At 35.9% G+C, this 72,089-nt stretch overlaps 1 protein-coding gene across 1 annotated transcript; it reads left to right on the top strand.

Annotated features, from left to right (window-relative positions):
* Positions 1 to 23,515: 23,515 nt before the first annotated feature.
* LOC131803761 (putative phosphatidate phosphatase) lies at positions 23,516 to 64,373 on the top strand. The gene is made up of 7 exons (XM_059125432.1): positions 23,516 to 24,349; positions 32,337 to 33,498; positions 47,627 to 47,778; positions 57,901 to 58,119; positions 58,231 to 58,410; positions 60,507 to 60,683; positions 63,628 to 64,373. Exons 2-7 carry the CDS (start codon positions 32,898 to 32,900, stop codon positions 63,643 to 63,645), a joined length of 1,347 nt encoding a protein of 448 aa, XP_058981415.1. The 5' UTR covers positions 23,516 to 24,349; positions 32,337 to 32,897; the 3' UTR covers positions 63,646 to 64,373.
* The last annotated feature ends 7,716 nt before the right edge of the window (positions 64,374 to 72,089 follow it).

Here is a 72,089-nt window from a genome sequence, read left to right as displayed (position 1 = left end):
GTGATAGATTTTCGGCAATTGGTTCGAGTAAAGCCATAATTGGGGAAGCTCTAAGTAAATGCTCAGGACTTAAAGCTGTAATATCCTAAGGTTCTTCAGTAAGCGCAAAAATCGGGTGAGAGTTTAGAACGCCCTCGATACGAACTAAGACAATAGTAAATTGCTTAAAAGAGAATCGGTGTGTTCCTGCTATTCGTTTAAAATTGAGCTTAAAGACTTTTACAGCTCAATCCCACAAGCCTCTCATATGGGGTGCATGTGGTGGGATAAATTGTCATTCGAAACCATGAGTGGGATATTTACCAGTAATATCAGTGGGAATAAAAATTATCTTTTTAGTTCGCAATTTTTTTGAGAGACGTCTAGAAGTATGCTACAAAAATGTCAAAAAAAATTGGAAAAAGTCACTTTTTATCTGACTAGCTTTTAAGCGTGGGAACATCTCATATCTACATCTAAATGTTGGATTCCTAATTTTTGATGTTTTCTCTGTTTTTGTTTAAAATTTTGTAGATTTTTTAATTCAAAACGAATTATAGAAAAAAAAAAAAAAAAAAATGCCACTTGTCTGCACACGAACAACATCGGCAATGAATCTTTTTTTAGTTGTTATTATCTTTAGAGTGCCATAATTGTTGTTCTTACGGGGGCCATCATCGCTGTGGCAAATAGCCTTTTTTCTCATACATTGTGGCAAATGCCGCCAAAAAAGATTTGCATAAATAAAATCTGCAACCAACTCACGTTGCACCTTAGGAGATTATATCACATGGATGCATGCATACGTTAACAAACACCAAGACTAATGTAGCACAACAACCCAGCGAACCAAGTGGGAAGGATTCGTCAATCGAACGCAAAACCGGATTAACTTGGGGCTAAATTGTCACATGGATATATTGTTCTTAGGCTGTTTCTTGAAAGCGGTGTTATATTGTTGTTTGAGGGGAAATGTCGTTACGAATTATGACAAAATTTCACGAGAACTTCGGAAGGATAACCAAGGACAAATAATAATCCAATGGAAATAGAGACTTGAAATCTAAGATTTTTTTTCTTCTTAAAAAAATTAAGAAGGAAACTATTGGGAATCTACTTGCGTTTTATGAGATTTGTAAATATTTGCACTGTTGTTGTTGGGAAAGGTACTCAACTAAGTGGATCATAATTGGGAATCTCCGAACTCAATCTAAGTTAGATATATACACAGCCATGAGTAAAGCTTAAACTGAATATTTTTTCCAACAATTTGAGACTGTACGTATAACTGTAGAAAATCAACAAACAACAAATTGGTTTGCTGGGCAATTAGCCTGCACCGCGGCAGCCAACTTTGGCAGGGTTAGATGTGCAGCTATGTAAATACCAAAGTAATCGAATAAATATCTGTCCATTCACCAGTAGTTATGTAGGCAGGTAGGTCGCTCCGATGTTTCTCGGTTGGGTGTTTTTTTTTTGCATCTACACCGGTAGCTAAATGATCATAAATCTCGTCAACGGTTTTTGTTGTACAATTAAAGTTACGGTTTGAATAACTTCATAGATACTGACGATGATTTTTTGACATAACACCAACTGGTCTTCCTTGAGAGAACATCAACTGGTCTTTTATGAGACGACAATCTACTCTAAGATCAAGGCTTTCTGATGATGAGAAAACTAACTTCTCTTTTTTGAGAAGAGCAACAGGTCTTCTATGACGCGTCCAACAGGGTTTTTTTGTTTTTGGGAGAAGACGAGCTTCTCTTTTGGTGTTTTATAGCAGACCAAGTGGGCTTCTATGAGAAGACCAACTGGTCTTCTTTGAAAACGTTGCCTAGATTCTACTTGTCTTTATCCCGTCCAATTTTCACACTCAATTATGGCACTAAATCCTAATTTAACAAAAATATACGATTCGCCACGGACAAGAAGCGATTTTCATTGCGAAACAACCGGCATGTATGGTTCCAGTCAAATATCCAAACATTTGTCACATTTATTTGCCAATGATTGGCGTTGATACAATTTTAATGAGTTTTCCAACGTCTGACAATTTGTTGGTCAACTGTGTCACTAATCTTGGCATTTTAATCAGTAATTGTGAATTATTGTCGCCAAAGTTGTAAATTAACCAACAAAAAATGCACAACAACAACAAGTAACAGAATTTGCCGCTTTTCACTTTTCATATTTCATGATTTAGGTGTTTTTCCCAAAAAAAAACTAAGCCACCACAAATCTCATTTTTTTTCTTGAATCAAATCTAGCTGAGAAATAAAGGTGTTAGCGGTTTGGCTATGTCGAAGGTGGTATTTTGCTAAATACTCATTGGCTTGGTTAGCTGTCTCGCTGGCTGAATGGCTGGTTGTTATTAGCAATTGGTCTTAATAGCGACAGGAAAATTGCACAATTGTTTTGGGACTTAAGCCGGCCAGTAAGGCAGTCGGCTGGTAGATACTTGTGTTATTGTTATTTTTGTTAGCTCCGCCTTATTTGATTCAGAATTACGAAAGACAGTGCATTTTATACACATGAATTAGTAAGACATGTTCGCATATAAAGCAAGGAAAATGTGTGGAGTGTTAACGATTAGGTATATGCTTATCCTTCATAAATGTTTGTAAAAAAATCACGATTATTTCTCTATTGATCATATACAAATATTCTGTAAAAATTTTAGATAATGACCCTGTTGGTCCCTTAAAAACATTTTTAAGAATCCGCAGGTCTGGCAATCGTTATAAAATGTTCTTGAAAATATTAACTACTAGCTAGTGCCCGCTATTTCTTCAGCGAAAGGCCACCATAAAAAGTTAGATTCGTTCTAACAGTTCATACCAGGCATTTCCAGTACTCAAAATGTACAATTTGTTTAGTTTGACAAGTATTTTAAATCAAAACTTCATACATGGCACTACATTTTCAGACTTTCAAAGTTTTATATATTGTTTAAGTTTTTCCTTTTTTGGAAATTATAGGAACCCATTTACCTTCTTACACCAAAAAGTTTTCAAAATCTTTCATTTCGAAGTTTACCGAAGAGGAAATTAGTAAGACAGACCATTGCACAACAGACCCACAGTAATTTTTTCCGGGCAAAAATATTTCAACGTCTCCATATGTATAGCCTAGAAACCAACAGTGTCCTCAATATCTATCTATCCGTTCACCCAATACCAGATCTCAATCTTATGCACCAACAGAGACCTCAATTTCAATTTTCGGGATTACAGATCTATACATTCACACAATACTCAGTATTTAGTAATTTTCGAACAATTACAGGGCGAGATGAAAAAACTGCAACCAACTTCAGACTGCTAGCATTTCTAAGCCACTGAATGGACAGCTGTTAAAATTATTCCCGTGACAGCTCATAATATTGTTTACAAGCGTACAACAGCATTTTGGTGAGAATTTTACAGAAAAAAAGTTATTCGTGATGGAATTAAAGCGTCATAGTGTGATTTATTTATATTTGGCTGGAAAACCACAAGTAGCTATTTTTGGAGCACTCCAGCATTTAAATGTGAATAAATCTTTTGTGTCTCGTACCATCGCTAGTTACCGTGATACTGGTCAAGGTGGACGTCAAGGAAGTGGACGGAAGAAAACATCAACATCAGAAATGGTTCGGAAAGTAAAGAAGCGACTTGATCGAAACCCGCGTCGCAGTGGCCGAAAAATGGCTCGCCAGCTGAACATATCGCAATATTCCATTCTGCAAATATTGAAAAATGAAAATGAAAAACACTGCAACAGGAAGAAAATAGACTTAACAGAGCTTAAGAGTTGCTTCGCTTGGCCGAAAGTGGTGAACTGCCGAACTTGGTTTTCTCCGTTGAGAAAACGTTCGATGTCCAGCAGTTTGTAAACAAACAAAATGATCGTGTTTACTTGCCAAAGAGGTCAGCTGAAAATGGTCACCTTTGGTTGGCCATCAGAGTTCAAACGCCGGCCATGGTGATGGTGTGGGCCGCAATAACAGCCGATGGTCGCACTCCGCTCGTATTAATCGAACGTGGCATCAGAATAAATTCCGAATATTATCTGGAAGGTGTATTAAAACCTTGGGCACGCAAACATTCTGGCCGCAGACCTTGGACATCCAACAGGACTCAGCACGCGCCACCCAAGAATGGTTACAAAATGAGGTTCCCCGTTTCATTTCCAGCGCACAATGGCCACCAAAATCTCCGGATAACAATCCGTTGGATTATTGTGTCTGGAGTATTTTAGAAAGCAAGGTTGGCACTAAAAAATACCAAAGTGTCGACCGTTTCAAGCAAGCGCTTCGCCGGGAATGGATCCAAATACCGCACAGCAACATTCGGGCAGTGTGTTACTGCTTCATTGGCCGTTTGAAGGCCATAATTCGTGCCAAATATTCCAATTCGAACAAATCTAAACGTATTCTAAAATTTGATGCTAATTCCGACAATTTTGCATTCATTGCAGTTTGACTCTGTTGCAGTTTTTTTTATCTCAACCTGTAAGTACTTTTTAGTACGTATTTTCAAAGCAACCTCCAAATCTCAAATCTCCTAATGCCAAATTTCAGATTTCAAGCATATCCTTCCTCACAATACCAAATTTAGTACCACCTAAATCCAAATTGTACCAATTAGTATACATAAGTACGAATTTACAAAGCTTGCTACATACCCCAATCCTACACTCCCACACTAATCCCGATTCAAAATTTCAGAATTCCACCCTTATCGTTTCGCCCAAATACAAATTGTAACAAATTCAGTACCATGTAGTACAAATAAGCTCTATTGCTTCATCTAAATCCAAATTGTACCAAATTTGGTACCAGTTTTTACACATAAGTACAAATTTCCTTACAATCCAATAGAAATCTTATTTCAAATTTCAGTATTCCCCCAATATATAAATTTTACCAAATTTAGTACACATAAGTACACATTTCCAAAACTTCCTACACACGCCAATCCTACAATGCAATAGCAATATAATTTCAAAGTTTCAGGACTCCAACTCAATTGGTTCTTCCAAAACTTAAATTTAGTACATTTAGTACACATAAGTACCAATTTCCAAACCTACGTACATACCACAGTCCTGAAATGCAATAGTAATCTTATTTCCTAATTTCAGCTCTAACGGTTCAGCCAAATCGAAATTGTACCAAATTTAGTACCATTTAGTACTTTTCGTTCAAAAATCTACAAATTTCGAAACTTTTTCCATACTCCAATACTACACTCCGAGAGTAATGTTAATTTCAAATTTCAGGATTTCAGCTCCATCCGTTCCACCAAATAGAAATTGTACCAAATTTAGTAGCGTTTAGTACTTTTCGTATACATGAGTACGCACTTTCAAAATTAAAATCCTTACATCAAGCCTACTTTTCAACCTTGATTCCCATTCTAAATTTCAAGTTTTTATCTCTTACCGTTCACGTGATACGACATGGTTTTAAATATAGTACGTTTTAATACTTTTCGTACACTTATAGTGCGAATTTCCCAAGTGACCCTTATTTCAAATTTAAGAGTTCTAACTCCACTTGGTCGTCAAACACAAAAGGTACCATATTTAGTACATTTTAGTACTTTTCGTGCCGTTTTAGTTCGAAATTTTAAAAACTCAGCCTTATCTGATACCTTCGGACCAAGAGTGACCCTCACCCAAAATTTCAATTTCAATAGATTGATAACCCACTGTTTTGTCTAAGCTCCAAAAACAAACGAACTAACAAACGATGTGTTAAAATTATAAGCCGTTCCTTAAAAGACTTACAGTCTGAAATAACAATACAGTGTATAGGGTTTCGAATATTAAAACCATTGTTGCAATTCTTGGCAGCACTGTTGCTGACCATGTCCATATTCCCGCCGTTTGGACATTTTGGCATAGGCTATGCTGCTATGCTGTTGGTAATTTATGCCAACTTCAAAAGCTGACAACATTAAATTGCCAAGCTTATGATGGCGAGACACAAGACATTTGGATGGATGGATGGATGGATTGATGGCTTGAGGTATGAATGTGAACACATACATACACACATACATGATCACTGAAGTAAGTTGTTAACTGACATATTTGAGAAAATTTTGAATGATCTGAGCTTTATCTATGGCTAAAGTCAAGCTATCGAACGGCGTGTGATCGATGGCATGGCTTACAAAATGTAACATAATACGAGGTGACGAGAAGTTGGGAGGGGCCAAAATAGACAGATCTGGTATTGGCAGCAAATGGCAACACTGAAGTAGTTGAGTTGATTGGTTCAACGAAAAGTCTGTCGCTCTGTTAGAGGGGAGCATTAAATCATATTTTCCCCACAGCTCATTAACCAGGCAGGGTGTCAAATGTTGACTAATAAACATCAATGAAGTATTTGACCAATGAGACCTGAGTGTCTATCAATTGTTTTTCGTTAAACAGCTAATAGGATTATTGAAATGAAAAAAAAAAAAAAAAACAAATAGGGGAAGGTATCCCAAGCTTAGTGAAGCGTAAAAAAATAAAATACAAAAACTCCATGGGTGGTTTAACTCAATAAAATATTTTGTGTCATAAAAAAGTAAAAATCTGTTGAAAAGAAATCAGGATAAACCCAGGTTGGATTATACGACAATAAGAAACACAAAAGGTAACAACAAAGAGGTGGTGGGTTTTTGTAGATCACAACAACACAGAGAACAATACGTGGTGCAATAAAAATCATTCCATTTTGTTTTTATTGTCGATTGTTTGAAATAATGTCAAGTTCACACCAGGATTTCCTGTCCAACACTTACTTAACTAAATGACATTGGGTAACAACAACATCATAGTCATAATTGTTGTTGTTGTTTTTGCTTTCGCCATCATCCAACCATTAATAATGACAATGATCGAGCCATTTCTAATAGGGGAGGGAAGACATAAATTAAATTAGTTTGTCCTGTCACAATGGTCCAGTGCTGGGAATTGTCGTTTGGGGAGTTGTGTCGTTATTTTTTTTATCGTTTTCATTGAAGGCGTGTTCTTTCGAAACAATTATGTGCGAAGTAATATGAAATGGAAGATTTTTAATAAAAATTAAGGAATAAGGTTTGGGAATGTTTGAATCATTCTTAGAGGATTTTTAGAAATTCGTGCTAAAAGGGTGCGAGAAGTACTAAAATGTACTAAAAAACAAGTAAAAAAGTATCGGTCGGTTTTGCCGACAGATGTATACCCTCAGCCAGTGTTCGATTATTTAAAAATATTTTACCTTCTGTTATGGTTATTCAAATGGTTAACCCCTTATGCAGTTGGTTCCGAAGGAATTGGCCAATATTGGCCATTTCGTATCGGACTTAATATATATTTTTTGGATATAAACATTGCGATGTGCTAGGTGTGGACTGTGTTGTGTTAGTGGAAATTTTGGGATGTACCAAGTCTTAAATAGAATCGGATGCCAATTTCGCTTTTTATGAGCGTCTGGAATAGTCAAAATTTTGAGCCTTTGTGGGGGAGTTACCAGAAGGAATGGACCGATGTATCCCATATTCACAACGGATCTTTTGTTAGTAGGAATAATGGAATGTGTGAAATATAAAGAGAACCTGATGCTTATTTCGGATTTTATAAACGTTTTGGTTATTCAAAAATTTGACCCTTTGTGGGGAAGGTAGCAGGAGGAATGATCCGATCTCTACCGTTTTTTTTACAGATCCTATGTTGATAGAAATATTCAGATGTGCCAATTCTAAATGGAATCCGAAGTTAATTTCGCGTTTTATGAGCTTAATGAATATTTGTGGGGGAGGTACCAGAAGGAGTGGACGGATATATTCCATCTTACCACCAGATCTTGGGTTTATGAGAATATTTGGATGTGTGAAATTTTAAGACAATCGGATTCTTACATTACATTTTATAAGACTTAAAATTATTCAAAATTTTTACCCTTTGTGGGGGAGGTACTTGATAGAGTGGACCTATATTTTCTTTTTTTTTGCACCTGACATAGAAGTGACGCAAATATTAGGATTTGCAAATTTGGAGCAAACCCGGATTATCGTTTCTCTTTCTCTGCAGAAAAAATATTTATTTATTTATTTTTTTTTTTTGAAAATTTCGACCTTGTGTGGGGGAGTTACCAGAAGGAGTGGACCGATATTGTCCATTTTCTCACCTTACCCAGCACTGACGTAAATATTAGGACTTGCAAAATTGGAGCAAAATCGGACAATCATTTCGCTTTCTGTGCAAAAAATATATTTTTTGAAAATTTCGACCTTAGTGGGGGAGGTACCAGGAGGAGTGGACCGATATATTCCATCGACGGACATCGCTAAATCGACTCCAAATGTTCTGAAATGGATTTGGTCCAAAGAGACCTAGGGTCTAAAACCGTTATTTCGACTGGGCACGTTTTGGCCGTATCAAATGATATATACCCTCTGTAGCCATATGGCTGAGGGTATAATTAAATGCTTTGTATTGGACAAACGGAATGAGCTAGAATTCCGAAATTTGGAATGAGAGTCAATGATGGAATGAAAGTTTATGTACCAAAGAGTCATTGGAAACTCGAAATAGTATTATGTGAACGGATAGAGCTAAAAACATGAAATTTGATACGAAAATCAATCATGTTTGACATATGAAGGTGGTTTTGGAAATATGTACTAAGTGTGCGAACTATACTTAATTTTGCTAAATGTGGAATAGTTTGGAAATTTTGTACTGCTGAAATTCTGTGCTTTAAATCTGAAATTTGGTATAAGGGTCGATGTTGATGTGTAGTCTGGACATATGGAGGTGGTGACGGCAATGAGTACTATAACTGTACGAAATGTACTAAACAATACTATATTTTGTATTCGGTGAGGGAGTAGAGATACAATTCTGAAATTTACGTGTTTTTCGAAATTAGTTTTCGGAAATGAGTACTGTAATTGTACGAAAAGTACTAAATAATACTTTGTTTAGTATTGGATGAAGGGATAGACATAAAATTCTGAAATTTAATATTTGATTACTGATGGTATCTGTATTTGAGATTTGGGCGTTGTTTGGAAATGTGTGCTATAATTGTACAAAAAGTAATAAATAGTACTAATTGTGGTATTAGGTGAGGGGGTAGGTATTTGGAATTGGAATGTGTACTAAATGGTGTCTAGGATGGAAAGATGTAGATTCTTTTGGATATGCATACTAAATTTGGTATTGAGTGAAGGGATAAAGCTGAAATTCTGAAATTTGATATTGAGGTCACTGTTGGTTTCCGGACTTTACATTGGGAGACGTTGAAATATTTCTGGATGCGGGTCCATTGCGCAATGGTTTTACGAATATTTTGAAGGTTTTTATGGAGTAAAAGGCCAATATTATTATACCCTCAGCCATATGGCTAGAGAGGATATATCTTTTGATACCGTCAAATCGTGAATAGTCGAAATAACGGTCTCTTTGGACCAAATCCGTTTCAGGACATTTGGAGTCGATCTAGCGATGTCCGTCCGTCCGTCTGACTGATTGGTTGGCTGGTGCGCACGATAACTCTCGAAGGGAGTATCTGATTTGGCCCAAACGTGGTACATCGGAATGTTATTATCAAACTTAGATTGAGTTTGGAGATAGGCAATATCGGTCCACTTCTTCTGGTATCTCCCCCACAAAAAGTCGAAATTTTCAAAGAAAATATTTTAGTGCACAGAAAGAGAAAGGATCATTTGACTTTGTTTCAACTTTGCAAATCTCAATATTTGCACCAGTGCTAGGTCGGGTGAGAAAATGGGCAATATCGGTCCACTCCATCAAGTACCTCCCCCACAAAGGATCAAAATTTAAATAACCAAAACGATCATAAAATCCGAAATAAGCATCCGCTTCTCTCCATATTTCACACATCCCATTATTTCTACCAACACAAGATATGGTGTGAAGATGGTATATAACAGTCCACTCCTTCTTGTACCTCCCCCACAATGGGTCAAATTTTTTAATATCCATGAAGCTCATAAAATGTGAAATTAACATGCGATTCCATTCAGACTTGGTACATCTCAATATTTAGGGTCCGCATAGGGTTCAAGATTTTGACAAACAAAACGCTCAAAGAAAGCATCCAACTCTGAACAAATTTCACACATACACACATTTTTGCGAAGAGAAGATCTGTTGTGAAGATGATATATATGTGCCAACCACTTATGGTACCTCACCCACAAAGGCTCACAATTTTCAATTCTTTTATCTGTCATAACTTGCGAAACCAGTAAGCGATTCTTTACAACTTGCTATATCTAAATATTTTTCTCAACTAGAAACCTGAGATGAATATGGGATTTATGATTTCGCAGAAAACTGGATAAAAATGTTCGATTTTGTTTTAATTTTGGCCATACTAATAATTTTATTTGTATTACATGAGGTATGAAAATGGTATACTTCGGTCGACTATATGTGGTAAACCCAGTCCGTCACAATTTTTATATCATATTTATTTAGGTCCGATAAGAGGTGGAAAATATTGGCCCAATCCTTCTGAACCTACTCCATAGAGGGTCAACAATTTGAATAATCGTCAACAGACGTCAAAATATATTCAAATAATCGAACATTGGCTGAGGGTATACATCTGTCGGCAACACCGATCGATACTTTTTAAATATTTTTTTTACACCCTCCACCATAGTATGGAGGGTCTATTAAGTTTGTCATTCCGTTTGTAACTCTTGGAAATACTCATCTCAGACCCCACAAAGTATATATATATTCTTGATCAGCATAAAATTCTATGGCGATTTAGCGATGTCCGTCCGTCTGTGGAAATCACTCAGCTTCCGAACAAATTGAAGTAGATTGATAAAATTTTGCTCAAAAGTATATTATGGCTGCAGGACTTTTGGTTTTGAAAATGGGCCATGTAAGTCCAAGTTTTTGTATAAACTCAATATAACGGTACCTTCCGATATTCTGTATTTTGATGATTTTAGCGAATTTATTCTCCAGAATTGTTTCAAATTTGGTATTTGAAGTTCAAAAATCGATGTTACAGCCTACGACAGGAAATTGTCTGTGCAGGTCCACGTCTTCGTATAGCCCCTTATAACGGTCCGATACCGTTATCGACATTATAACCGATTTTTTTTAAGTGTCGCATTTGAATATTGTAATGTCTTATGACAAATGTTACCTACGCAGGTTCATGCCGTCGTATAGACCCTAAAATAATAGCTACATTCGTTATTTTAAAAATTTAACAGAATTTTTAACGGATTTATTTTTTTTGAGAATTGCCAAATTCGTTCCAAATTGTGGAGGGTATTCAAAGTTCGGCCCGGCCGAACTTACAGCTTTTTTACTTGTTTTTTTTACAGAATTCATTAAATCTATTTTAAGTTATAATCACTTAAAATATGCCCTCAACAAAATTAAACAATTTTCCGATAATTATTATAGTTCCAGTAGCCCATTAGAGAGGCATGACACAAAACAAAGTTTACAACTTTAATTTTTTTTTTTAAAAACGTAATGACACTTCACATCCTACACTCGATGTAGCATCTTGAACACCCCAAAATCTAATTACAATAAAGAAATTCCCATCACCATTCAGATAATGGCACCCAAAATAATTGACAACAGCCGCCTGATAGAATTCTTTGTGGCTTCACAGACAGCTTGTCTAACTGGTAGAAAATATCAAAGATAAGAACTTGCAGTGCCAAGTGGGAAAAGGCCTTCAAACGTGGATAGAAACTATGCGAAATTTTACAGATAACTGATAACCATCGAAAAAAAGACGTTCAAACCATGAAGGCAGCGACACTAGACATAAAACAACGAAATGTCCGAAAAACATGCAATGCAGTTTTGCAACGTGGACTTAATTTGCTAAAAGAGAAAAAAGAGGTGGTTATCGGCCATCGGCTAAACACTGATACACACACACACACATCTCACACTTGGCAAATTCATGGCTAATGCATTTGTTTCAGTCGTGTATGAAAATGAACTTAAGGCTGGGTTGTAACATCTGTCCATCTCCTCTGCCTTGGTGTTACAATAAAATGTGTGCTAAATCAGTGCTAAGTCAAGCACAGTGTGTTCTAGAGGGTTTTATTTACAAAATTTTAAAGACCCATCAACCTTATCGCGACATGTACAAGGGGAGATAAAAAAACTGCAACAAAGTCAAAAGCCATAAACTGTACATTTTATTTTAAAATTTTATTAATTGAAAACAAAAAAATGACGGAAATAGCATCAAATTTTAGAATAAGTTTAGATTTGTTCGAATTGGTCACCTTTGGCAGGAATTATGACCTCCAAACGGCCAATGAAACCGTCACACTCTGCCGAATGTTGCTCTGCGGTAGTTTGACCCGCTTGCTTCAGGTGATCCCCAGTTTGGTATTACTTAGTGCCAACCTTGCTTTCCAAAATACTCCAGACACAATAGTCCAACAGATTGGTATCCGGAGATTTTGGTGCCCTTTGGAAATGAAGCGAGGAACCTCATAACCATTCTTGGGTGGCGCGTGCTGAGTGCGATTGTGCTGAGTCCTGTTGGAATATCTGCGGTCAAAATGTATGCGTTCCCAAGGCTTTAATCCACCCTCCACAATATTTTCGCGATAATATTCGGCATTGTTTCTGATGCCACGGTCGATTAATACGAGCGGAGAGCGACCATCGGTTGTTATGGCGGTCCACACCATCACCATGGCCGGCGCTTGAGTTCTGGTGGGCAAAAGAAGGTGCACATTTTCAGCTGACCTCTTTGGCAAGTAAACACGATCATTTTGTTCGTTTACAAACAGCTGGACAACGAATGTTTTCTCATCGGAGAAAACCAAATTCGACAGTTCACAACTTTCGGCCAAGCGAAGCAACTCTTTAGCTCTTTTGAGTCTATGTTCTTTCTCTTGCGGTGGAAGTTCTTGCACTTTTTGGAATTTTAATGGCTTTACCCCGAGCTCATTTTTCAATATTTGTCGAATGGCATATTGCGATATGTTCAGCTCACGATCCATTTTTCAGCCACTGCGACGGGGGTTTCGATCAAGTCGCTTCTTTACTTTTCGAACCATTTCTGCTGATGTTGATGTTTTCTTGTGTCCACTTCCTTGACGTCGGGCTACGCTACCAGTATCACGGTAACGAGCGATGGTACGAGGCACAAAAGATTCATTCACATTCAAATGCTGGAGTGCTCTAACGATAGCCACTTGTGGTTTTCAAGCCTAATATTAAGAAATCACACTGTCACGCTTGAATTCCATCACGAATAACTTTTTTCTGGAAAATTCTCACCAAAATAATGTAAACAATATAATGAGCTGTAACTGGAATAATTTTAACAGCTGTCGAACGAGTGGCTTAGAAACGACAGCAGTCTGGATTTGGTTGCAGTTTTTCATCTCACCTTTGGTCGACGAGTTATTCCCGCAAGTGATCAAGAAAGTCGACAGATCGTGATTTTTCAGCGTTGCAAATGTAATTTTTTTGTACCCTTGGGCGCCATTTTTGAACACACCCAGTAAGGACCTACATCCCCTGCCAGATAAGGATCATAATCAAGGGGTTTTCATAGAATTTCACTGCGAGACAAAATTCAATTTTCCCAATAATTACAGGAAAAATTTAGCAGATTTTTCCAGTAGGGCTAAAAATAGAAGAAACGTGTATTGGCGTTTTGGAATTCTACACCGCAATGCCACCCAAGAATCAACTCCCAAACGAAACGGCTGAAGCTAGAATATTGAAATTTTGAGCGAGGGTCGGCCTTAGTGCGTAGGGGGATTTTTGACAATTCGTACTAAAATGGTACGAAAAGTACTAAAAACTTACTACTTTGTATTGGACAAACGGATTGAGTTAGAATTCTGCAATTTGGAATGAGAGTCACGGATGGATAGATATACCAAAGGGTTTTTGGAAATTTGAACTTTAAGTTAACAAAAAGTTCTAAACGCGTACTTAACTTCTAAATGGTACCATTTGGTATTATGTGAACGAATGTAGCTATAAACTTGAAATTTAGTGTGAGAATCAAGGTTGGAGAGTAAGTTTGGCATATGGTTTCAGTAATGTGTACTAAGTGTGCTTAGTGTACTAAATAGTACTAAATTTGGAACAGTTTGATTTAGGGTGAACAGATGAGGCTGGAAGTTTGAAATTTTAGATGGAATGTTTATGAAAATGTGTCGTACTAGTGCAAGAAAAGTACTAAATAGTACTGTATTTCGTACAATTTGGTATTGGGAGAACATATAATGCTTGAAATCTGAAATTAGGTATTGAGGTCGTTGTCCATGTGTAGCCTGGACAAATGGAGATGGTTCCGGAAATGTTTACTATAATTGTACGAAAAGTAGAAAATGGTTCTATATTTGGTATTGATATTGATATTCTGAAATTTTATATAGTTGTGGCTCTTGGTGTCTGTGGTTATGATATGGAGGTGGGTTTAGAAATGTGTACTATAATTATGCGAAAAGTACTAAATGGTATAATATTTGGAATTTGATGAAAGGATAGAAATGTAACTCTGAAATTTGATATTTGGATTACTGATGGTATCTGTGTTTCAGATTTGGCAGTGGTTTGGACATGCGTCCTATATTTTTACGCAAAGTACTAAGTGGTACTAAATTTGTTATGGGATGAAGCAATAGTACTGGAATCATCAAATTTTGTATGGATTTCACTGTTGGCACCTGTGGTTGAATCAGAAGTTGAGATAGGGAGATTATTTGCAAAAATTCGTACAAATTAGTATTTGTTCAAAAAGAACCGTTGGTATCTAGGATGGCGAAATGTAGATTATTGTGAATGTGCCTACTAAGTGTTACTAATTTTGGTATTGGGTGAAGCGATAGGACTGAAAGTTGATATTTAGATTATTGAAGGTATCTGTGCTTGAAAGTTAGCGGTGGTTTGGAAATGTGCCCATATTTGTACGAAGTGTACTAAATGGTACGAACTTTGGAACGTGAAATGTTATATTGGGGTAACTGTTGGTTTCTACGATTGAGATATAGAACAGTCTTGCAAATGAGCACTAAAATTATACGAAAAGTACTAAATGTAAAAAAAAGTTGGTATTGGAGTTGGTATCCTGAAATGTGATATTGAGGTCTCTGTTGGTATCTGGTACATAATTTTTAGAAAAGTACTAAATGGTACTAAATTTGGTATTGGGTGAAGGGATGGAGCTGAAACCGTGAAATGTTATATTGCGGTAACTGTTGGTTTCTACGATTGGCATATAGAACAGTCTTGCAAATGAGTACTAAAATTATAAGGAAAGTACTAAATGTTACGAAAGTTGGTATTGAGTGAATGTATAGAGCTGGAATCTTGAAATGTGATATTGAGATCCCTGTTGGTATCTGGTGATGGTTTTGCAAATGTGTACTATAATTGTTCGAAAAGTACTAAATGGTACTAATTTTAAATCACTGTTGGTGTGTAGGATAGAGAGATGTAGATTGTTTTGAAGGAAAAACTTGAATAATAAATAAAATTTTGAAAATCTGAAAATTTAGTACGATGTATGAAGTTTTGATAAAAATAAATAAAATAGTCGATTTTGCAGCCAGCTTGCCTTGAGTTATGATTATTCAAGCTGTTGGCCCTTTCTGGGGGAGGTTCCAATATTAACCAATTCGGCCAGTATTTACCAATTCGTATCTGACCTAAGATTGATAAAAATATTACAACGTGTCAGATTTGGACTACATCGACTTGTTCCTATACTTTATGTCCGATATGTGCAAGTGTTTGAAAAATGTGGAAATATGCGTGAGGTAACAGATATAGCGGACCAAAGTATTCCATTTTCACATTTCAGTTGATACAGATGAAAATATTGGTATGTGAAATATTCAGATATAGCAAGTCGTATAAAATCGCCGTTATGACAGATGTAAGTATTTAAAATTATGATCCTCTGTGGGTGAGGTACCAGAAGAAATGGTCCGATCTTTACCATCCTTATAACAGATCCTGTGTTTATGAAAATATTGAGATGTCTGAATGGAATCGGACGCTATTTTCGCGTTTTATGAGTTTTATGGTTACTGAAAATTTTGACCCTTTGTGGGGGAGGTACCAGAAGGAGTGGACTGATATTTCCCAATTTCATAACAGACCTTGGGTTAATAAAAATATTGTGATGTGTGTAACTTGAAGAGAACCGGATGTTCATTTCGGATTTTATGATCTTTTAGGTTATTCAAAATTTTAACCCTCTGTGAGGAGGAAGTACCATCCTTATAACATCACACAAGATGTGTTTATCAGATGTTAATTTCGCGTTTTATGAACTTCATAGATATTCAAAATTTTGCCCCTTTGTGGGGGAGGTACCACAAGGAGTGGACCAGTATATTCCATATTCATACCAGACCTTGGGTTAATCACATTCTATGAGAGTTTGAATTATTGAAAATTTTAACCCTTTGTGGAGGAGGTACTAGATGGAGTCGACCGATATTGTCCATTTTCTCACCTGACCTAGCGCTGATGCAAATATTAGAATTCGCAAGGTTGGAGCAACATCGGATTATCCTTTCTCTTGCCGTGCCGTAAATTATTTTCTTTGGAAATTTTGACATTTTGTGTGGGAGGTACCAGAAGGAGTGGACCGATATTGCCCATCTCCGAACTCGATAAGTTTGACAATAATATTACGATGCACCAAATTTGGATCAAATCAGATACTCCCAGCCAGGGGGCCATACGATATCTTAGACCGATATAGCCCCCGGCTTCAAAGGACAGATCGGAGCAAAATTTTAGTTTCCTATCTTAATTCGTTTTGACTCTAGCGTGATTATAACAGACGGACAGTCGGATGGACGGACAGGGTTAAATCGTCTTATAATTTTAGGCTGATCCAGAATATATATACTTTGTATGGTGGAGGCTGTTTTAAAGTGCTACGAAGACGTATAAAAGATGTTTTTTCCAGATTCTGAAAAAGGACCAGAAAGACCCTTTGGTGTCTCGTATAAGGGTTAAAATATTTCCCAAAAATAATAATGGCATTGCTTTCAGAAATATTGTAGAAGAAAATGCAAACCTAAAATCTTAATCCTAAAATTTGAAAAAAAAAAATGTGGAAAAGGGTGGAAATGTTCTCCTCTATTTACGTTACTTTGCGATGTAAATTCTATTCTACTCTTTTTTCGTAAATTTTTTTCTAAATTTTTTTCCTGAAATTATTTTTGGTATTGTTGTTTTTATGTTTGTGTTAAGGAACATTTGAGTTTTTAACTAACAATTTGTCCTGCTTTGGTCCACTGTACTTGACATTTTTGTTTTGCATTATTTTAACAAAGAGGTGTTACATTTAGTCACATCTAATGAAGCGTAAAATGCTATCAGTTTTTCTTGCGGAGTTAGCCATAACTCTACATTGGCGATATTGAAGGCTGTAATGCAAGAACAACAACAATGCATCATAGAAAAAAATCTCTTGCAACCATAAACGTGACCATGATCAAAAGTCCATCAGCATTAAAGATTAATATGGATATGGACATGGACATGTGTTTGGTATAATGTTGGCTAGCTAGATGACCGACGGGTGGGTTGGTTGCTTGGTTGTTTGAAGCTGATAGCAAAGACAGCAAAGAGATGTTGCAGAGCTGATAGTAAAGCATGATATGCGATATTAATGCGACAAGCGGCATTTGTGAGATCTTAGCCATAAATCTCAGAAAGGATACAAGGATTGTAAAGCTTTCTTTGCCAACAAGAAGTGGTTGGTTGTGTTCTTTTTCTTCCTCTGGATTTGGAATTTTGTTTACAACACCTCAATGCCATGTTGTATTTAAGTGCGACATTAAAACTTGTTTTGTCAAACAATTTTTTATTCCTTTCAACATTTTGTCTTAAGGGCTGACAAGAGATTTATATGGTTATTAAGTGTTGGCTCACGGGAGGGTAGATAGGACTAGGAACATCTTTGCAATGTCAAGGCAACGCCTCTTTTTTCTCATTTTTTTCCAACGAGATTTAACACAGATAAAGGCTCGTTGTAAGCAAATTCAATAAAACCCACCACATCCAACATTGCTCATCTCTTGGTGATATTACCATCCTGGGAAAGGTTCTATGAGGGTTGATGTTGTAATTCGTAGAACATCGTTTAGTGCCGTTAACTGTCATTCTATTTTGGCTGTCATAAATTATAGGCGATCATCATGTCAAACATGTACGCATTAATTTGCAATAATTAAGATTTGATGTAGTTTCGAAATTGTTTTTTAGAGGGATATTTCAAATCCAATGCAAACCTGGGAAGAAACCTGAGATAAATATGCAAGGAATGAAAACAATCTGGTAAGAACAAATCTTCATTTGGGCTGATATTAGCCATTACTTGAACAATACACCAGAAATCGGTTAAAGTATATACAGGGTTGCCCATATTCGACGGACCTTTGGGCCCTTTCCAATCGACGAGGCTTGTCCGCAGGCAACATTCTTTGCGTCAATTGAATTTTGTACGGGAACAAATGCAAATCAATGCGACTAATCCGTTGTAAAGTGGACCGAGCCATGCTCAACTACTGAGAACGGCGTTTTTGGGATGTTCTTGGGGACCTCCCAACACTGGCTCGTACGGCAGCGATATTCTCGGCCGATCGCCTTGGTCGACTTTTATATGGCCTCTTCGGATTAGAAAGAGCCTTACCAGTCGAAAATTTTTCGTATAAATGATTAATGGTGTTCTTTTCACAATTGACTTCTTGTAGATTTCAACTATTTCGCGTGGCGTGTATTGGTTCATGGTAAAAATCTACTTAGACTGACGCTTCAAACGCAGTATGTGATTAAGCGATGTGACATCTCTGTCAAAAGTTATGGCGTTGTCAGATGGGTCCGTCGAATATATGGGAGCTATATCCAAATCTTAGTCGATCTCTAAAAAATCGGAGCTCTATACGATATGTGGTATATTTGACGGCGGACCCATCTGGCAACGCCAGAATGAGAAGGACTTAAACTCCAAATCAGATGAAACATATATATAGCTTGCTTCTTGACTGAATTCGGTCAGATGTACCAAAATTCAGAACTTTTGGACTGATATTGATCATTTGGTGCACAATTAACCCGAAATCGGTTGAAGATATATATGGGAGCTATATCCAAATCTGAACCGATCTTGATAAAATTTGGCAGATGTGTGTGTGTGAAATGGCTGTGTCTGATATCTAGCTCGAAAAAACATTTTTGTGGAGTGCATATAACGAATGTGAGGGACTTAAAAACCAAATCGGATGAAACATATATATGGGAGCTATAGCTATATCTGATCCGATTTTCAAAAAATTTGATGTACTGGCTTCTAATCTGAATTCGGTTGGATGTGCTAAAATTCTGGTCATTTGGTCTTATATTGGCCATTTGGTGTACAATTAAGCCGAAATCGGTTGAAGATATATGGGAGCTATATCTAAATCTGTTCCGATTCTCATCAATTTCGATAGGGTTCGTCAAACAAATATTGGGCCAAACAAATATTGTTTGGAAAATTTCATCTCAATCCGATAATAAATACGACCTGCATTTTGTTCACAATAATACATGGACGGACAGACGGTCTGACATGCATAAACCGACTCAGAAAGTGGTTCTATAAAAATCCTCAAAAGTAATTATTGGTCTATCTCGCTTCCTTCTCCATGTTACAAACATATGCACAAAGACATAATACCCTCAGGGTATAATTAGGGCGTTTTGCAGGGCAATTTTAAGTCTAACGCTAAATAAAAGTAAACCCTTGGAAAAGATGGGTTTTAAAAAAATGTAAATTACAAAAAATTAGATATGAGAATTCAACCAAACTTCTCATATGATAAAATTTGTATCACGCTTGAATCAGGCGCGAGAATTACCTTTTTTTAAATCCGTGCTCCTTTCTTTTTAGTACAGCTTCCAATAGAACCAATTGATACATTTTTATTGGCTTTTCGTATGCCTGTTTTTAACTATTTTGTATATTAGTATATACAAGTTGGTTAAATAATAACAGAAAATTATTGTTAATTTATTTTTTATATTATTTTACATTTTGGTGTGCTTACTAAAATTATTGAACAATTGAACTTTACAAGATCATATGAGCCTACAGTAACACAAAATTAATATTTTGCTGAAAATATTTAATTCTACATTTATTCAAAAATTATAAAAATTATAAAGAAAAAATATTAAAGATTAATTATATCTGCCCTGTACAATTAGGGAAGCTGTTTTATGGCATACCCAGGTTGGTACGTCCTGGCATGATTCTCAATTGACATTCTCCACTCTGATACCCGGAAAGACTAGAACTATGGTTGATACAGAGTGGCGCCCAACGTGGGGGGACCATTCACCTGTCCAATGAAGGAGGCGTTGATATTTACATTACATGACATGTCCAGACTGGCACGTCCTGGCATAATTCTCCCTTGATATCCTTCACTCTGATGCCCGTACAGATTAGAACATTGTTAAATACAAAATGGCGACCAACGTGGAGGGGAAGGGAGGCGCTGACACCCCTTGACACAATTCCTTACTAACAACCTTCACTTTGATTTCTTGCAAATTTCAAATATGCCGATTAAAAGAGTTCTTCTAATGTTGTGTGCGAAAAAAGATTTTTTTTTGAAAAAACAAATATGAGGGAATTGCAACTTTCGACTTAAAAAAAATAAAGCTGTGCTGAATTGTACTCGATTTGTGCCGTTTATTTTTTTGTCAATATCTCTAACTGTTTCTGATATATGCCAGTTTAGACAAAAACAAGTAAGCAAAGGCTATAGTCGTGCGGGGCCGACCATGTGATACCCTACAACACTACAATATGTTCGAAGTCCCCTTATTTCCAAATCCATTTTGGAAGATGATGTTTCTGAAATAATGCTAAAGAGCCCTGCCCAGAGGTTACCCTAAAGTTTTTGACCCGGAGAATTTGGCTAATATTTACGCACTCCGGAGTGTTGTGAAGTATTCAAAACAATTGCACACGAAAGCTGTGGTCCATTTTACAGCTAAATATAATCCAATGGTCATCCAAAATACCAGAATTCTTCTCTGTCCTCAACTCTCTTCCGATGCGAAATTCTGTGTCGATTAGTTTTCAATTGTAGCCTATAGAACGACTACAAAATTAGAAAATTTTAAATTTTTTAGTCATTTAAACCTCAAAATGCACATCCTAAGAACAATAGGCTTCAATTCCGACCCTACCCCCATGCAAAATTTCATGAGGATCGGACGATAATTGCCACATACATATAATACCCTTAAAACGTAGTGTTGGGGGGTCTAAAAATTTAGAAAATTTAAAATTAAAAGTTGCAAGTTAAATTGAAAAAATCGCATGCGATAAAAAATATGACAAAAATGACAAAAAAAAATGAAACAAAAGATATAACTTTTTTATTGGTATATTATCCCGCAATTTTCTTAAATTTTATGCTTTTCTGACAAGAGACCATTCCGAATTTATGGGAATTGTGAAAATCGGCCCAGCGGTTTTGATTTATAAGCAAAATAAATAAGATCAATTTTTTAAATATATATTGTACCTATTTTGCTATATATCCGATTTCTTGGCTATTAGCATCACTTTAATGGTCAGGAGTGATCTTTTAATGTGTTTGTGATTTGGCTGGTATTAAAAATATTCGCGGTTTAGTGGAAATTTTCCTATTTTCTAACATAAAAGTTAGGGCCTATTTTACCCACTAATTATTGTCCGATGGCCGCTCAAATTGGTAGGTTTCTGCCCAGTCCCAAACTCTAACTCCATGTAAATTTTGGTTCATAATTGTGGCCTATAGAGCAACTGCAAAATCAGGAAAATTTTCAGGAAGTTTTTGGTCCATTTCAACCCCTAAATATTGTGCGATCATCTCCAAAAACAGTAGGGTTCTATTCTGACCCTAACCCCACCTCCATTTTCAATTTCGTGAGGATCGGTTCATAATTGCGACCTGTAGCTTGATTACAAATTAACATGGACAGACGGATAGACGGACGGACGGACATACATAGCTGGATAGCTCGGCGAGCTAGGAAGACCCATATATACTTTCCTATATGGGAAACCAATATTTCGAGCTGTTACATAATTTTTGGTCCAATCAAACTTATAATACCCCCAACACATAGTATTGTAGGGTATAAAAACAGAATTTAAAAAAATCGGTGTAATGGATTTAAAAATGCAAATATCGAGAGCTGAGTTGTGCTCTCCTAGTGCAATTTTTCTCCTACCTTTACTCGTTACTCGTAAAAAATGGAAAAATCGATCTTGTTGTACCCTACACCACAAGGTGGTCAGGGCATTATGTCTTTGTGCGTATGTTTTTTACAGGCAATAGGAAACGAGATAGTCCCATAGTTCCTTTTGATGGTATGTATAGAATCACATTCTGAGTCAAATAATGCATGTCCGTCTGTCCATGTACATGTCTTATTTATTGCCCGATCAAGATGAAATTGTGCGTAAGCCATTAGTTTGACCCAAGTACGAACCCTATTGAAATAGGAGATAATCGGTCAAAATTTAGATATAGCTATCATATATCTTCGTTCGATTTGCTTTGCATCGTGTGCAATATTGATCCAAATTGGATAGAATTTGGTACATACGACGAAATTAAGCCTGGAAATAGGTATGCCCAATTTGATAGAAATCGGTTCTGATATAACTATAGCTCCCATATAAATTGTTTATCTGATTTCATATTTTTGTCTTCCGCAGCCGTAATATGCACACTGTAACAACGATATTTGGGGAAATATATCAAATACAGCTCAAAAAATACCTTTGCCAAATTTTATTGAGATCGGTTCAGATTTGGATATATCTTCCACATATATCTTCGTCCGATTTGCCTCTTCTTGCGCATTAAAACTGTAATATTAGCCCAAATTGGATGGAATTTGGCACGATAAATTGAGCCTAGGAACAAATATTTTAATTTTGGTGAAAATTGGTTCAGATATAGCTGTAGCTTCCATATATATTGTTCATCTGATTTGTTATATTTTCAATTTTTTATTTGTTATATGAAGTTCTGATAAATATGCAAAGGGATGTAGGGTATCATAAAGTCGCCCCTGCCCGACTTTTAGACATTCTTTACTAATTCTAAAATTGCAATTTCAACGGACACCAAATTTTGTTGTATACATATTTAATGTATTTCCAACAATGTATATAAACATGCTGCAGTGGTTTCAACTAAGCATTCAACAATGTTGCAATACTGGTGAACTACAATTCACTCAAGCCGAGTAGCAACAAAATGTTGTGTGTGCTGTTGTAACATCACCAATCAAAACAAACAACACTTTCAACAATGAGGGAGGAAAACAAGAAATTCAAAACAAAACAATACAACACCAAACCAACCAACCAGCCAACCGAACGAACGAACGAGCAACCATACAACATAAACAACACGGTCGTTGTCGTCGTTGGATTGCTTGGGCCTGACTGCTGACACCCATGCGAGCAGAAATCCAATGTAAACAAAACTTCAGAAATTAGTTGTTTGGATACATTTGTTTGGAATGCGTGGCGGTTTGCGCAGTACTGGCAGATACGAACGAACGACATGACACCTTGACGCATGAATCTGGTGGATTATTTTCGAAAGAAAGCAAAAGAAAATATTACGGCGGAAAATTGAAAAATTCAAAATAATAAACAAAACGGAACAGAAACTTGTATTTTTGTTGTCTACAAAACAGACAAGTAGTGATCACAACAAAAGGATTACCACTGTGACCACATTGTGGAGAAGAGAAAAAACCTGGATTAAAGTAACCATCAACTTATCAAACAGGCCTCCAAGTGAAAAAGTGTGGCATTAAGTCGTGTAAACAAAACACCAAGTGGAAAAGTGTACAAAAAAATAATGTGGAAAATGAAAAATGTTGATTGAGCTCCTCTGCTCCAAAGAGTCGTTTTATGAAGTCGTGGTGTAAATTTCATTTTTTGTGTTTATGACGACACTTATGACGATGATACCGTTGCAATATTAAGCGCAAAAATTAAAATATTAAAGTTTTTTTTTTGTTCGGAATTCTCATAAAAAAGTTATTAATTTTTTTCTCAAAGCACACACATTTTCAATTAAACCGCAAACGATTTAGTGGATTTTAAGTGAAAAACAAACACCTTGTGAAAATTTAAAAATTTTTTATTGCTACAAAAATAATAATTGTTACTAAGGAGAAGCGGAGGATTGGTGAAAATATTTTGTTAATTAAAGAAACGATTTGGAATTTTATTGGTGTCGTTTGCATAAAAAGCCATATTTATTTTAGCTATGATCATCAATTGGATTGGATATTATTTTTTGTTCGCTAAGTGTGGGTAAGTGAAGTTGGAAAAGCACCAATAAGGGGTGGGGGTGACCAAATAAAGTTAGTCACTTCGTTTACAACTATTGGAAATTTTTGTCGGGGATCCAATAAAGTGAATGTATTAATGATCAGAGTTCCTTTTCCAATATGGATTAGAAAGAACTTGTATTATTTAAGATATTAGTTTTGATTGGCATTTTAAAAAAATGAATAATAAGTACAATGAAACCTACTGATTTTCAGTATTTGATGAAAAGTTGAAACCATAATTCTAAACCAAATTGGGTGTAATTTGGCATTTTGAATTTTCAGTTAAGATAGACTATCCGTGCAGGAAATGTCCGATGTAATGTCATCTTTTGATATATTGATTAAAAAATACATAATATTTTAAACCAGTTAGAACATATCAATCGAATTTGTCGACAGATTTATACCCTCAGCTGTTGTACTAGAACATTACATTTTCATTTGAAACTCATAACTATTTAAAATTTTGAATCTTTTTGAGAGAGAAGTTAGAAAAAGTGGACCGATAAGCCCATATTCACACCAGATGTAATGTAGCTAAAGGTATTCTATTAAAAATTAAAAAAAAATCGGCTCAAACTCATATATATTTTTTTTAATTGTTACCCTTTATGCCAGAAGGAGTGGATATATTTCGTCAGTTTTCTTACCTGGCCTAATGCTGAATCAAATATTAGTATGTGAAAAGTTTGGATGAAATCGAATACCATTTTGATATAAATATAACCTTTTTTATACCCTACGCCATAGTATGGAAGGTATATTAAGTTTGTCATTCCGTTTGTAACATCTCGAAATATACATTTTAGACCCCCCAAAGTATATTTATTCTTGATCAGCATAAATTTATATGTCGATTAAGCGATGTCCGTCTAGCTTCCGAACGAAATGAAGTAGATTGTTAAAATTTTCAAATGTGTATTATGTCTGCGGGACTTTTGGTATTGAAAATGGGCCATGTACGTCCACGTTTTGATATAGCCCTCATATAATGGTACCCCTTTTTCGGTATTTTGGTGATTTAAACGACATTATTCACCGGAAATGTTTCAAATTTGGTATTTAAAGTTCTACAGCCTATGACGGAAAGTTTTTTGTGCAGGTCCAGGTCTTTATATAGCCCCCATATAACTGTACCTCCCGATATTCGGTATTTTTGATGTTTTTAGCGACATTAATCACCGGAAATTTGGTATTTGATGTTCGTAGTGGACACTACAGCCTAAGACAGAAAATTGTCTTTGCATATCCACGACTTCGTATAGCCCCCATACCTCGATATTCGGTATTTTGTTGATTTTAACGACAATATTCCCCTGAATTTTTTTTCAAATTTGGCATTTGAAGTTCGTAATGGATAGCCCCAATATAACGGTACTTCCCGATATTCGGTATTTTGATGATTTTAGCGACATTATAAGCAGAATCTTTTTTTTTTCAAGTTGCGTATTTGAGTATTGTAATTAATTTTTTGTACAAAAGTGGCCTATGCAGGTCCACGTCGTCGTGTAGACCCTAATACATATTTTTAATATTCTAACAGAATTTTTAACGGATTTTAGTTTTTTTGAGAATTGCCAAATGCGTTATAAAGGGGGTATAAAACTTACAGCTTTATTACTTGTTTTAAATTTAGACCTTTTGTCTGTGGGTGCCAGAAGGTGTGATCATCCATATCAGAATTTTATGTAAGATTCATAGAAACATTACGATGAACCAAATTTGATAAAAATGGACTCCAAATGTTCTGAAGCAATTTCGTCCAAAGTTATTAAGGTAATTAACCCTCAATTTCTATGAAGCACATTTTGACCTATCAAATTGAAAAATTAAGGTTGAAGTTTTAGAAAAATATTTTTTTTTATCATTAGGTGGCTTCGAAATAATATTTCTTACGAAAAATACAAAATATGGCCCAGAGAGGCCTTGAAAAAATAGTCTTTAAAAAATCTCTATTATAGCTCTAATAGTCTTAAAATATATTCATTGAAACATCCACGATTAAAACCAAAGAACAAAAATATTATTTAATAAAAAAAAATACGACAATAATCTTTGAAAAATAAATCCAAGATTTAAAAATTACAGCTCCTCGAGTCTTTCAAAAGTATTCCAAAAAAAAGTCCACCTAAATATTCTTCTGACAATCCACGAAAATACTATCCAAAAATATTCTCGGAATACTTTACCCGCCGTTATAGCTCTGAAAGTTTTTAAATATATTCTTTACAATATTTAAAATTTAAGTCCTGAGAGTCTTTAAAAATATTTTTAAAAGAATCGCCGAATTTAGACATGTCATGCGTAGAAATATAGTATTTAAAAATCCGCGACAAAATGTTTTTTTTATCCACGATTTAAAATATTCTTCAAAAAATCCCCCATTATAGCTCCAGGAGTCTTTCAAAAAATAATCTTTTAAGATTCCACGAAAATATTCTTCAAAAAATCCGCCATTGTAGCTCGGAGTGTGTTTAAAAAATATTTCTTAAAATTAGTCTTTAAAAAATCCAAGAATTAAGCTCTGATTGTCTTTGAAAAAAATCTTTCAAAACCCCAAGATTGCAGCTCTGAGAGCCAATATAAAATATACTTTAAAAATCCACGAACTTAGCTCGGATAGTCTTTGAAAAATAATCTTCAAATATCAACGAGAATTTTCTTGAAATCTGTTAGTTTTTAATTTTTTTTAAATAAAAATATAGAAAATTCAATCCACAAATACAGCTCCTAGAGTTTTTCAAAAATATTATTTAAAAAAAACCTGAATTATTCTTTAAAAATTCACGGACCTAGCTCAGATAGTAATTGAGAAATATTTTGAGTGTTTATGAAAAATATTCTTTGAAAATTGATACAAATGTTCTTTAAAAATTACTAGATTACTGCTCTGAAAATATCTAAAAATTATTTTAAAAAAGTCATATATAATTTCTTTATAAAAAAATTTAAGTTTAAAACTCTTGAAGTCTTGAAAAAAAATTAAAAATACGCCACTCAAAAAATAATATTTTAAAAAAGTCCTCTTTTGTGATTCATTTAACCTTTGGAAAATGTTCGGCAAAAAATCCACGATTATGGCCCTGAAAAAAATTATTTTCTGAAAAAATGTTATTAGGAACACCACAATTCTATTAAAAATATTTTTTTTTTAAAAAAAAATTGGATGGTATTTTTTTTGGGTTGCACAGTGTTATTGACAAAATTTTGTCGCACAATGAAACCCAGGATTATTTCTACGAGAATTTATCCATCTGAGGGTTACTTCTAAATAGCTATCTATTGGTTAAAGGCCTTTTAAAGTGTGTTACAACAATAAAAATCGTATCGGAGACCTAAATTTCAGGAAGCATTCAAAAAAAAAAAAAAAAAAAAAAAAAAATAAGCTAAGGCGGGCCGAACTTTTTATACCCTCTACCATTCCGAAGGTACTTAAACATTTAAAAAAAAAACGCCGCCGGAAACCACCACTCAAATGAAAACCTTTTTATGGGAGCTATTCGAAGACGTGGTGCTTGGATAATTAATTTTTGTCATAGGCTGCTGTAACGATTCCAAACTTCCAATAAGAAATTTGAAACAACTACGGATAATAATGTCGCTAATATCATTAAAATATCGAATAAAGGGAGGTATCATTCTATGGGGGCTATAGTAAAACGTGGACCTGCATAGACAATTTTCCGTCATAGATTGTAGTACCCATTGCGAACTTTAAATACGAAATTTGTTTGCGGTGAATAATGTCGCGAAAGACTATTCCATTGAGAAATGCAGCTAAAATGAAAAAAAAAAAAAAAAAAACGGAATATAAGGGGGGGGGGATGGGCAACACTGTATAGGGGCTATACGATATCGATAATTCTCTTTCAGGGGGTAAAGTTCTTAGAAGGAAGTCCTTGTGTGGATTTTCAGACAATTCCATTGAAAAATGTGGCTAAAATCGTGAAAATACATTTGTTGGGTCTGAAATGAGTATTTCCAGGAGTTACAAACGGAATGACAAAGTTAATATACTCTCCATACTATGTATGGTGGAGGGTATAAAAACAGGGTGAGATAAAATAACTGTAACAAAGTCAAACGCCATAATTTTAATTTTTTTTTAATTTTATTGAATGAAAGCAAAAAATGTCGAAAATGACATCAAATTTTAGAATAAGTTTAGATTTGTTCGAATTGGCCACCTTTGGCGCGAATTATGGCCTTCAAACGGCCAATGAAACCGTCACACGCTGCTCGAATGTTGCTCTGCGGTATTACGGACCATTTCCGGCGAAGCGCTTGCTTGAGGTGATCGACACTTTGGTATTTTTTAGTGTCAACCTTGCTTTCCAAAATACTCCAGACACAATAGTCCAACGGATTGGTATCCGGAGGTTTTTTGTGGCCATTGTGGGCTGGAAATGAAGCGAAGAACCTAATTTTGTAACCATTCTTGGGTGGCGCGTGCTGAGTCCTGTTGGAATGTCCAAGGTCGGCGGCAAAAATGTATGCGTACCCAAGGCTTTAAGACACCCTCCAGAATATTTTCGCGATAATAATCGGCATTTATTCTGATGTCACGGTCGATCAATACCAGCGAAAAGCGACCATCACCTTCACCATGGCCGGTGCTTGAGTTCTGGTGGCCAACTGAAGGTGCACATTTTCAGCTGATCTCCTTGGCAAGTAAACACGATCATTTTGTTTGTTTACAAACTGCTGGACAACGAATGTTTTCTCATCGGAGAAAATCCGGCAGTTCACCAATTTCGGCCAAGCGAAGCAACTCTTTAGCTCTTTTGAATCTATTTTCTTTCTGTTGCGGCGTAAGTTCTTGCACATTTTGGAATTTCAATCGCTTTACCCCGAGCTCATTTTTCAGTATTTGCCGAATGGAATATTGCGATATGTTCAGCTCACGAGCCATTTTTCGGCCACCACGACGCGGTTTTCCATCAAGACGCTTCTTTACTTTTCGAACCATTACTGCTGCTGTTTCTGTTTTCTTCCGTCCTCTTCCTTGGCGTCGGGCTACGCTACCAGCATCACGTTAACGAGCTTTTATTTAAATGCTGGAGTGCCCTAGCGATAGCCACTTGTGGGTTTTCAGCCAAATATAAAGAAATCACACTATCACGCTGGAATTCCATCACGAATAAGTTTTTTTCTGGATAATTCTCACTAAAATGCTTTTGTACGTTTGTAAGAAATATAATGAGCTGTCACTGGAATAATTTTAACAGCTGTCGGACGAGTGGCTTTGAAATGACAGCAGTCTGAAGATTGGTTGCAGTTTTTTCATCTCACCCTGTATATCTGAAAATACTTTTTGAAAGCGTCTTCTTTTGACATTCTTAGGGTCTTCACCTTAAATGAAATGTTCTCTTAGAGTATTTTATCACTTTATTGGAGTCTTTTCCAATTCCTTAATAAATTTCAATATTGACATTTTTTATAGCTTTCTTTTCGACTAGAAAACATCTGGCATTCCTCAATCAATCAAATGCCCCTGAACTTCAACTAGCATTACAACAATAACATAAAAACACAAAAAAATCAATTTCAAAATTTATAAGATTTTTGAACTTTTCAAGTAGTGGGTGGGTGGTTAAGGTGAGTAACAACAGAGAATAGAAGTACAGCTACTTAGACGTCAAATCTCTATCTTAAGATATCTCACTAAACTAACAATTTACGATCTTTTCTATTCACTGGCCATAATATTGGATTAGCTGAGAGGGCGGGTAGTGCCCTCCGAAAAGGTAATAAAAACCTAAACAAAATAAAAGCCACAAACAAAGAGACCAATGAATGGAGGAATACGCAATTGAACAAATGAATGAATGACTGAGAGAAAGAAATTTTCTAAATATTTACACAAAAATTTTCCCGATCATTTCGTTTAAACATACTCCAGGTCGGTCTATGCAAACAGTATTGACGTCCATTTGTTTGTCGATTTGAAATTTCCTTTAGACGATATGAAAAAAAAATCCAAAAGAAACGTATGTACGTTCCACCTTCAACAAATATTGAAATATATTTCTTTCATTTTCGTACAAATAAACAATTGCCATGGAAATAGAAATTATTTAGTAGTGGCCTGCCTCTCTTTCATTGTTGTTTCTTTGTTTTTCCTATATTTGAAATATTTTCATTTTTTGTTTTTCAAATCATATCTAAATTCACACACACACACACACACTTCTCTAAAACATATTTGTATATTTTCAATATTAAGTGTGTAGGTGATTTCTTGTTTCAAAATCGAAATTTGAATAGAAATTTATTGCGGTTTTACTTCTTATTCTTCTGGAGTGGTTCTACTCTAAAGGTAGGCAGACCACTATTTATGAAGTGCTAATGGATGATTTGTTTATTTTCCGATTACCGTTTGAGGGAAATTAGTTTTCTACTTTTTTTGTTTAGAGAGAATCCTTTAAAGGACCTATCGTGGATATTTTGAAGATCTTCTGAAGGACCTATCGTAGATGTATTAAAGATCTAAAGCCAATCGTGGATCTTTAGAGGACCAATCGTGGACTTTTTTTAATTTTTTTAAGGACCAATCGTGGGTTTTTAATAAACCAATCGTGAATTTTAAAAGGGCCTATCGTGGATTTTTGAAGGGTCTTTTAAGGCACTAACCTCGTTTTTTTTCGTTCGTGAATATTACAAGGACCTATAGTGGATTTTTAAAGAACTGTTTTAAAGGAGCAACCGTGGATTATATAAGAATATTCTTAAGGGACGGTTATATATTCATAATCAGCATAAAAATTTAAGTCGACATTATTTGACGTGGAGCAAAATTTGAGCAGGCCAATTTTTATTGTGTCTAGGATGGTTAGTATTGAAAATGAGATAGGTATATCGGTTTATTTATTTTTATTATTTTGAGGATTTTTGCCACATTTTTCTACTTTTTCCCACGGATTTGTCTAATAATTGGTATTTGTGGGTCGTGTGGCGAGACATTGTATATATAGGTCCACATTTTGGTATAGCCTTCATATAACTGTACCACCCCTTATTTGGTATTTTTAATATTTTTGCCACATTTGTTAACGAATTAGTCCAGAAATTGGTATATGTACTTCGTAACTGGTTTTAGCTCGTGTGGCGAAACATTGTATGTATAGGTCCACGTTTTGGTATAGCTCCCATATAACGGCACCTGTCGACATTTGATATTTTGATAAAAATTGGTATTTGTAGTTCATAGTGGGTTCTAGCCCGGTGGCAGAACATTGAATATTTAGTTCCACGTTTTCCTATAGTGCACATATAACGATACCCACCGATATTCGGTATTTGGTAGTGCCGACTAGGGCTGTTTTCTTTAGTATTTTTTTTTTTAAGGAAAAGAATTGATCATTTGTGGCATCACTTGAGGTATTTTTTACAGAAAGAAATAGACAATGAGACACTTTAGGCCACTATAGTGTGCATTTTGAGATTTTCTTTTTTCTTTTTAATTTTCTTAAAGGAAAAACAAATATTTTGTTTAATTTAAAAAAAATTGTTAAGAACATTTTTGAAAGGACCACTGGGGTACTTTAGGGAGTGAGTCATTTTTAGAAGCTATTTTTTCGTACTTTACTTGTGGAGAATATTCACGTAATGATTTTCTAAGCAACTCTAATTAAATTATATTTAGTGTTTAGTGAAATTCAAACCAGGATCGTTTAAACATAAATAACCTGTCTTAAATGAATTTTTCCAAAATCCCATTACCATAATCTCAGCAAGTGCAATGATGATTTTCAAGTGTCATCTTCGAAACTATTAATGTTTCGCAGAAAGCAATTTCCAATGCAACGAACTTCTACTACCTGCTGATCTGAAAATTTGACACCCTAACATTAGGCATACAAGACAAAACAACACACAAACAATACTGGCACCCAAAAATAACAAAACTATTGTTGTTAGTTAACCTTAACTTAATTATGGTTGTTTTTCTCTTCTCTAATCCCCAGGTATTGATGATCTAAACAAAAACAAAGGAGTCAACAACCCTAAAGGTAATGAACACTCCAACGCCCAACAGCCAGCCATCCAGCCAGCTCGAATTCAATGTCTTGGGAAGTGAATTTCACATGTCATCAGTTGAGATAAACACAACAAAGGAAGAGGTAGCTGCAATAGCAACAATAACAACAACAATAGCAGAAGACAATTGATTTTGAATAGGAAAGATTGGGTATTGAGTGTTTCACAGAATCGAATTCGGTATTGGCATCATCAGCATCACCACATCATCCATTCAATTACCGTTAAGAGCATTAGATCAGCATCACCAGCAGAGATCAGCAGCATCATCATCATCCTACGCTCCAAATGTTATGGTTTTGGATTGATTGAAAAGTAATTGATTAGCTGCCGCCACATGGAGGAGTTTTGAAAAGAAGAGATCCATAACAAATTCCCCAAAAGAAAATTTTAATAAATTGAATACGATATTGAAGTGATAAGTAATCCCCACCCTCCCCCTTTGGCAGCTCTTAATCGCTTTTACACAGAACTCTCAAAACGTCACCATGAACAGCTTACGACCGACCAGCGTCTGTGACACAACACCTCTGCAACGTCTTGAGAGCCAAAGTAGCTGCAGTGAACCATCTTCGCCGACACTGAATGGAGCCACACTGGCATCAGCCTCCATATCTGTGGGTCTCTGCGGTGCAGCAGCAATGGCTGCAGTAACTAGCCACCATGCGCCACCAGACCCAGCTGGCTCCGCAACAACCACAACAGCTCTTCTCGCGGCGAACGGTAATGCCAACTGTGACAGTGGCACGGCCAATTATCTGGGGGCCAGCAGCACGGGTTGCGTCAGCGCTATGGGACACAGTTCTGGCAGTGGCATCTCAGCCTCACCATCGTCAACAACAACGGCTAGCACGGCCAGTACAACATTGTCATCGCTATCGAATCACCATAATAACAATAACAACAACAACAATATTAATCATAGCAATAAGAACGAGAAAAGTTTAAGTATATTCATCGATTCGGTTGGAGGTGGTCGAAACGTAACGGCGACTGGAAACAACATTGCCCAAAAACATAAAATGGAACTGCATGGAACGAAGAAGATATTCTGTCGAATTTTATTGGATTTTGTGTTGCTGGCTTGTGGTAAGTTTGATAATGAATTAATTGTAGAAGATGTACAGGCAGGGAGATGTGTAATAATTTGAGAAAAAAAGCCAAGAATGGATTCGTATTGAAAAAAAAATTAATCCATTTTTCTAAACAATAATTATTTTTTTTCGACCCTCAATCGGTCGTTATTTGCTTTCACTGAAGCATTTTTATACCCTCCACCATACTATGGAGGGTTTATTAACTTTGTCATTCCGTTTTTAACTCTTCGAAATACTCATGTCAGACCCAACAAAGTATATATATTCTTGATCAGCATAAAATTCTAAGTCGAATGAGCGATGTCCGTCTGTCCGTCTGTTATAATCACGCTATCTTTCGAACGAATTGAGATAGAAGGCTAAAATTTAGCACACATGTTTATTTTGCCAGTAGGCAGGTTAAGTTCGTAAATATGGCACATGGCACATAGGACCACGTTTTCATATAGCCTCCATATAACGGCTCCTCCAGTCTGTGATAGAAAATTTTCTATGCAGGTGCAGGTATTTTGACGATTTTAGGTGCAATACTCACCGATATTGTTTGAGATGTCGTATTTGAAGTTCGTAATGGATGCTACAGCTTCCGATATAACGGTAACGTTAGCTGCATTATTCACAGTTTTTTTTTTTCAAGTTTCGAATTTGATTATGGCAATGGTTTATGACAAACAATGCCTACGTAGGCCAACGTCGTATAGACCCCAAAATTATTTTAAATTTTTAAAAGGATTTTTAACGGATTTTATTTTTGGAAAATTTCCAAATTCGTTCCAAATGGTGGAGGGTATTCAAAGTTCGGTCCGGCCGAGCTTTCTGCTTTTTAACTTGTTTCACAAAAAAATCGATTTTCATTGGTCTAACTGAGGGGTTTTGTTCTTTTTTTGTAGAGGACTAAAGGTGAATTTTGTCAAGGATCAATTGTTTTTTTTTAATTTGAATTTTTGTATCATATCGTAGATTGAATACTTTTCAAAGTATCAAACGTGAATTTTTTAAACATATTTTTTAAGAATCAATCGTGGATTTTTGAAAGGATTAATCGTGGATTTATTTAGAATATTTTTAAAGGACCAATTCAAGAAAATGTAAAGGATTTTTAAGAAAATTTTTAAAGGACCAATCGTGGGTTTTTTAAGGACCAATAGTGAAATTTTTAAAGAATGTTTTTAAAAGACCAATCCAGGACTTTTATAAGGACCAGTCGTCGATTTTGTAAAAATATTTTCAAAGGACCAATCATGGAATATTTAAGAATATTTTAAAAGAACTAATCGTGAATTTTTTAAGGACCAATCGTGAATTTTTTAAAGTCCAATCGTCGATTTTTTATGTATATTTTTAAACGATTATTTTTAAACGTAGATTTTTAAGTATTTTTTAGAGAATATTTTTTAAGGACCAATTTCCTCGATTGCACCAATCGTGGACTTTTGAAAGGAAAAATCGTGGTGCTCTGTTGTCTCCACTGGGACATTTTTTCTATGGAAACAAAAAAAAATCGATCCTTAGTGGAGATATTTTTGCATATAAAAAATCGATTCTCAGTGGTCTCAAGAGAATAAATTATATTTTTTTTCAACAGAAAAAATCGGTCCTTTATTTCCCCACAGAGACATTTTCTCTATGGAACAAACCGAGAACAAATGAGGCACTTTACAAAAGTTAGGAGTTTCTCTATAGAAATAATCAGGAATCTTTCCATCCATGAAAAAAAAAAAAAAAAATAGATTTTCCCGTCTGAGGAAGGAATGAGGAATTTATCCCCCCTATTGAAAAAATGAGCTAGGAAAATTGAGCCTTTTTCGCGATAAGAAAAGTGAGGAATGTTTCCTTCTATGTAAAATAAAATATTCCTCTACAGAAAAAAATAATGCTTTTTTTCGCTGAGAATTTACCCCCCTATGGAAATAATGAGAAATTTTCCACCCTAAGGGGGAAAAATACAGAATTATTCCCTCTATAGAAAAACTCAGGCATTGTTTCTTCGTAGGAAAAATAAGAAATATGAAAAATTAGAATTTTCCGTTTATAGAAAAAATTCAAATTTTTTTCCTATAAAAATTTTTTAGCACTATAGAAAAACGAGGAAATATGCTCTTCTTCCTTAAAGCAGTTTTTTTCTATAGAAAAAATATTATTTTAGATAATAGAAAATAGAAAAATTCAATAAAATGTTGTTTCTATGGGAAAGATGAACTCAGTGCCAAAAAGCAAATAAATAAAAATCGTTTCTCTATTGCAATCACTGAGGAATTTTGAATTTTGCCGGATCCTTTCCAAAGGATCAGATTTACCTATGGTTGCTATCCTACATTATTATCGAATTGGATTGGGGTTGAGACGTAGAGTTTCTCGTTTGTTAAATGTCAACTTTTGAACCCTTTTAGCAGTCAGATCAGTTTTCTTGGATAAATGTGGTTGATCCTGCAAGCCTCGTAACAGTTCGCTATGAAATAAGGTGTGTCTACAACATGCCCTTCGCATTCGAACCCGTCAATTTTAGCAAGCTGCTGAAGTAATTTGATTTATCATTGACATAATCTTTATAACATGAACAACGTCGGTAACATAGCATAATGTACCTTGAGGGTGGTACATTACATTTCAAAAGTCCAGTTAAAACTGTGAGAGGTCATGGCGGTCTTCGCCAAGTAATTCCTCAGTTGGAGTACTGAAGATAACATTAGTTTTCTAAATACTTTTGTGATTTTTTTTATTCATTTATATATTTATTTTTCTTTTAATTATCCTCAATGCCATCATTTTGTAAAAAAAAATCCATCGTCACTTCTCAGAAAAACGCAGCAAACCCCCATAAATTATGAATCGTTTTTGAACAGTTTTACCCTCTCCCGTTTTTTATGATTAACAACACAGTATAACTCCCGCACCCAGCTCTTTCTGTTTTATCACATCACAACAAAATTCTCATGATGACTGAATCATTTTTCCTTTTGCTTAAATGTTTGCAATGATCAAATCATAACTGACCCCTGACCATGCCGAAAATAAAAGAGAAATTGAAAAGAATAAATTTAGAACACAAAATAACCGCACAATCAATTAATTCGATCATTCATTCATTCATTAGCCGAAATACCCCCCAAAGACATTAGAATACTCACTTGTGTTTCTCCACGTTTTTCTTCGCCTCGGCCGACGTGGCGCGCACTACGGCTTTGTCACATCACATCATTTTCATGTTATTAATGGGCTTATCATCCGCCTGAATGGTTGTCTTTTTCATTGCGCTATTGTTCGCAATTGAACTTTTTGCACTTTGTTCGTGATCTTTTGTAGAAGTTGATGTTGTTGTTGTTTTTTTATTGCTTGTAGTAATTTGTTGTTTTGCTCCTTTCACATTGAAATCGAAAAGATGTTGCTGCGTATTTTGCGGCAGTATGTGGAATGCTTTCAACAGTCGGACTGTTCTCTTTAGATAAAAAATAGAGCGTGCGAAATTTGAAGAATTCCCAGTTTTGAAATACTGTAATGATCTCCCTCATAACAAGTGTGTATATGAGATACTATTATGAACGAATTGAGATCCATCCCAAATCGAAGAACAGTTTCTCCCACGTATCAGCAGAGTCTTCTGATTCCTTACATCAATCGACACCTTAATAAAAGTTACCATATTCTCAGTTTGGTTCAGTTTATGGACTGGTGGCATTATTGAAAAATGCTGCGAATCGTAACCTAACTGTGAGTGGTGGGCGCTACCGTGAGATTATATCAGATTTTTTCGCCCAAAATGCAAAAGCTGGATTTGACTTATAACAAGACGGTACCACATGCCAGACAGTACGCGTTGAAGTGGACTTATTGTCAGACGAGTTCGGTGAACATTTTATTTTTCGTTCGGGACCGGACAATTGGTCGCCTAGAAAGTGTGATTTACCACCTTTGGACTATTTTTTTTTTGGACTCATGTGTATACCAACGAACATGCATTGGAAGACATTAAAGCATTTTCTTAGTGATATGCCCGTCGAAGTTTCAGAAAGAACTAGTTAAAATTGGACTAAGCGGATGGACCATTTGAGGCGTAGTTGCGGACATATTTACATGATTAGACATTTACAGGGTTTTCCATATTCGACCTTCTGGCAACGCCATAACTTTTGACAGAGATGTCACATCGCTTAATGACATACCGCGTTTGAAGCGTCAGTCCAAGCAGATTTTTACCATAAACCAATACACGACACGCGAGCGCTCTGAAATAGTTTAATAGTTTTTAAACATTAAGAAGTGCGCCTTCTAAGAACACCATTAAGCGTTTATACGAAAAATTTTCGACTGGTAAGGCTCTTTCTAATCCGAAGTGGCCATATAAAAGTCGACCAAGGTACGAGCCAGTGTTGAGAGGTCCCCAAGAACATCCAAAAAACGCCGTTCTCCGCAGTTGGGCATGGCTCGGTCCACTTTACAACGGATTATTCGCATTGATTTGCATTTGTTCCGGTACAAAATTCAATTGACGCAAAGAATGTTGTCTGCGGACAAGCCTCGTCGATTGGTATGGGCCCAAAGAGTCATGGGTCCGTCGAATATGGGCAACCCTGTAATTATATGGACAGCACAACCGAAGAAAGAAACTTTCCTATAGCTCTTAAAAATTACCCTTTTTATATCCTCAAGGTCAAGTTCGAAGACGGTCTACGGTATCATACAGCCCCCATTAAAACGGTACCTCTCTATATTCGGTATGTTGATGTTTTTTGGCTTCATTTTTCAATGAAATTGTCTGAAAATCCACACAAGAAGTTCTTTTTAAGCATTTTACCCCCCGGAAGCGAATCTATATAGGTCCACGATATCGTATAGCCCCCATACCACGATACCCCCCGATAATGGGTAATTCGATGATTTTAAGGACAGAGTTGTTTCAAATTTCGTATTTAGAGTTCGTAATGTGAACTGTAGTTCATGACAGAAAATTGTCTATGCAGGCCCACGTACTCGTATATATATTCCGTATTCGGTATGATTTTGGCGGATTTTTTTTTTTCAAGTTTCGTATTTGAAAATTGTAATGTCATATGACGAAAGTTGCCTATGCAGGTCCACATCTTCGCATAGACCCCATTCTAACGGCTATATATAAAATTTCCAAATTCGTTCTAAGTGGAGGGTTTTTCAGGTTCGGCCCGGCCGAACTTACTGCTTTTTACTTGTTTGTATTGGATAGTTAAAACCATGAACTTGCTCGCGAGTGGGAGTGATCGTGGAGTGGGAATTTTTTAAGGTCACTCACTCACTTTTCCCTCTTTGAAAAATTAGAATGGGAGTCGACACGCTCAAAAGAGAGCGAAAGTAATAGAAAGAGAGAGAGAGAGAGAGAGCTGAAACTTGTTTGGCTTTGTTTCATTTGTAGTTGAGGTTTGAGAAAATACACATACATACAAAATAGTACGACAACAACTCGAATTGTGATCCCACTCTAAAACGAGCAAAACATATTCAACTCTGTTTGTGCGGAATCGAGAATAGAAAAGAGTACGTTCGATTTTTTCTTTACTTCCAGGATTGTTTGATCTTAAACCTAAATTCGGTCATTTCGACGGAATTAGTTCGGTGTGATTGGACTCTATCTCTTAAGATTAAAGATAAGCACCATTAGGTAAGCAGAGCGAAAATACCACACAAAGAGAGAACGACTCATAAGGCGGATGCAGTGGTAAAATGAACTCTGATTCAAAGCAAGCTTCGGTGATACATACCCAACATCTTATACATCTTGCGGTTAGATGTGATTGAGAATTATTTCCTCATTTTTGAATATACTGTTCCGTTTTATCCCAAAGGGTGGTACCTATAAGACTGCTTTAGTTCTACTTTTTTGGGATATCATAATATTTTGGTATTCTGGCTTTTTAGAGAATTACTAGCAAAGTCCCTCTACTTTGTCAGCGAAGAGACCTCCTTAACATTTTAGGTTCGTTCCAACAGTTCGTGTTAGGACTTTTTTTCGTGTTAGTCAAAACTTCATACATCGTACTTAATTTTCAGACTTTCAAGTTTTTCCTTTTTTCGGAAGATAATGGTAAAATTGCTTTTACGCCAAAAATTCTTCAAAATCTTTTATTTGGAAGTCTACCGAGGAGAATATTAGTAAAACACTTTCACAATGGACCTCCATTCAATTATTCTTGCCAATACTATTTCAACATCTGCATATGTAAATCCCGGAAACCATCAGTAACCTCAATATCATATTTAAGAATCTCTCAGACTTTCCCTCGACCCCATACAAAATTTAGTAACATTTAGTACACATATCCAAAATAATCTGCATCCCCCCATCCTAGACACCAAGAGTGATCCAAAATCATTACCATTTAGTACTTTTCGAGCAATTATAGAAGGCATTTGAATAACTACCACCAGATCTCACAACCAGATACCAGTACTTCCATATAACATACCAGTTCAAATAATTTAAGTACTCATTTGCAAATTCGTTCCATTTCTCAATTCCTTGACACCAACGGCCATCACAATATAAAATCTCACGGTTTCTGCTCCATCTCTTCGCTCAATACCAAATTTAGTACTATTCCATATTTTTTCATACATGACCGATTTACGAACTTAACCTGCCTTTTACGCTGATCAAGAATATATATCCCAACTCATCAAGTTGCCGCAAAAAGAGCTCGTTGATCATTGCTTTGTTGGGCTCACCATTCACCGTAACCATTTGGCCCACGACGTCTTCGAAGAAAAAAGGTCCGATGACTCCTCTAGTTAAAACAGCACACCATATAGTGACTTTGAGCGGGTGTAATGGTTCATCGTGAATTACACGCCGATTTTCAGTGCCCCGGAAGCGTAAATTTTGCTTATGATGGAAATGGGCCTCATTACTCATGATTATTTTAGATTAAAAATCATCTTCTTGAGGGTGTTTAAGGATGGCTTGAGCGTATGTTAGACACGACTGGCGGTCAGCAGCTAACAGCTGATGCACCATCTGGACTCTGTACGAAAACATCTTTAAAGCTTGTACCAAAATTTGTTTACTACAAAAATGTCAAAACAGAACTGACATTAGGGGCCAATCGTAAAATGTATAGCATATTCTGATTGGAGGATTACTTTTGCGTCACCTTGCGTAGATGTAGTACCATACAGTACTTCTCGTACACTAGATAGTACACATTTTCCAATTAATCTCCATGGTTAAACGCTGCACACTCATAGTGATTCTAGTACCAAAATGCATAATTCCAGGTCTTTTCCTGCAATATATACCAAATTTAGTATTTTTCATACCAGATATAGAGTACCCGTTTCCAAATCCACCTCCTTATCTATAGGCTAAACTCTCATAGTAATTCCCTATCAATATTCAAAAGTTTAGACTTTTACTAAATTTAGTACCATATAGTACTTCTCGTTTACTAGATAATACGCATTTTCCAATGCATCGGCGTGTCTAAATGCTACACACTCACGGTGATTCTAGTACAAAAATACATAATTACAGGTCTTTTCCTAAGACATACACTAAGTTTAGTACCATTTAGTACTCTTCATGTACTGCACGCATTTCGAAACCCACAACTCTAGCTCTTATTTTTTAACCTATGCCAAATGGTATACCATTTAGTACCTTTTTATACCCACCACCATAGTATGGAGGGTATATTAAGTTTGTCATTCCGTTTGTAACACCTCGAAATATACATTTTAGACCCCACAAAGTATATATTCTTGATCAGCACTTTAGGTATAGAAAATGGGTATAGCCCCCATATTACGGTACCTCCCGATATTCGGTATTTTTATGATTTTTGCAATATTTTTCACCGGAATTTTTCCAAATTTGGTATTTGAAGTTCATAATGGATGCTACAGCCTAAGACAGAAAATTGTCTGTGCAGGTTCACGTCTGCGTATAGCCCCCATATAACTGTACCTTCCGATATTCGGTATTTTGTTGATTTTAGCGACATTATTCACCGGAATTCATTAAAATTTGGTATTTGATGGTCGTAGTGGATACTACAGCCTATGACTGAAAATTGTCTGTGCAGGTCCACGTCTTCGTATAGTGGTACATCCCGATATTCGGTATTTTTAAGATTTTTACAGAATTTTTAACAGATTTTATTGTTTTTGAGAATTGCTAATTTCGTTCCAAATGGTGAAGGGTATTCAAAGTTAGGCCCGGCCGAACTTACAGCTTTTTTACTTGTTTACTATAGTTTGTATGAGCCCGTAGCGTTCTTTGGAAAATATTAACTAAAGGCATATCTGACTAATTTGAGTGTCGTAAATAATATATTTTAAACAGCTTCAACCACAGATTTTTACAAAAATGTTGTCAAAGGGACATACCTGCACTAATGGGTTCTTAAATCCCCTCCCCTACGTAGACCCACCATCATTAGCTGCTTGCATTTGCTGCATCAATGGCACAGTGCACTTTGGAACTAGTTGTTAGGTTATTTGTTTTTGGGTTATTTATTTATTTTAATAAATTTATTTATTATTTTAGATGCAGCAACTGTTGTTGCTGGTATTGTTTACATGAAAAAAATTAATATCAAAAAACAAAAAATTATTTCATCACGGGAGAAATATTTAACGCAAAATTTCCATTGTTTATGGATTGGAAAGGGGGTTGGGGCGGTTGTTTAGATGATAAATTTTGTTTAAAATGGAAAAAGATGAGGAGAACTACGCAAAAGGTGAACATAGTGTGAAATTGCAGACCGAACACCATTTGGAATGATCTCAATGAAATGAAAACAAAGTAGCAGAACCCATTGCGGCTACTAGCTGTCACTCAGCCACCCTCTGCTCATTTAATTCCCACTCGAGGCCAAAGTAATGACAAGCCCCACAAGCAGTGTCACAAAAAAGAGGGGGCTCAGTTTTGGCTTCTTTGAATATATTGGTTGCATTTAAAATTAAATAGCTCCCCATCGCAACTTTTTACCCTTTTTGTGGGGTGCTGTAGCAAAATGATACATGTATGTTTAAATGTGTGTTGTGGCTTCCCCCTCTGTTAAATTATGTTTTCATATTGTGTTTTGTAGTTTTAATAGTTTGGTTGTTGATTTTGATTTATTATAATTTCTTTGTTTTTGGCGGCATCATTGGGCGACCTGAATTTAAACGTGGTGCTTTTTTTGTTTTAAAAAAATAAATAAATATAACAGTTTTTTTTTTTTAATATTTGTTTAAATTGCAAATCTGTGTTAGTTGATTTTTTAAATTTACAGACATACGGACTGTGTACTTCGACCCAACAGCAGGGTGTCTCGAACATAAAATATTTATAAATCTCACGGTATTCCATAGCACACATAGGCTTTTTCAAAACTATTTGTATCATGGGCTTCAATGTATTTAGCGAGGACACTGTAAGTCTAAAAAATAACGTCAATAATTTTTAGTTTTAAAAAAATCGAATCCATGAACTAAAAGTCCTTTGAAAATATTTTTAAAGAATTCGACATCTAAAATATCTTGATTTTTTTTAATACATTTTTTTTAATATTTCTCCAATTTCGAAACCTTATAAGGTTTAAAAATATTTTTTAGTTGAAAATAGTTCTAAGAACTCACCTTTTCTTATAGATATTAAATAAATATAAAAAGCAATAACCAATTGCATTAAAAATGCAAATATTAAAAAAAAAATTACCAAATTTTTAATATTCTACACCATTTGGGAAATAGCATTTTTTAAGAGATGTCTATTAGTGATCAGATCTAGTATTCGAGGAGTCTATATTTTTTATATGCTCAGCCATATGGCTAGAGAGGGTATATATCATTTGATATGGCCAAAACGTGCCTCATCGAAAAAATTGGTTCTAGACCATAGGCCTCTTTGGACCAAATCCGTTTCAAGACATTTGGAGTCGATCTGGCGATTTCCGCCCGTCCGCCTGTCTGTCTGTCCGGCTGATGCGCACTATAACTCTCGAAGAGAGCATCCGATTTGGTCCAAACTTGGTATATCGTAATATTATTATCAAACTTAGATCTAGTTCGGAGATGGGCAATATCGGTCCACTTCTTCTTGTACCTCCCCCACAAAAGGTCAAAATTTTCAAAAAAAAATATTTTACTGCACAGAAAGAGAAAGGATAAGCCGATTTTGCTCCAACTTTGAAAAACGTACTATTTGTATTAGCGCTAGGTCAGGCGAGATTCAAATTCCACACATCACAATATTTTTATTAACCCATGGTCTGGTGTGAGGATAGGTCCACTTCGTCTGGTATCTACCCCACAGGTGGTCAAAATTTTTAATATCCATGAAGTTCATAAAACGCGAAATGAACATCCTATTCCATTCAGATTAGGCAAATCTCAATATAATAGAGTGACTTCCGCAGACGGATAGGCAGACTGACGGACATCATCATGAATATCGCTTCAAACTCTCCAGTGGGGCGTGGCTCGCAGTGTCCATAGCCGTTCTTTGGTAAAGCCTGTTGTGGTTGCGAACCCGACTTACATTTTGAGGTTATGGCGCCCAACGCTTTGTCCCTTTGCTGGAACATTTGCTATTTCATGTATTCATAGTTTTGTAGAAACAAGTGGGGGTTGTCAAGTTGCATCGTTAAAAGAGCTTTCGGAGCTAATATTCCTTTAGCGTAGAGTTTGAAAGCGACATTACTATTCTCCACAATTTACTCAAGTCGGTTCGAATGTTGCAACACCTTAGATAATCTGACCAACTTTGAAGCTTATACCCAACGACATAGCTGATCAATTCTGATCTGCAATATTATTATTTTGATATCAGGATTGGACGGACAAAGCTCATAGCTCCGCTTATTTTTGGTTTACACCATCCAAATATGCCGTAAAATATAAAAATCTATGAGATGTAGATTTTTATACAATAAAATCTGTCGAGAGGCGTAAATATTAAATCTTTTTAGTGTATACCTTTATTTGTCTATGTGCAAAAATCAAAATATTTGAGGAGAACTGAGCAATGGACTATGGAAAGGTGTCTGTAAAACTAGTGAGTACTCCTGTTTGAGTGGGAGCCGAAATATTCTTGAGAAGTGGTAGTCAAGATAGAGAAAAACTATATTCTAAGAATGAAATCGAGTAGAAACAAGTTAAAAAGCAGTAAGTTTGGCCGGGCCGAACTTTTAATACCCTCCACCATTTGGTACAAATTTGACAATTTCCAAAAAATAAAATCCGTTAAAAATTCTGTTAAAATCTTAAAAATACCAAATGCTTATACGACGACGTGGACCTGCACAGGCGACTTTTGTAATAAGTTATTACAATATTTAAATGCGAAACTTGAAGAAAAATACTTGAAGCTAAAATCATCAAAATACCGTTATATGGGGGCTATACGAAGACTTGGACCTGCACAGACAATTTTCTGGCATGGGCTGAAGTATCCATTAAGAACTTCACATGCGAAATTTAAAACAATCCCGGTAAATAATGTCGCTAAAATCATCAAAATACCGAATATCGGGGGGTACGGTATATGGGGGCTATACGAAGACGTGGACCTACATGGCACATTTTCTGTTTTATGCTGCAGTATCTATTAGGAACTTCAAATACCAAATTTGGAACGATTCCGTTAAATAATGTCGCTAAAATCATCAAAATACCGAATACCGGGGGGTACCGTTATATGGGGGCTATATGAAGACGTGGACCTACATGGCTCATTTTTTGACTTAGGATGTAGTATCCATTACGAACTTCAAATACCAATTTTGAAACAATTCCGGTGAATAATGTCGCTAAAATCATCAAAATACCGAATATCGGGAGGTACCGTTATATGGGGGCTACACGAAGACGTGGACCTGCACAGACAATTTTCTGTCTTAGGGTGTAGTATTCATTTTGAACTTCAAATACCAATTTTGAAACAATTCCCGTGAATAATGTCGCCAAAATCATCAAAATACCGAATATCGGGAGGTATCGTTATATGGGGGCTATACGAAGACGTGGACCTGCACAGACAATTTTCTGTCGTAGGGTGAAGTATCCATTTTGAGCTTCAAATACCAAATTTTAAATTACTTCCGGGAAAAAGGTCGCTAAAATCATTAAAATACCGAATATCGAGAGGTACCGTTATATGGGGGCTATACGAAGACATGGACTTGCACAGACAATTTTCTATCTTAGGGTGTAGTATCCATTTGGAACTTCAAATACCAAATTTGAAACAATTCCGGTAAATAATGTCGCTAAAATCATCAAAAAACCGAATATAGGGAGGTACCGTTATATGGGGGCTATATGAAAAGGTGGACCTACATGGCCCATTTACGAACTTAACCTGCCTACTGGAAAAATAAACATGTGTGCAAAATTTTAGCCATCTATCTCAATTCATTCGAAAGAAAGCGTGATTACAACAGACAGACGGATAGACAGACAGACGGACATCGCTAAATCGACTTAGAATTTTACGCTGATCCATAATATATATACTTTTTTGGGTCTGACATGAGTATTTCGAGGAGTTACAAACGGAATGACAAAGTTAATATACCCTCCATAGTATGGTGGAGGGTATAAAAAGAACAAGTTAAAAGGGTCGACACTTTTAATGGCCTCCACAACTATTTTTATCAAAGTAAAATGAAATTATGAAATCATCAAAATGCCGGATATCGGGAGGTACCTTTATATGAGGGCTATACGAAGACGTGGACCTGCACAGTCAATTTTCTGTAATAGGCTGTAATATCCATTACGAACTTCAAATACCAATTCCGGTGAAGAATGTCGCTAAAATAATAGGATGTGCCGTTATATGGGGGCTATTCGAAGGTGGACAATTTTCTGTCATAGACTGTAGTATCCATTATGAACTTCAAATTCCAATGTCGCTTAAATCTCCAATATACCGAAAATAGGGAGGTACCGGCTACACCAAAACGTGGAGGTCCCGGCTACACCATTTCCAATACCAAAAGTCCTGCAAAAATAATATACATTTGAGTGAAATTTTTTCATTATATTTCCACAGACGGACAGACGGACGGACATCGCTAAATTGTATATTTCGAGGTGTTACAAACGGAATGACAAACTTAATGTAACCTCCATGCTATGGTGGAGGATATAAAATCGATTAAGCTTTCCAAAAACTACCCCAAAAATGGTTATATAACCATATGCCGCTTCAATTGAACACGTTTAAATGTCGGTATATTTTCCCATTGGGAGAAACTCTATCCTGATGATATCTTTTTTCCTACATCTTCTCTCATGTTTCCATTTGACACTCACAAACTGTCAAATGTGACAATTTATTTCATTTGAATCTTTTGTTATATTTACACACACAACATCTTTAACCTGTGCCCTTTCCGTTTCAACATCCATACATACAAGCAGCGTGTATCCACGCTCCACATTTGATCTCGAATTACATATCGCACCAGGATCTTTATTTGCATGTCAAACTCAAGTCGAAACCTCAATGTAATTGGTAAAAAAATATTTACCTGTTTACCAATGTTTATGGGCCGATTTACTTAGTATCTTTGTTGCTGTTGTTGTTAGTGGTGTTGGTTGAGATCAGACCATTGGTGTCATTATCAAACTGAAAACCGATACCCATAGCCATAGCTATGGTGAATGGAAGGAATGGTGTTGGTTGGTGTGTTGTCGTGGCCACATGTGAACGAACACCTGACTGCCACTCACTGGGGCTGGCTGGTTGTCCGACTACCTCATATGTCAGCCATACAATAACGTGTGGCTGCTGTGGCCACCAGTCATCCAAAGAGCCAAATAGCCAAGCGGCCAGCCATTCAGCCACCAGCGACGTGTGAGAAATACTTCATTTAATGACGTCCCAAACATTGGCTTAATCTCCTGGCGATATTATTGGCTTGGCTTAGTTAAACCATTCAGAAAAATGGCTATGGAAATGAATTGAGATTTGGAAGCTAAAGAAAAAACAGCAACTGTGCGGCATATTATTTATGGGAGTTTTATGTGGCGGCTGTAAATATTCGAAGAGATAAATTTTTATTTCATAAAAGGAATAACTTTGAAGAAAACAAATATCAAAACTTGAGATGTTTTAATGTTTATGTTTTTGATTTTTTTTTCTTTTTTCTTCTTCTTTTCAGTTGGCTTACCCATTCTCAGTTTCACACTCTGGGGTGAGGCGTACAAACGCGGCTTCTTTTGCAATGATGATTCGTTAATGCATCCCTATCATGAATCGACGATGCCAAGCTGGTTGCTGTATTTGATGTGCTTTGTCGTACCGATTTCAATGGTAAGTCTTGGAGTTGTGTAAAACATAAATAAAACTTTATACACGTAATATTCTGCAGATGATTTATGTTTATTGAAAAATTAAAAAAAAAAAAAACAGTAAAGAAAGTCTTAAAGTCGGGCGGGGCCGACTTTATGATACCCTACACCACTTTGCTAATTTAGTAGAGCTCCACATAACAATTAAAAGTTTTTATGGGAGAATTCAATCATACACGCTATGATTATAATTATAACTTAAAGTTCAAAGGACTAAATATGCCGAAGCATTTGTATCTTTTAAATTCGGAATTGTATTGCGCATATGGTGCATAATTAATTTGAAATCGGATAAAGATATATATGGGAGCTATATCCAAATCTGAACCGATCTCGATAAAATTTGGCAAATATATTTCTGAGCTGTATTTGATATATTTCCCTGAATATCGCTGTTACGGAGTGCATATTACGGCTGTGGGTAACAAATACAACAAATCGGATGAACAATATATATGGGAGCTATAGCTAAATCTGAACCGATATTCACCAAATTTGGCATACTACCTTCTAGACTCAATTCGGTCGCATGTGCTAAATTTCATCCCAGAAATATGGACAAATATTAGACGTTTGGTGCACAATAAAAGGTAAATCGGACGAAGTTATATATGGGAGCTATATCCAAATCTGAACCGATCTCGATAAAATTTTGCAAAGGTATTTCTGAGTTGCATTTGATATATTTCCCCAAATATTGTTGTAACAGAGTGCATATTACGGCTGCGGAGGACAAAAATAACAAATCGGATGAACAATATATATGGGAGCTATAGATATATCTGAACCGATTTCGATCAAATTTGGCATACTTATGTTCAGGCCTAATTTGGTTGTATGTGCAAAATTCCATACTATTCGAGCTGATATTACACGTTTGGTGCACAATAAAAGGTAAATCGGACGAAGATATATATGGGAGCTATATCTAAATTTTTACCGATTATCTCCAATTTCAATAGGTTTCGTCCTTGGGCCAAACAAATGATCTGTGCAAAATTTCATCTCAATCGGATAATAAATTCGACCTGCATCTTGTTCACAAGGATACATGGACAGACGGACGGACGGACATGCATAAATCAACTCAGAAAGTGATTCTATGCAGATCATCAAAAGGAACTATGCATCTATCTCGTTTCCTTTTGCCTGTTACAAACAAATGCACAAAGACATAATACCCTGACCACCTTGTGGTGTAGGGCATAAAAAAACACACACACCAATATATTTAGTGATAGTACAGTACGACCGTGGTAATACGAACGAGAAAAACAATGTGTTAATTGAGAACGATTGACAAAAAAGCATTCAATACATTTCAGAGTCATTCTGGCAACATGCTACCCGATCGTAATTTATTGGTAGATAGTCGGAAACTTTGGTGTTGAAATTTAAGCGATAGACAACATTTAAATAACACCGTGAGGCACGAAAGATAATTCCCAACAGAACCGAGTAAAATATGAGATTACAATTTGATTTGCAACATTTTTATACCCTACACCACATAGGGTTAAGGGTATTATATCCAGTAACATGGACAAGCATAATATATGTTTCATCCGATTTAGTGTTGAAGTCCCTCACATGCATAATATGTACTCCACAACAATGATATCTGATACCGGGCATCAGATACTGCTCGAAAATACCTTTGCCACAGTTTATGGTTATCGGTTCAGATTTTACGGTTATTACTTACCAATTTGAACGATTTTTTCATATTCAACCGATTTTTACCATTTGTTGAAATTCGTTCCGGTATATCTACAGGGTGAGATGAAAAAACTGCAACCAACTTCAGACTGCTGTCATTTCTAAGCCACTCGTCCGACATCTGTTAAAATTATTCCAGTGACAGCTAATTATATTGTTTACAAGCGTTCAAAAGCATTTTGGTGCGAATTTTCCAGAAAAAAAGTTATTCGTGATTGAATTCAAGCGTGATAGTGTGATTTCTTTATATTTGGCTGGAAAACCACAGGTGGCTATCGTTAGAGCACTCCAGCATTTAAATGTGAATAAATCTTTTGTGCCTCGTACCATCGCTTGGTACCGTGATACTGGTTGCGTAGCCCGAAGTCAACATCAGCAGAAATGGTTCGAAAAGTAAAGAAGCGACCTGATCGAAAAACCGCGTCGCAGTGGCCGGAAAATGGCTCGTGAGCTGAACATATCGCAATATTCCATTCGGCAAACATTGAAAAATGAGCTCGGGGTAAAGCCATTGAGATTCCAAAAAATGCAAGAACTTATACCGCAACAGAAAGAAAATAGATTCAAATGAGCTAAAGAGTTGCTTCGCGTGGCCGAAAGTGGTGAACTGCCGAATTTGGTTTTCTCCGATGAGAAAACATTCGTTGTCCAGCTGTTTGTAAACAAACAAAATGATCGTGTTTACTTGCCAAAGAGGTCAGCTGAAAATGTGCACCTTCGGTTGGCCAGAACTCAATCGCCGGCCATGGTGATGGTGTGGGACGCCATAACAGCCGATGGTCGCTCTCCGCTCGTATTAATCGACCGTGGCATCAGAATAAATACCGAATATTATCGCGAAAATATACTGGATCTTGGACGTTTCAACAGGAGGAGCACTGTCGCACTCAGCACTCCACCCAAGAATGGTTGCAAAACGAGGTTCCTCCTCTTCCTTCATTTCCAGCGCAAAATGGCCATCAAAATCTCGGGATACGAATCCGTGGGACTATTGTGTCTGGAGTATTTTGGAAATCAAGGTTGGCACTAAAAAAAATACCAAATGTAGATCACCTCAAGTAAGCGCTTCGCCGGGAATGGTCCAAAATACCGCAGAGCAACATTCGAGCAGCGTGTGACGGTTTCATTGGCCTTTGAAGGCTAAAGGTGACCAATTCGAAAAAATCTACACGTATTCTAAAATTAGTTTCTATTTCCGACATTTTTTGCTTTCATTCAATAAAATTAAAAAAAAAAAAATTAAAAATTATGGTTTTTTTATACCCTCCACCATACTATGGAGGGTATATTAATTTTGTCATTCCGTTTGTAACTCCTCGAAATACTCATGTCAGACCCAACAAAGTATATATATTCTTGATCAGCGTAAAATTCTAAGACGATTTAGCCATGTCCGTCTGTTGTGATCACGCTATCTTTCGAACAAATTAAGGTATAAGGCTAAAATTTTGCACACATGTATATTTTGCCAGTAGGCAGGTTAAGTTCGTAAATGGGCCATGTAGGTCCATTTTATCATATAGCCCCCATATAACGGTACCTCCGGATATTCGGTATTTTGATGATTTTAGCGACATTATTTAACGACTATGTAGGTCCACGTCTTCGTATAGCCCCCATATACCGTACCCCCCGATATTCGGTATTTTGATGATTTTAGCAACATTATTTACCGGGATTGTTTCAAATTTCGCATGTGAAGTTCGTAATGGATACTTCAGCCCATGCCAGAAAATTGTCAGTGCAGGTCCACGTCTTCGTATAGCCCTCATATAACGGTACCCCCTATATTCGGTATTTTGATGATTTTAGCTACATTATAAACAGATTTTTCTTCAAGTTTCGCATTTAAATATTGTAATAACTTATGACAAAAGTTGTGTAAGCAGTCACCCGGTATTCCTCCAATAAATATTTTTTAAGTCATATGATGCACTATACACCAATATAATTTGGTTCATAGTTGGTATGATCTATTTCACATAAATTCTCAATATAAACGTTTTTGTTACGGAGTTACCGATATATGGGGTCTATACGATGACCTGGACCTGCATAGACAATTTTCTGTCATAGACATTAGTTCCTATTACGAACTAAGAAATTTGAAACAACTTCGGTGAATAAGTGACTAAAGTCCTCCAAATACCGAATATCGAGGTGTACCGTTGTATGGGGGCTATATGAAATTGTCGACCTATATCTACAATACTTTTCCAAGGTGTAAAGTATTCAGAAGGGACTCTTTGTGTGGATTTTCAGACAATTCCATTGAAAAATGTAGCTAAAACCATCAGAATAACGAATATAGGGAGGTACCGTTATATGGGGGATATACGATATCGTGAACCTATTTAGACAATACTCTTCCAGGGGGTAAAGTACTATGAAGACACTCCTTTTGTGGATTTTCAGATAATTTCATTGAAAAATTTGGCTACAATCATCAAAATACCCAAAATCGGAGGAACTTGACCTGGCTGTAGATAAAAGACTTATCTGTGCAAAATTTTAGCTTTCTATCTTAATTAGTTTTGACTCTAGCATGATTACAACAGGCGGACGGACAGCAGGGCTATGTCGTCTCAGAATTTTACGCTGATCAAGAATATATATACTCTGTTATGTCTAAAATCAGATAATATTGTCTCTTAAAGTAACTAGGAACCGATGAAGCCCTTTTTACAGCTATAGTCAAAAATAATTTAATTTTTTTTTTCTAAGCAAAGTACTAGGCAAATCCAACGGAATGGAAACTAAACAGAAAAGAATCATCTACTGTATCAATTTTTTTCTTTGCCAAGTTAACTTTGAGCAGCTCACACGTGCCCTACATTACCCATGTTGAAGATTTCTTTTTTTTTGAAGGACCACCTTCTTAAAAATGGATATTTTGAAAGGAACTTCTTAGAACTCATGTATATATGTATGTATGTTTATATGTGTCCATTTTTAATGTGTATTTTTTCATTCGCTTTTTCCAACTCCTTTTCGCCGAACACGCTACGCGATTGCTTGGCCATTAGTTAATTGCCATTAAATTAATGTGTCAAATAATTACAGAGAAAGGATAGTTTGTTTTATTGTTCTCCAACACGCCTTTGTGAATATCAATTTACACCAACAATACCCGATAGTCATCAGAGTTGTGTTAACAATTTGTAACCCAGTTTTAAGTTGGGCTTTCTTTCAAACGAGGTTTGTGTGAGTGTGTGTGTGTGTGACTTATCTGAAATCTATGAGATTGTTGGTTATTTGTAGTATGTGCTAATGTAAATACGATGTGAAAATAATCAATTAGCCGACTTTCGGAGATGGCGGTTTCTTTAAAAAGTTTCTAATGCCGAAGCGACTCGACACAACACACCGGCAACAAAAGAGTTGGCAAACGAACAGTAACAAGCAAATAAGATAAAGCGAACGAACCCGACATGTAAACACTTGAGTTGGTCTCTGCATCACAACCTTCAGGTGGCCTTTGTTTCTTCTGCTTCGATCTTCCATAAATCTACGAAGATTGTTAGATCGGCATAAAGATCAAAAGAGAAACAAAAAACTAAAATAAGTTCAAACAGAAGAACGGTAGCTAACCAGCCACATGCCATTGTTGTATGCTGCGCATGCCTGCATGCTATTTCATGTGAGCAAATATTTGCTATGCAGCAAGTAAATAAAGTGAGGGGAAAATGTATCTATAACTCGATCTTTGGATATGGGTATGTGAATTTTCTAGACGAAAAAAAATCAGAAAATATAACAAATGTGGGTTATTAAACCCTCAGTTATATGGCTAGAGAGGGTATATATCATTTGATACGGACAAAACGTGTCTCAACGAATTAAGGGTTTTAGACCATTGGAGTTTATCTGGCGATGATACGGACAAAACGTGTTTAATCGAAATAACGGTTTTAGACCCTAGATATCTTTGGACCAAATCCGTTTCAGGACATTTGGAGTTGATCTGGCGATGTTCGTCCGTCCGTTGGTGCGCACGAAGGGAGTATCCGTTTGGGTTCAAACTTGGTACATCGTTATATTATTATCAAACTTAAATCGAGTTCGGAGATGGGGAATATCGACCCACTACTTCTGGTACCTCTCCCACAACAGGTCATAATTTTCAATGAAAATATTTTACTGCACAGAAAGATATAGGGTAATCCGATTTTGTTCCAACTTTGCAAATTCTAATATTTACATTGGTACTAGGTAAGGTGCGAAAATGGACAATATCGGTCCACTCCATCAAGTACCTCCAACACAAAGGGTCAAAATTTAGAATAATTATAACTCTTATAAAATGTGATGTATGAGTGCGATTGTTTTCAAAGTACACACATCACAAAATTTTTATTAACTCGTGGTCTGGTGGAATATTTCGATCCACTTCTTCTGGTACCTCCCCCACAAAGGGTCCAAAATTTTGAATAACCATGAAGCTCATAAAACGCGAAATTAACATCAGATTCCATTCAGACTTGGCACATCTCAATATTTCCATCAACACAAGATCTGTTATAAAGATGTTAGAGATCGGCCCATTTCTTTTGGTACCTCCCCACAAAGGCTCAAAGTTTTGAATAACCAAAATGATTAAAATATTCGAAAAGAGCGTCCGGTTCGCTTCATATTTCTGGACAGAAAGATAAAGGATAATCTGATTTTGTTCCAACTTTGCAAATCCTACTATTTGCATTGGTGCTAGGTAAGGTGCGAAAATGGACAATATCGGTCCACTCTATCAAGTACCTCCCCTACTGAGGGTCAAAATTGAGAATAATTATAACTCTTATAAAATGTGATGTACGATTATATTTCGGTCTACTTCTTCTGGTACCTCCCCCACAAAAAAATTTGTCAAAAATTTTGAATAACCATGAAGCTCATGAAACACGAAATTAACATCTGATTCCATTCAGACATGGCACATCTCAATATTTCCATCAACACAAGATCTATTATAAGGATGGTAGAGATCGGACCATTTCTTTTGGTACCTCCCCACAAAGGGTCAAAGTTTTGAATAACCAAAGTGATTATAATATTCGAAATGAGCGTCCGGTTCGCTTCAAATTTCACACATTCCATTATTTCAACTAATACAAGTTCTTCTTTGAAGATGGGATATATCGGTTCACTCCTTCTGGCACCTCACCCACAAAAGTTCAACATTTTGTATATCCATACAGCTCATATAAGGCGAAATTAACACTCGATTCCTTTCATACTTGGTACATCTTAATATTTCCATCAACACAAGATCTTTTATAAAGATGGTAGAGATCGAGTCATTTCTTCTTATGCCTTTCCCACATAGGGTTCAAAATTTTGAAAAACAAAACGCTCAAAGAAAGCGAAATAGGCATCCAACTCTCTTCAAACTTCACACATACAAACATTTTTGTTACCACATGATCTGTGGCGAAGATTATATATATCTGCGAACCCCTTCTGGTACCTCACCCAAAAAGGGACACAATTGGTTCTTTACTACTTGCCATATCTAAATATTTCTTTCAACCAGAAGCCCTAGATGATATCAACGTTAGGCATTCCAGCTCTATATATTCACACAATTAAGTACTTTTCGTATAATTTTTGTATTCATTACTTACATATTTTAATATTTTACATATTTTAACTCTAGACACCAACAGTTATGGCATTATCATATTTTTTAAACAACTATAGTACGTATTTACAAAACCACATCCATATCTTAACCACAGATATCAACAGTGACATCTATATCAAATTTCAGTTTTATTGAATGAAGGTCAAAAAAGTCGAAAAATGCATCAAATTTTAGAATAAGTTTAGATTTGTTGGAATTGGTTACCTTTGGCACGACTTATGGCCTCCAAACAATGGCCTCCTCAATGAAACCGTCACACGCGCCCGAATGTTGCTCTGCGGTATTTTGGCCCATTCCCGCCGAAGTGCTTGCTTGCGTGGTGATCGATACTTTGGTAATTTTAGTGCCAACCTTACTTTCCAAAATACTCCAGACACAATAGTCCAACGGATTGGTATCCGGAGATTTTGGTGGCCATTGTGCGCTGAAATTGAAGCGAGGAACCTCATTTTGTAACCATTCTTGGGTGGCGCGTGCTGAGTGCGATGGTGCTGAGTCCTGTTGGAATGTCCAATACCAACTATTTTATTTAAAATAAAATTCCTGTATCCCTTTAACCAATACAAAATGTAGTACGCATATCCAACACGATCTACATCTCTCCATCCTGGATACCAACAGTGGTCCAAAATTAGTACCATTTAGAACTTTTCGAACAATTATAGTCCACATTTGAAAAATCACCATCAGATACCAACAGAGATCTCAAAGAGGCCAAAATGTTTGCATGCCCAAGGCTTTAGTACAACCTCCAGAATATTTTCGCGATAATATTCGACCCTGATGCCACGGTCGATTAATACGAGCGGAGAGCGACCATCGGCTGTTATGGCGGCCCACACCATCACCATGACCGGCGATTGAGTTCTGGTGTCCAACCGAAGGTGCACATTTTTAGCTGACCTCTTTGGCAAGTAAACACTAACATTTTGTTTGTTTACGAACTGCTGGACAACGAATGTTTTCTCATCGGAAATAAATATTCGTCAGTTCGCCACTTTCGCCCAAGCGCAGCAACTCTTTAGCTCTTTTAAATCTATTTTCTTTCTGCTACGGTGCAAGTTCTTGCACTTTTTGGAATTGCAATGGTTTTACCCCGAGCTCATTTTTCAATATTTGCCGAATGGAATATTGCGATATGTTCAGCTCTTTACTTTTAGAACCATTTCTGCTGATGTTGCTGTTTTCTTCCGTCCACTCCCTTAACGCCGGACTACGCTACCAGTATCACGGTAACGAGCGATGGTACGAGACACAGAAGATTTATTCACATTCAAATGCTGGAATGCTCTAACGATAGCCACTTGTGGTTTTCAGCCAAATATAAAGAAATCACACTATCACGCTTAAATTCCATCACGAATAATTTTTTTTTTATATAAAATTCTCACCAAAATGCTGTTGTATGCTTGTGAATAATATAATGAGGTGTCACGGGAATAATTTTAAAAGCTGTCGGACGAGTGGCTTAGAAATGAGAGCAGTCTGAAGTTGGTGACAGTTTTTTCATCTCACCTTGTATAGTACCATATAGTACTTTTCGTACAATTTAGGTACACATTTCTGAAACCGCCTCCACATATAAAGGTTACACGTGAACAGCGACCCTAATGGCAAATTTTAGATCTTTTGACCCAATTTCAAATTGTACCAAATATAGTACTATTTTAGCTCTATCCGTCAACATAATAGCAAATGACGACATTTTAAAAGTTAGTACCTTTTGTAACCTTAACGTTACAATTTTCAAAAACCGTTTGGTACATGTATCCTGTAATCTATCTGTGACTTCCAAATTTCTGGCTCAAGTACCCTTTTAGGTTAGAATTTCAGAAAACTCTGTGTTATTAAACTCAAATGCATCAACACTTCAGATTTCTAGCTTCAGCGGTTTTGTCTGGGCATTGATTCTAGGCCAGTCACTTATTTGACAGCTCTTTTATAAGTATAGATAATTTTGTGGAATATTTTGTAGTGTTACGATCCCGTTGATAAGAGGGAATGCTGTAGAGGACATTACATACTCAAAAGGTAGAAATTTCAAGGAATCTTTATTCGAAAATTTATAAAATTTTTGAAAGGGGGAATTTGACCCCTTCGTTTAGGATACTTTGTGAAGTAAGCTTTCAAGATTACGATTCATGTGTATTTTCTTTTTAGATCTGCCTGCATAATCTGCCAAATTTTTCCTGCATTTTATTATATTTCATAAAACGTTTTCGTTTCCCAAGAAGTCAACCTTTAACCCACTAATTTCCATTCATTAGATCAAACTATTTTAATGTCAATCTTTGCAAATTTCCCATGAAATTTAAAATATTTGCGCAATGACAAACTGAACTGTAATTCGATTTAAATTGCAACAATATCTTATCGCCACCGTAAGGATTTATCTTAAACGTCTATTGACTTTGGTCTAACCAAAGCAGCTATTCTCAACAACATCATCATTCATAGGAACCCCATTCACCTCGCCACACAAATAAGTTGTTGCTCAGTTCTCTCGGTTACAAGTGTTTGTTGGTATTTGGGAAAATCAACCAAGATCTAGTCGAAGTCATTCCAATATCCCGCTGAGATCCGCAACAAATCACTTTGGTGTACTGTATTTCACTAAACAAATAAGTTATTTAGCAGAAAAAAAATCCTAACAAATTGAATTGTTAAAATAAATCAATTTGTTTTAGTTCGTTTGAATGATTGTCTATTTCTTTTTTCCTTTTCCAGATAACAATGTTGGAATTTTTCAAAGCAAATTCTCACAAAATGCGCAGCTTTGGTAATCTATCGTCGAGCAATTATTATTTTTGCCATTTGGAAGTGCCGGATTGGGCAATTGAGTGTTACAAGCGAGTTGGCCTATTGATTTTCGGTTCGGGCGTGTGCGAGCTGACCACAGATATTGCCAAATATTCGATTGGTAGGCTGAGACCACATTTCTTTGCGGTAAGTTTCATTTTTTTTTTGGTATATTGTATATTTTAAAAGCCGAAAAATATTATGGATTGAATTTTATAATTGATTGTTCTTTTTGTGTTTTTTTTTTCTTTTTCCCAGGTCTGCCAACCAATTTTACCCGATGGCACCACGTGTGAGAATCCTATGAACCAAGGTCGCTATATTGAGGACTTCACCTGCCGTGGTTTGGATTATCCCGCCAAAATTATCAAGGAATCGCATTTGTCATTTCCCAGTGGCCATGCCAGTTTTACTTCCTTTACGATGATCTATACAGCGGTAAGTTAGCAAAAAAAAGTTTATTTGCGTATAAATCTGGCAATAGAAAATAATTTAAAAGCTTTCTTATAGGAGATCTTTAAAGGGCTTCCTTAAAGACTTTTTTATAGAAGGTCTTTAAGGACTTCCTTATAGAAGTCCTTTAAGGACTTCCTTATAGAAGTCCTTTAAGGACTTCCTTATAGAAGTCCTTTAAGGACTTTCTTATAGAAGTCCTTTAAGGACTTTCTTATAGAAGTCATTAAAGGACTTTCTTAAAGAAGTCCTTTAAGGGATTTTTTATAGAAGTCCTTTAAGGACTTCCTCATAGAAGTCCGTTAAGCTTTTCGTATAGAATACCTATAGTGGCTTCGTCTATGAGCCTTAATGCTACCATTAAAAATTGCAATTTCGGAGAAAAAATTTTCTTGGATAACAATGACTTGATTGTTTCGAAATCACCTTTTTATACCCTACAACACTATGTGTTGGGGGTATTATAAGTTTGATTGGGCCAAAAATTATGTAACACCTCGAAATATTGGTTTCCCACATAGGAAAGTATATATAGATCTTCCTATCTCGTCGAGCTGAGTCGATCTAGCTATGTATGTCGTCTGTCCGTCTGTCCATGTTAATTTGTAATCACTCTACAGGACGCAATTATGGCCCGATCTTCACGAAATTTAGAATGTAGGTGGGGTTTGGACCAGAATAGAACCCTATTGCTTTTGGAGATGATCGCAATTATAGAATAATCGACGCGAAATTTCGCATGTAGATAGAGTTTAAGGCGGGGAAAAAGCCTACTAATTTGGGTGGTCATCGGATAACATTTAGCGGGTAAAATATACCATATCTTTTGTGTTGAAAAAAACCAAAATTTTTCATTAAACCGTGAATATTTTAAATCCCGGCGAAGTCACAAAGCCATCACAAGGTTACTTTTGATCTTTACATTGATGTTAACATCCAACAAATCGGATATATAGCAAAATATGTGCGATATATATGTCTATTAAAGGAGATATGCTTGAAAGATCTCTTATATGTCGAGAACGGCTGAACTGATTTCGACAGTTCTCATTAATTCAGAATGGCCTCTTGGCAGGAAAGAAAAAACGTCTAAAAATATCGCATAAAAATATCTTTCTAAAGATGAAAATATTGATTTTGTAAATTTTCTCATATTTTTTCAATTTTGTCATATTTTCATTTTGAATTAAACATTTGGTAATATTTTTACAGCTAACAAAACTAAGTAGTTAGGATATCAGGATATCATATACAGATCGCATTTATGGCCCGATCCTTACGAAATTTTGCATGGGGATAAGATGAGGGTCAGAATAGAAGCCTACTCTGTTTGGAGATGATCGCCATATATTTAGGGGTTGAAATTGACCAAAAAACTGCAAAATTGTCGGCAGGTCGTAATTATCGCCCGATCCTCACGCACATTTGAATGGGGGTTACCGCACATTGCAAAAGCCAAGCAGTTTTGGATGGCCATCCAAAAATATTCAATGTGTGAAGAAGTTTGCCAACTTTTGTAGACAAAATACGAAAATTTCCATTCCAGTGACTTTTTGGAGAATTCACAAATACAGGAAAGATGCACTTCCGACTATTTCGTTAACGCTGATTTCGTTGAAGAATATAGTCAAATGTCTGTATCTCATATAGATGCGTTTCAGTCAAAGACCTATAATAATAAATGTTAATCTTTTGCCACTTCTGAGAGGTTATAGATCTTTGGGAAATATTGGTTCCAGATCTAGGAAGACCATTTACGTGCAACATCTACCAATAAATTGGAAATGAGCAAATTAGTTAAAGTTGCTATTATTCGAAAATTAGAGACCGGAACCTGATGGGTTTCTTTTATTATTTATCACAATATCTTGTGGAATTCTGTCGAGTATTTCGCCTATATAAACTGTATGGTTTATTATAGTGTTGTAGGGTATTCAACGATCGGCCCCGCTCGACTGTAGCCTTTGGTTACTTGTTATTTTTATTTTTTTACAATTTCGAAGAAAAAATTTTCTTGTATAACAATGATATGATTGTTTCTAATCTAATTTTTATTTTCATTTCTATTTTTTTCTTTTCAGATTTATTTGCACAAACGCCTGACCTGTTCACGCAGTAAAATGTTCAAACATTTACTTCAATTCATATTTTTGATGTTCGCCTGGTATACATCACTGACACGTGTTTCCGATTACAAACATCATTGGACTGATGTTCTGGCCGGGGCATTAATTGGCACAGCCTATGCAATAATTGTGGTAAGTTCAGAGGAAAAAATCGAAAAAAAAACCAAAATTCAAAAAACTTAAAAGTTTGGTCCTATTTATATTTTGAGCCGTGCTCCCACAAAAAATATTTAACAAGTAAAAATACACTAAGTTCGGCCGGAGTAAAGAAAACTTTTTATACAAAAGTTGGATTGGATTGGATCGGTAGGAGAATGCAGTAAGAGCTTTCTAAAAAAAAAAAACAAGTAAAAAAGCTGTAAGTTTTGCCGGGACGAACTTTGAATATCTTCCACCATATAGATCGAATTTGACAATTCTCAAAAAATAAAATCCGTTAAAAATTCTGTTAAAATCTTAAAAATTTCGAATATAGCCGTAATATTAGGGTCTATATGAGGACGTGGACCTGCATAGGCAACATTTGTGATAAGCCAATAGAATATTCAAATGCGAAACTTGAAAAAAAAAAATCGGCGAATAATGTCGCTAAAATCATCAAAATACCGAATATCGGGAGGTACCGTTATATGGGGGCTATACGGAGACGTGGACCTGCACAGAGAATTTTCTTTCATAGACTGCAGTATCCATTACGAACTTCTAATATCAAATTTGAAACAATTTCGGTGAATAATATGGCTAAAATAATCAAAATACTGAATATCGGGAGGTACCGTTACATGGGGGGTATACCAAAACGTGGACCTACATGTCCCACTTTCAATACCAAAAGTCCTGCAGACATAATATACATTTGTGTAAAATGTTATCAATCTATTTCAGTTCTTTCGGAAGCTAGAGTGACTTCCACAGACGGACAATCGGACAGAAGGACAGACAGACAGACTGACCGACATCGCTAAATCGACATAGAATTTTATGCTGATCAAGAATGTATACATATACTATGGGGGGTCTAAAATATATATTTCGAGGTGTTATAAACGGAATGACAAACTTAATATACCCTCCATACCAACGTGGACCTATATATACAATGTTCCGCCACCTAAGTTAGAACCCATAACGAACTACAAATACAATTTTTTGAAAAATTTAAGAGAAAATACCTAATATCCGAAGGTACCGTTATATGTGCGCTATAGGAAAACGTGGACCTAGATATTGAATGTCCTGCTACCGGAGCTAGAACCCATCACAAACTACAAATACCTAGTTTTGGATAAATCTGTGGCAATAATCATAAAAATACCGAATATCGAAGGTACCGTTATGTGGGGGCTATACAAAAACGTGGTATGGTTGAGGGTATACAAAATCCACAACTTTCGTAGTTCCTCAAAAGAATTATTGAAAGCCCTGTTGCTATGTAAAGCTTTATATCATAAAATATTCAACAAATATTTTAAAATCCATGGCGCCAACTGCTTCGGAATTGAAAATCATTACAGAAATCTGGGAATCTGACAGTCCATTTAAAAAATATTTAGAAAATTGGGAAAAAGGGAATTTGATAATCTCTGAAAAAATAAGAAAACGATTTAAAAATATGTTAAATTCTATAAATCGGTTATTAAAAAAATTCCTTAAAGTTTCTTAAAATTCAAATTCGCTACCTATTGAATATTTTTTGAGATGAGATCATCTACAGCGGATTTTCTTGGATATTTGGGGCCGAAACTGTCCTAACACATGAAATCAAAAGCTACCAATGTACCGAAAAACAGGAGAAACAAGTAAAAAAGCAGTAAGTTCGGCCGGGCCGAACTTTGAATACCCTCCACCATTTGGAACGAATTAGAAAATTTTCAAAAAAATAAAATCCATTAAAAATTATTTTAAAATCTTTAAAATATCTAATATAGAAAGGTGCCGATATATGGGGGGATATATGTGGACTTATAAAGACAAATCTATGTCTGCGTGTAAAGTACTCATATGGAACTCCTTGTGTGGATGTTCAAAATACCGAATATCGCAGGGTATCGTTATATGGGAGCTACACGTTATCGTTAACCTATATAGAGAATTCTCTGTCGGGGGGTAAAGTGCTCACAAAGATCCCCTTGTGTACAAAGAACACCTTGTGTACAAAGAACACCTTGTGTACAAAGAACCCCCTGTGACCATTCCGTTGAAAAACCTCAAAATACCGAATATCGGGGGTACCGTTATATGAGGGCTATACGATATTTCTGCCGAGGTATAAAGTACCCACAAGGACTCCTTGTGTGGATTTTCAGACAATTCCGTTGAAAAATGTGGCTAAAATCATCAAGATACCGAATACCGTGGGGGTACCGTTATATGGGGGCTATACGATATTGTGGACCTATATAGATAATTCTCTGCCGAGGTATAAAGTACCCACAAGGAACTTCTTGTTTGAATTTTCAGACAATTCCATTGAAAAATGTGGCTAACATCATCAAAATACCGAATATCGGGTGTACCGTTATATGGGGGCTATACGATATCGTGGACCGATATAGCCCATCTTCGAACTTGATCTGCCTGCAGACAAAAGAGAGATCTCTGCAAAATTTTAGCTTCCTATCTTAATTCGTTTAGACTGTAGCGTGATTACAACAGACGGACGGACGGACAGACGGATGGACAGGGCTAAATCGTCTTAGAATTTTACGCTGATCAAGAATATATATACTTTGTTGGTTCTAAAATGATTATTTCGATGAGTTACAAACGGAATGACGAACTTAATATACCCTCCATACTTTTTTTGGTGGAGGGTATAAAAAGCAGACCTACTTCGAATATTTATTTATTTATGACAAATTTATTTTAGAGGTTTTAATTTCGGTCCTAATAATCCGTGACAATTTTTTTAATAATCTACTACTTTGATAATATCAGAAAAAAATTTAAAATTTTACGTGTTTAATAAATATTTATCCAAAATATAATTTATGCATATCTCATTTCTGAATGGAGTAAATTAATTGCAGATTTTATTAAATCTTGTTTTTTTATTTATCTTTTTTATCTTTTCTAGACATCTTCCATGTGGTAGTAATTAAATGCAGAAGAAAACAGCAGCATATGAAACACAATTATTTGTTATTGGGATTTTATTATGGAAATACTTTTCTAAATATGGCGTGGACGTATTAATCTTTTTTTCCCCTAACCGGAGATGGGAATGTGTTATGTTTAATTTTGTTTTTAAGTTGGGATTAAATCCTCTTATTATTAAATACTACTTTTTTAGTTTTTTAAGATTAAATTTTTGGTTTAATTGCTTTAAATGATAAAAAGAAAATTAATTTTTATTTTAGAAATATATTTTGTATCAATATTTGGTGTAACCCAGGGCCTAAGGGTATTTTGTTTAGATGCCTGTTATTGCCATAGTTTTATTTTAACTTTTATCATTTCTGTGATTTTTTTACATTTTTGTTCATTATTTTTCTTTAAAAACTTGCAATTCTACATAAAAGCTTTAGTTTTTTATTAAATTTATTTTTTTTTATTTTTTTTCCTTCGGCCTTACACACCTTAACCCATTTTTTTTTTATCAAATTGTATTTATGGCAATCTCATTAAAAATATTTATATTTATGTGTGTATTGTGGCATGCACAAGTAAAGTTTCTTATATAATTATATATATTTTTTAAATAATTTTTAAGTTTAAATTATTATTCGCACTACAGTAAAGCATCACAAAGTATTTATTCGAAATAAGTGTACAATGTATTATTTTACAGCAACAACAATAAGAACAAAAACTTAATAAAAATTTCTAATTATAAGACAAAAAAAATCATAAAGTGTTTTATTCAGTCGGACATAGGCAATGAAGTGGGAATCATTTTCAAATTTTGCCCTTCGGTAAGTTTTGGTACGAGACATCAAATATGGTAGTGTTTCATAAATTTGTACTAAACAGGGTATTGCAAAAGACTAAGATCTATAATATGTACTGAAAGATACAGATCTTTCGAATTTAGCATGTAGGTCACTATTGATGCGAGACTTTAGATATGTTGGTATTTTGGTTCTAGTGTTTTTATACCTTCCACCATTCTACGGAGGGTATATTAGCTTTGTCATTCCGTTTGTAACCCCCGAAATATTCACAATAGACCCTACAAAGTATATATATTCTGGATCAGCGTGAAATTCTAAGACGATGTAGCGATGTCCGTCTGTCTGTCTGTTATAATCACGTTTTCTTTCGATCGAATACAAGGCTAAAATTTGGCATACATGCATAGTTTACCAGATGGCAGTTTATGTTCGTAAATGGGCCATGTCGGTCCACGTTTTCGTATGGCCCCCATATAACAGTACATCCCAATATTCGGTATTTTCATGATTTTACATTATTTACCGGAATTATTTCAAATTTCGTATGCAAGTTCATGTCTTCGTATAACCCCTATATAACGATACCTCCCGATAGTCGGTATTTTGATGATTTCAGCAACATTATTCACCGGAATCGTTTCAAATTTCGAATAGGAAGATCTTAATGGGTACTACAACCCATGGGAAAAAATTCCTATGCCGGTCTACGTCTTCGTGTATCCTCCATATAACGGTTTTCAATTAAGTAGTAGTTTTCGGATTTTGGATATTTATAATTTTCTACTCCTGCATTGTTTGACAATGATAACATTTTCTGCCAAAATCTGTAAAATGTCCGTTTCATACATCACTTACGTCACATTTTAAATATAACCCATACCTGTGACGATGTTAGCTTCATTTCAGTCAACGGCTACCCCATCTAATAATAATTCTCATTTTTTTCGTGTGACTACCAAAATATCTATTTTGTCTTTATCCTCCGTGGTGGTCGATCAATAGCCGACAGAGTACGAGCAGACGTGTGGCTCGTCCGCAGTCTCGTTACAATTTAGCCACGATTCAATCCAGCTCTTAGAAAGCTCCCAGCGCTTAGCACGCTCTCATCTTCTAACAAGCTCCCAGCATCATAACAAGCTTTCAGCTTCTTAACAAGCTCCCATCTTCTAACAAGCTTCCAGCTTCTTAAGAAGCTTCCAGCTTCTTAACTATCTTCCAGCCCTTAGCACGATCCTAGCTCTCAGGGCATTTGGAGTCGACCTAGCGATCTCCGTCCGTCCGTCTGTCTGCGGGTTGGTGCGTACGATAACTCCCGAGGGGAATATCCGATTCGGTCCAAACTTGGTAAATCGTAATATTATTACCAACCTTAGATCGATATCGTTCCACTCCATGAAGTACCTCCATTATGAATAATTACAACTGATATAAAATGTGATGTAAGAGTTCGGTTGTCTTCAAATTACATACACCACAATATTTTTATTAACCCAAGGTCTGGTGTAAAAATTGAATATATAGGTCCACTCATTCCGTTGACTCCTCCACAAAGGGTAAAAATATTGAATATATATGAAGCTCATAAAACGCGAAATTAACATCCGATTACATTCAGACTTGAGACCGCTCAATATTTCAATCAGCATAAGATGTGTTATAAAAATGGTAGAGATCGGACCATTTCCTCTGGTACACAATTTTATCTGTCATAACTTGCGAAACAAATTAGCGATTCTTTTCGTTGGCCGTATTTTTCATATCGACCCTATCGAACTGTACTTTCTTAACTTATTTTTGTTGCGAAGATTTAAATTAACTTGCTTGCTGAGTAAATATTTGCATGGAATTTGAATTTGCCTACTATGACAGTTGACTGTACTGCTGCAGCTGCACCTGGCCATAATTGGATAAAATCACAAAAAACTTTATTTATATTTAAAAAAAAATACTTCTTGTTCCAGAAAATAGTAACAGCCAAAGCAATTAAAATGAACACGTTGGTCCCCTTATTTTTGCCACCAAAACTAAGCATAAATTAATTTTAAAGTTGGAAATTGCAGATGGATGGGTGATTGGTGACAAATACGTATTGAGGAAAATTTTACATACCAAAAGTTTAGATAGTCAACTTACAGCTAGTTCGATAAGAAGGTGTATCAGAAGCCCTGACTAACCTAAAACGAAAGGACATATCATTGGTTATGTCGATTTTACGAAACCAATATGCATTTATGTGGGCCTGTATATACTTATTCAAGGTTTGTAAAAGATGAAACTAAAATGGCTGATTGATCATATTGTCCTAATTCAATTCATTACGACAACATATTTTGAAATGAACTACAATTCTTTTGCAAATAGCGGCCTCCGCCATGGGAAAATTAAAAATGGCGTTAATCGGTTGTTTTCAAATTTGAGTGTTTTGGCTTGAGTTAAATACCAGCAGTTGTAAAACAATTGTAAATATATTTCTCAGATAGGATTTTAACGATTATGAATCCAAAATACTATATTGTATTTAAAAACGAGGCCTTCAAACTTGAGGACCTTCATTATATAGGGACATCTGCAAAGTCTAAAAAATGCCAAAACATAAACTCTTGCCACATTAGCTGCATGGTATGAAGAGACATTCAAAACATCTAAAATTTGTGCTAAATCTTCAATAAATTTTTTCAATTGTGAATTGGTGCTGATACTTTCGAAATACCGAATATGGAAAATTCTAAAGGCTGTCCCAACTCAAATCCAATTTTAATACCCTCCACCATTCTATATTGATTTTGCCATTCCGTTTCTAACTCCTCGAAATACTCATTAAGGACCCTACAAGGTATCAGCATAAAATTTTATGTTCGTCTGTCTGTTGTAAACAAGCTATCGTTCGAACTAATTGAAGTAGAAGGCTTAAATGTTGCACACGTTATTGGACGGATTTTTTTTGAATTTTTTTAAGTTCCTTCCAAATTTTGGAAGGTATTGAAAGTTAGGCCTGGCCGAACTTAGCCATTTTTTCACTTGTTAAATATTAAATTAAACACAGATATTAGCAAGTAAAAAAGAAGAAATTTGGGACGGGCCGAACATTTGGAAGGAATTTGGAAAATTTAAAAAAATAAAATCTGTTAAAAATGTTGTTAACATCTTAAAAATGCTGAATATAGCCGTTATATTGGGGTCTATACGAAGAGGGGGCAACTTTTGTAATGAGCCATTACAATATTCAAATAAGAAACTTGAAAAAAAATCCGGTGAAAAATTTAGCTAAAATCATCAAAATAGCGGATGTAGGAAGGTATCGTTTAGGCTGAATAGACAAATTTCTGTCACACGCTGTAGTACCTATTAGGAACTTCAAACACGAAATTTTAAACAATTTCGGTGAATATTGTACCTAAAATCATTAAAATACCGAATATAGGGAAATACTGATACGAAGACCCGGATAATTTTCTGACTTAGATTTCGACCGAATTACGAATTCTAATTGCGTAAATTAAAACTTCTTCGGTGAATAATGTTGCTAAAATCGTCAAAATATGTAGGTAAGTCAAAAAACGATATCGTGGACCTATATAGACAATACTCTTGCAGGGGGATAAAGTACTCAGAAGGAAATCCTTTTGTGGATTTTCAGACAAAAATTAGGTTATCATCATGAAAATACCGAATATCGGGGGCTATACGATATCGTGGACCGATATAGCCCACCTGCAAACTTCAACTTCCTACAGTCAAAAGACTGATTTGTGCAAAATTTTAGCTTCATATCTCTATTCGTTTTGACTCTTGCGTGATTACAACAGACGGACAGACGGACGGACGTACAGGGGTAAATCGTCTTAGAATTTTACGCTGATCAAGAATGTATATACTTAGCTATGTCTAAAATTATTATTTCGTTGAGTTGCAAACGGAATGACGAATTTACTATGTATTGACTATATTTGGAAAAATTTGGTATTTGGTGCTTGAAGTTTCGGAAATGTGAACTATAATTGTACGAAATTCAGAAAGGAGATCACGGTCACTCACATCCATGACGAAGTTGGACTTGAAGCTTGTGGTGGGTATAATTACAGGTCATTGCATTACACTGAATACTGCAGGCTTTGCCAAGATGAGGAAGAAACAGAAACGGTGGAACGCTTACTCTGTTACTGTACTACCCTAATCGGAGTAAGACATAGGCTTCTAGGTAAGCAAATTCTGCCCGATTTGTCATGCCTCTCCGAAACCGAGCCAGTCGTTATTCTTCAGTTAGCCAGAAGACTAAAATGGCTAAGGACGACACCCCGACTACACCGTGGATGCAAACCCACTAACTCTTCTATTTCCTATCTATTTTCTATTATAACCTCCTAACTTATTTCACTTTCATTTTTTCTAAATTAGGATGATCACAATGGGCCAATAGGTCTCCGAGTGGAGTGGTTGCTTTTACACAGCCACACATCCTTTAACCTAAACTTAAATTATACGAAAAGTACAGAATGGTACTGTGAGCGAAAGGTAAGGAATCCTTAAATTTAAGATTGAGGCCTCTATTTATATCTGGAATGGAGATATGGAGCTGGTTTTGGAAATATGAACTAATAATGTACTAAAAGTACTAAAATGTCCTAAATTTGGTATTGAGTTAAGCGATAGAGCTGAAATCCTAAAATTCGATATTGAAGTCAGTGTTGGTTTCCAGGGTTTTCATATGAATACGTTAAAATAGTTTTGGACAGAAAAATTGGTCCATTGCGCAATGGTTTTACTTATATTCTCCTCGCTAAGCTTCAAAATGAAAAATTATGAAGTCCTTGTTGTAAAAGGTAAACATTTTCATATTTTTCTTTTCGTTATAGGAAAAACTTGAGAAATATATAAAATCCGGAGAGCCTTAAAATAAATGAGTACGATGTATGAAGTTTTGATTAAAATGTTTGTCACTGAACAAATTGTGCATTTTTAGTACGAAAAAGGCCTAACACAAACTTTTGGAACGAATGTAAAATTTTATGGTGGATATAAACCTTGTACAGTAGTACCAATTATTTTCTGGATAGATTTTAGAATAGCGCAACCGCCCATGTAATATCATATTTTAGGTATTTTGAAGTCTTTATTCAACATTTTTCAAAGTGTTTTAAACATATACAGGGTGAGGTGAAAAAACTGCAACCAACTTCAGACTGCTGTCATTTCGAAGCCACTCGTCCGACAGCTGTTAAAATTATTCCAGTGACAGCTCGTTATATTGTTTTTAAAAGCATTTTGGTGAGAATTTCCCAGAAAGTTATTCGTGATGATTTCTTTATATTTGAATAGAAAACCACAAGTGGCTATCGTTGGAGAATTCCAGCATTTAAATTTGAATAAATCTTTTCTGTCTTGTACCATCGCTCGTTACCGTGATACTGGTAGCGTAGCCCGACGTCAAGGAAGTGGACAGAAGAAAACAGCAACATCAGCAGAAATGGTTCGAAAAGTAAAGAAGCGACTTGACCGAAACCCGCGTCGCAGGCTTGTGGACTGAATGTATATTCCATTCGACAAATATTGAAAAATTAACTTAAATTAGCCATTGAAATTCCAAAAAGTCCAAGAATTTAACCGCAACGGATAGAAAATAGACTCAAGAGAGCTTAAGAGTTGCTTCGCTTGGCCGAAAGTGGTGAACTGCCGAATTTGGTTTTCTCCGATGAGAAAGCATTCGTTGTCCAGCAGTTTGTAAACAAACAAAATAATCGACTTTACTTGCCAAAGAGGTCAGCTGAAAATGTGAACCTTCGGTTGGCCACCAGAAATCAAGCGCCGGCCATGGTGATGGTGTGGGCCGCCATAACAGCCGATGGTCGCTCTCCGCTCGTATTAATCGACGTGGCATTAGAATAGGTATTAGAAGAAGGTGTATTAAAGCCTTGGGCACGCAAACATTTTGACCGCAGACTTTGGACAATCCAACAGGACTCAGCACCATCGCACTGAGCACGCGCCACCCAAGAATGGTTACAAATTGAGGTTCCTCGCTTCACGCACAATGGCCACCAAAATCTCCGGATACCAATTCGTTGGACTATTGTGTCTGGAGTATTTTGGAAAGCAAGGTTGGCACTAAAAAATACCAAAGTATCGCCACAAAACAAAGTATCGAACAAATCTAAACTTATTCTAAAATTTGATGCTATTTCCGATATTTTTTGCTTTCATTCAAAAAAAAATTAAAAAAAAATATATAAAAATTATTGCGTTTGACTTTGTTGCATTTTTTTATCTCAGCCTGTAAAAAATATCATATAAACCACTTGATCCGTCATGGTTATCCTGGTTCAACATTTAAATATGTTCTACAAGAAATAAAATGTTGTAATTTGTTGTTGTTTAATAGACAAACTCTACATTAATGAAATGGCCATTGCACAAAATGTAACCACTGGTTTCGAATGCATTTAATAGACCCAACTTTGTATGTGAGCGGTGGTATATGGCCCAAAGCCATACATACATAGATCTAAGTGATATACACAAACACACACACACACATAAATATATCAACAGACATTTTCTTTAAAGAATTTTACGATTATTGCTGTGGCAGTTTGAAGTTAATTTATTTGTATGAAAATGCAACAAGTAAAATTAGCCACGTTTAATGGTCAGTCGGTCGGTTGGTGGGTAGCCGGCTGGTCTCTGTTGTGTAGTCATTAGAGCGAGGATAGCGAAAAAAAAACACAAATTAATGATTTACACCATAATTCTCTTATGGAAAATAATTAATCATGAGGTGATGAAAAATCAAAACTATGTCCAAATATAAAAGCCGAAAACATATTGCTAATGTGATAGGAGAATAATTTTTTTTGGAATGTACAACTGTAAAAGAATATATGCCAAGCTGATAATTACAACCACAACAACCCAAAGTTAAATAAGTAAAAAAGAGTTTAGTTCGGCCAGGATGAATAAGTTTTTCCATTTGGAAAGTAACACCTTTAAAAATATACAGTGTGAGATAAAAAAAAATGCAAACGCCACAATTTTAACATTTTTTTTAATTTTATTGAATGAAAGCAAAAAATGTCGGGAATAGCATCAAATTTTAGAATAAGTTTACATTTGATCGAATTGGTCACTTTTGGCGCGAATTATGGCCTTCAAACGGGTAATGAAACTGTCACAGGCTGCCCGAATGTTGCTCTGCTGAATTTTGACCCACTCCCGGCGAAGCGCTTGCTTGAGGTGATCGACACTTTGGTATTTTATACTGCCAACTTTGCATCCGGAGATATTGGTGGCCATTGTGCGCTGGAAATGAAGCGAGGAACCTCATTTTGTAACCATTCTTGGTTGGCGCGTGCTGAGTGCGATTGTGCTGATTCCTGTTGAAATGTCATATGTCTGCGGCCAAATTGTCTTCGGGTCCAAGTCTTTAATACACCCTGCAGAATATTTTCGCGATAATATTCGGCATTTATTCTGATGCCACGGTCGATTAAAACGAACGGAGAGCTACCATCGGCTGTTATGGCGGCCCAAATCATCACCATGGCCAGCGCTTGAATTCTGGTGGCCAACCGTAGTTGCACATTTCCAGCTGACCAAAGAAGTCAATCAGAGGTAAATCATTTTGTTTGTTTACAAACAGCTGGACAACGGA

The sequence above is a fragment of the Musca domestica genome, unplaced genomic scaffold, assembly GCF_030504385.1.
Source record: "Musca domestica strain aabys unplaced genomic scaffold, Musca_domestica.polishedcontigs.V.1.1 10, whole genome shotgun sequence".
NCBI classification, from domain to species: Eukaryota; Metazoa; Arthropoda; class Insecta; order Diptera; family Muscidae; genus Musca; species Musca domestica.
This window is presented reverse-complemented; position numbering and strand designations above follow the sequence as displayed.

Coding starts and splice junctions, on each gene's coding strand:
- LOC131803761 (XM_059125432.1), top strand. CDS start 32,898: ATGAACAGCTTACGACCGACCAGCGTCTGTGACACAACACCTCTGCAA. Junction 33,499..47,626: donor TTTTGTGTTGCTGGCTTGTG/GTAAGTTTGATA, acceptor TCTTCTTTTCAG/TTGGCTTACCCATTCTCAGT. Junction 58,120..58,230: donor TGAGACCACATTTCTTTGCG/GTAAGTTTCATT, acceptor TCTTTTTCCCAG/GTCTGCCAACCAATTTTACC.